This window comes from Columba livia, chromosome 3 (assembly GCF_036013475.1).
Source record: "Columba livia isolate bColLiv1 breed racing homer chromosome 3, bColLiv1.pat.W.v2, whole genome shotgun sequence".
In the NCBI taxonomy this organism is placed as follows: domain Eukaryota; kingdom Metazoa; phylum Chordata; class Aves; order Columbiformes; family Columbidae; genus Columba; species Columba livia.
Window position 1 is genome coordinate 45,388,319 of NC_088604.1, and position 72,089 is coordinate 45,460,407.

At 35.7% G+C, this 72,089-nt stretch overlaps 1 long non-coding RNA gene across 1 annotated transcript; it reads right to left on the reverse strand.

The window, feature by feature from the left end:
• Positions 1–24,198: 24,198 nt before the first annotated feature.
• LOC110363981 (uncharacterized) lies at positions 24,199–34,664 on the reverse strand. The gene is made up of 3 exons (XR_010471949.1): positions 34,465–34,664; positions 29,776–29,927; positions 24,199–25,898 (listed from the first exon to the last, which is right to left on the reverse strand). It is a non-coding gene; the product is annotated as an uncharacterized LOC110363981 (long non-coding RNA).
• Positions 34,665–72,089: the final 37,425 nt, after the last annotated feature.

Sequence of the window (72,089 nt, forward strand, 5' to 3'; positions counted from 1 at the left end):
AGTGCAAGCTGTGGGGTGGAACCCTAGAGAACTGGCTTACCTTTGTGGATTACTGAAGATGATGCTATTTGGTTCATGTCAAATGAGCCACAACGCAAAAATCTGTCTACATAGAGAAAAGGAGCCTCAAAGTTAGAACCCCTCATCAGGAAGGGAAGCTTAATATTGTATCGGCTGGGTAGTCTGACAAGAAACCAAAATCTGTATACATTTTGGAAATGCAAAATATTTAAATATTTTCAAGTTAAGAACCATTCTGACATTTTTAATCTTTGTGTGTGTGTGTGTGTGTGAAACCTTTAATTGGTGGTGGTGGTGGCTTTTGTTGTTTTTGTTTTTAACACAATAACCTTACATGCAAAAAATAGAATGAACAAAAATATTTTTATTTTTTTTTAATGCAACTTTTCTGCAGGCTGGTAGCTCCAGATCATGCTCAGAACTAACTCTAAGATACTTAGAAATGTGTCATCTCACAAGGCCTAGTATTATGAACATGCAAATGTTGTGAAATCAACTTCAAAATTATTATTGTAGCGCTAAATTTAAATTTTGGACTACATCTCTACATTAGTCACTAAAAGATCTGCATAAGGCTTGGCATTCATATTTAAATGTGCTATGTAAAGCTCTGCATGTTTCTTTTGACCTAGTTCATAATACTGATGAATAACTATTTTAAAAAATCTAAAATTTAAAACAAACAAACAAATCCACAAAACAAAACAAAAAACAAAAAAAAACAAAAAACAAAACAAAACAAAACAAAAAAAAAAACCAAAACAAAACAAAAAAAAACCTTATTCTTCCAGAAAGGAAAAAAAAAATTAATTTCTGTACTAAATGGGTAATTGAGAGAAGATTAATATTTATTATAAAACTTCAGGTTTCCTGCTTTATAAATAGATATCATTAAGTTTAAAATCCAGATTATAAACAAGAACTGAATCTGTAAACATATGAGTTTCATTAAATTATCATTCACATTTCTTTCAAATAATTTCACCATGATTTAAGGACTCATTTCATTTTTAGTTTCTACCAACTATCCTAACAAATTTCTACCAACTATCCTAACTATTTCTACCAACTATCCTAACAAATTCTCACAAAAATACAACTTTATAATATCGTAAGAAGAAATACTCACTTGCTCTAAGATCAGAAAGTAGTAGATATATAAAATAGTATACTGCCTGTTTCAGATGTAAGTCACTGTCTAGAAAACTAAGAGGAGATCTAAAATTAAAATCAGTTACCCCATATTTTCTAGTTCTGAAGTTATTTCATATTTTTCAAGCACCAGATACTTTTCACTGCCTAAAATACTGAATATTTCAATTCCTGTTTCCAGCAGGATTTCTCAGATTTGAACAGATTTTGTATTGAAGTCACAGTTGTCTGCTCCTATGTTAAATACAGGAGCACAAAGCAGTGGTGCATTAAGAGCGTTCCTTTTATCTCGTGCCTCCAGTACAAGCAGAAACACAGAAACAAAGCTCAAAACTGATCTCTATAAAGTGTCATAAAATAGGTATTGAAAATCTGGGATGAGAAAGAGAAGTTAAGAGGCAAAGTGATGCATAGGGGAGCCATGTGTCATTGCAAATGGCACTGAAGAACTGCACGCTGTTATCACCTTCATCATGTCTGCTGAGCCCCTTAGCTAGTCATAAACGGCAGGGAAGGTGATGACCAATAAGAACTGCTCTATAAATAAAGATGATTTGGGTCCTCTTCACAACACTTGAATTAGTGTGAGTCATCATTATTGTGATTGTAATTAAAGGAGTATTCAGCAGTTGCTGGGTTCTAGCATTCCATAATCATGCTGGGAGCCTCTCATGATAACTCTTCATAGGATTTCCCTGTGTGAAATATGTGTGCGAATGATGTCTGTGTATCATACCTACAGGACTCGTGCTGCACAGAGGATCTGTACTTGTGCAGTGGACTCTGCATGTCCCAGATGAATTGCCTCAGAGAACATATGCTATATATTTAATTTGGCTGGATCACCCTTTGTCCAGGATTTTCAGGCTATGTGGAACATATCAGATTTGAGTAGTCTTTTTACTACCCAGGCAAAATGTCATGCATCATATTACATTGATATTATATGAATATCTGATATAAAAATGCAATCCTACATGAGATTTCTATTATCATCTTCTGAGACATACAATAACATCAAAGAAGCCATCATTGACAATTCATATCTTACATTGTTTTAAATACCTGTACATATTTGTTTAGTTATTTGTTAACTATTTTGTGTAGGTAAAGCTGTTTACAGGTTTACTCCATTTAAATTTTGAAAACTAATGGAAGCATACTACGCACTGATTTAATTAAATGCAAGGTTTCTGCTCCTGTACTGCTCTCACGCACTCTGGCATAGCTGAAGGTTAAAAATTAACACAAACATCCTCAATGGAAAACTAGTATGAAATCATAATAAATGCCCCTGTTTATAAACATAGAAATAAACAGCGCTCTTAATTCACTGCCACAACCTTTCTCTCATGAGGAAAAAAGGATAATCTTGTTCTTAAATACGATTTTAAGCAGAATTTAAAAACATCCATGGTTAAATAAATCTTCCGAATTGGATGTAATTGGTTATTTAAATGAAAATGCAGACTTTTAGTTATCTTTCTCAAGTTACTGCTATATTATAGAACTTATCAGCTAATTAAAGACAAACCTTCCCCTTAAAATAGCATAAGGCTTGCAAACCTTATCTTAAGCAATGAGTGAATATAGTACTTTGTTTTTAAGCTACAAAAACTGTTAGCCATTCTTCAAGTCTTAACTTGTCATTCAATTACACATTAATGAACTCTGTGTGGAATTATAGTTTATCATTTAATGTTTACAACTTCTTTTCTCACAATTGTAAAGATATATTACTGAAATTACTGTTGTAAAAGTAGCAAGTGGACATTAGTGGTGATACATAGTCATCTTGTTGTTAAACATTATGTAAATAAGCATATCTCTTTCTTAAATTTTCAAATCAAGCAATATTTCAATTGAGTTTTAATCATGCCTTTCAGTTAATTATGTCCTTTATAGTGCTAATGTTAATCTGTACAATTTCACAGTTATACAGGCTCAAATTTTATTCTGTAGTTCAACTGAATTTATTTTTTAATTCTGCCATGTATGAAACAACTACTATTTACAGGAATTAAATATGAGTGTTCACAAGGGCTGTAAAGGATGTGTACTGTAGTACTGTGTCATTGGAAAAAAAGACAATATATTTAGTAGTTGAAACCAGTCCATCCTAAATCCATCCATGTAAGTCCATGATCAAAGTTAACTACATTATGGCAGGGTGCACCTAATCTCTTCCACAGAAAACAACAAAAAGGACAATTTCATAGTCAAACAATTGCTGCAATAAGACACTTCTGTTTATTTTAACAGTCCTTATTCAGCTCAACTTGAAGTATTATTTAAAATTATTCTGATTCTTTGGTTTAATTCCAAGTTTCGTTCAAGACTTTCTGTTCTTTGAAGTACAATCATACCTGAATATTCTGAAAATAAGTTTCTAGTAGTAATTTATGAGTTTGAGGAACAATCTTGGACAAAGACATGAAAGTCTTTATTTTTTTCTCCAAAAATCTTACACAAAATTTCAGACTTTAACTTGTTCTTGAAACTAGCAATTAGGTGCATTTTGTTTTACTTGGTAAGTGCATAATTTCAAACAGAGTGATATTTCAGTATACCATATGCTATATACTTATATGACATACGTAGTTCTAAACTGTTATCTAGAGTAAGTTTTTAAACCCTTATATCAGAAAATATATTGAATTTCCAAGCCCTATAATAGGTCTACATTAACATTGTAAATGCCACAATAGATTATTTTAGCAGTTCAGTGGAAATAATCTTGTGAAGTGAAAGTATCTTATAAATTTATCAGATTATTTACATTTTCTTGTTTTCATTATTTTTATGAACAGTAGAAGATATGATTGAAGTTCCTAACGTTCTAAGTAAAAAGGACCCTAGCACTTAAACTACTCTAACCATGAGTTTCATTACAACAGCAGAGAATCATTATGCTTTCCTAGTTAGTCTTATGTATTACGAAATCTCGTACTTTGTCACTGCATCTTACAGTATTTAAAATCAACGGTTCTTTTGCAAATGGTAAAGTTTAATCTATAAGGTCAAGGTGCAGTTCAAGTTCAAGATATGTAAATACATGAATTTATAAGTGTGTTATTTGCCTATTCTAGGTCTATTCCTTCTGAAGTAAACAGCTAGTGGCAGGTCAGTGGAATTGCCCTCTGAGTTTCACGGATTGTATGGACTAGTCAGCATCTAGTTTAAACACCTAGTAAACCTACAGACAACTAGAATATAATTCTTAAATTACAAATATGCCAAAAAATACATGTCCAGTGCCACCTGAGATGCCCTTGGATATCTGACACATCATCACAGAGTTGGCAGATATGGCACAGGAGCAATAGGAGACCTATGTCCTCCTGAAGAAGGACCTAGAGGCTTTCTGAGATACACGAGAGAGCCTCAAAAGTTGGAAGAGGTTGTGTTTAAGTAACTGAATCATACTCCTACAATATAGGCTACCCCAAACCAAATGTCTCGGTTTCAGCCTGAATCCCACTGTAAGTTTTTGGTTACAAGCACGCCAAATCTATGACTAGATTTTAAGAAAGTAGTTTGCTACACAGATGGATGGTAAGACAATATGGTTGGTGTAAAAAGACAAGGTCTCTTTTCTGTGCTTACGTGTACATGTCTCAGTGCAAGTTCACATTTGCTTCAGTTGTTTCAAATGACTGAGACTTCAACTGTTCCGTCTAAAGGCTTAAGCTTAATTAGGAATCCTAAACATACAAAAGTAAAACTTCTTAGATCCACTACCCAAAGTCTGTGCAAAAATTTTAAACTTTTGTGAGTTACTTTTCCACTGAAAAAAATTAAAATTTTAAAACTAAAATTTATCCTGCTCACCATGTATAAAATAAGACATATAGGCAAGCCACTTAGAGTAACAGATCTGTTAAAGGTGGGGGGGGGGCGGGCAGGAAATAAATTAATTAGTATCTTATTCAGGTATCTATGCTCCTCATCAAGAAACTAAGGTTGCAGCTCTGAACCCAGATTTTGTAAGGATGTCTTTGTAGAGAAGTACCTAGAAATAAAAGGATAAACTTGGATATTACTAACCCTCTAAAACAGGGCTGTAAACATAGAATAACATCTCTAGAGAATACCTTTGAAAAGATCCTGGTTCAAAGTAGTATTTCATACAGTATTTCTTGTAACGAATGTAACTAGAGATAAGTGAACATATCCAGGTAAGTAAAAGAGCTATCTCAGTCATTGTATATTCCACAATAAGAACTCTCCTTGAGGAATTACATTAACTGATATTTTAATTTTCTTTTCCTTGACACAAGTTTTCCCAGGATTTGACAGGATAGACAAAATACTATATTTTGAGCAAACATACTTCAAAGATGACTGTTCTGTTATATTTCTGTTCTGACTAAAAATATCCCAAATCTCAGTGAAGAAAACAGAAAAATTAATGACTAATCCATTCGAAAGTTTCTCTCCTTGAAATTTTAAGCGAATACCGATAACGGTCCACATATTAATGGTATAATTTTAAAACAATTTTTTTGTTGCCATTCTACTCCGCTGTGTCCTATTCAGTGGATAATAGGGCTCATATTTCAGGCAACAGGAACTGGTTTAGGAGAAGAGACTTAAAAATCCATAGGCAAGATAAATCACCTTCTGGAGGGATACCTCTCTTGATAACAGAAACAAACAGCTTAGAAGATGCTTAACTGTTAGTCAGCTAAAATACGGATTTAGGTCTTACTATTTATGCAGCTCAACCAAGGGAGAGGAGTTGAGCTTTCAGTAGTAGTAATATCTAGATACCCTACAAATAAGAGTCTTTTCTTCCTAGAATTTCACAGATTTGAAGTTTGAATTAGATATTTAAATGGCTAAAGTTCATAAATCATATAATGATTTGGGTTGGAAGACATCTTTAAATGTCACCTAATCCAACACCCCTGCAATGAGCTGGAACATCTTCAACTAGGTCAGGTTGCTCAGAGACGCATCCAGCCTGGCCTTGAATGTTTCCAGGGATGGGGCATCTACCATCTCTCTGGGCAACCTCCTCCAGTGTTTCACCACCCCCATAATTAAAAATTTCGTATTCATTTCTAGCCTGAATCTCCCCTAATTTGGTTTAAAACCTTTACTCCTGGTCCTAGAAACAGACACTGCTAAAAAGTCTGTCGCCATCTTTCGTATAGGACCATTTTAAGTATTGAAAGGCTGCAATAAGGTCTCCCCTGAACCCTCTCTTCTCCAGCATTCTATTGAGCATGAGAGAAAAATATATGAAATTATTTGAATAATTCTAAAATTACTTTGATTTTGTAAATTCTGTATAAATCATTTTATTTTCAGTTTTACAACCTTATGCCTAATTCCAGGAGATTTACTGTAATTTTGCCTGTGGAAACAGGCAAAATCTGTTTAATGTCTGACAATGTCCTGTTTTCTCTTTGAGTGAGATTTTGAACCAAGAGTAAAAGTTGCTCGCTGAAACCATCCCCCTGCATTTGGAGAAAGTCTTTCAGAGACTAATATCTTGTCACAAAAAGCTCCTTCTAATAACACTGATCTATAAAATCACATGTTCTAACGTGCAAGCATGATTAATGCTCAAAATTAAAATATATATGCACACTTGACAGTTCCATGTAGCAGTATGGGAAATGTCAGCTTCTTTAAAGACAACGAAGGATGATAAATTAGTTATATAGGCAGAGATGGGTTGTTTTAGGTGGTTTTAATGAAAGTGCAATAACTGCAGTCAGTTTGTCTTTAGGAGTTTGGTTTAACCTAGGCAGACAGGCTTCTCCAAAGAATACTACATATCCTTTTTTCAGATATTTATCATAGGATGAGTTGAATTGCCCTTTGGGATCTTTCTGAATTTATTTCAGAGAAAGGCTAAACAACTAATTTAGGTTAAGATATTTACATTTTAGGAGCCTGAATAATACTGCATTAATCTCATTCTATTTGACAATCTTGGCATGAAAATCAACATAGTCATCAAGTACCACTACAAATTAAATTTTTATCTAACAAGATCATTGACCTTAGAACTGTTGGGTTTTCTTCTGAAGAAAGCACAATTTACAAGTTATAGAAAATTGTACCAACTTAACACTCTCCATTCCAAGTAACATTGACACACATTTTTTACACAACTATTGACCTGATTTTAACTTTTAAAAATGCATAAATGGTATTATTCAACAGTTGGTTTTGATCTCTCTATACAAAAGTAAACATAAATAAATTTGTCAAGTTCCTAATTCAAAAAGAAGGGTTTTCTTCTTTATTAGAAAAACAGAACATCCAGTGAACTAGGAGTTCTAAACAGGCAGTTGTACCATTAATTTCAACAGGGCAAATATGTTTCCCAGAAATGTCTTAAATAGCTACAGTTAGTGTATGGTAACAGAAAGTCGTTCTGTAACTTTGGAGTCTTTTAATTGTGATTAAAAACTGTATTAACTGAAAGGATAAAAAAAAAATACTCTCTAACATGCTTTTGATATTTGAATTCTGATAAGCTTGTCTGTGATATCAACATGTGTTGCCTAGTGTCAGCAATCGGTCTGGTTCATTAACTAAAGCCATGACTTAGTCATTACTTTCTGCAGAATATATCTTAATGAAAAAAGTCAAAGAGGTTTCCAAAAACTTTTAATAGTCTGTATTGTACAGAAAATTGTTGGAAAATGTTGCCACCTACTTTCCATCTACTCATAAAATAGTGGCTTTCAAAATTAGTTTTATTCTTTGTGTAACTGCAGATTCTTTCTGCAGAGCACATGTCATATCACATGTAATTTGACTTGCTTTACTATAACTAAGGCATACAGCCTACTGCAGACTACATCTTGCACTTCTTCGCTTTTCTATACACAGTATACAGTACTTTTAATTATATCCTCAGAGAGGTGGCCAAAGAGCTTGAGGGTGGAAATGTGCTAGTTACTGTAGGTTCAGCTGAAGCTTAGAAGGAGCTCAATGTAGGATTTGTGGTATTTTGTTTGTTAGTGCTCCCTTAAAAACTCTCCCATCAGAGTAATAAGATGAACATCAAATTCTGCCTCATGTTTGACAGATGTAAAAGATCTCCCTCAGGCTGGAAAACATAATGAAAAAAGCCCAAAAAATACAAAAAACATCATTGTAATCCCTGAATCATCCTGACCATTTCTGCAAAACAACATGAAAATAGAATAAACTATTATAAAAAATTAATTTATATTTAATGCTTTCTTTGACTTGATGAAGTTTGTGAGTTCCATGTAGGTAGTGTTATTGAAGTTCCACAGCTTTTATGCATACATTTCTTCTTTCTTCTCTACTGGCTCATGGCCACAGAGAATGAATTAAAACCAAATACCTATGAAAGAGTTGTGTGTCGGCAGAATGTCTATATGAAAGGGAATCTCTAGTAAATTATGAACACCATGCTGTCTCAAGACATTTGACTACCCTATACAACATCTAACGGCATCTATGGCAACAATTTATATGATTTGGTAACAGTCATTATTTATGGTTCTGGAGAAGAAGTAATGTTTCTGAACCTAAACACAAAGACAAATTTAAAAAGATGGCCTGCTTTTGAAGAATATACAGGGATACTTGTGCCTTAATACAGATTAAATATCCAGCCTTAGTATTGAAAAATGTGAATTTAGAACATTATGGACCTTGGCTCATAAAAAATCACAACAAAGTATCAACTAGTAATTTACATATGATCAGATATTTGATTAGCACAGAAACACAATGAATTTGATATACAAACCACTCTGAATATATTGAGTCAATTATGGTAGAATGAGCAATCATGACTAACATCTTTCAACAAGATGATTATATCTACCAAAGTCATTTTACAATGGAGAAATAAAGAGATTTCGATAGAGCTCTTTCTCAGTATGATTGTCTTCTGCTTTGAAAGGAAACACATTATGATTGCGTAGCATCTGAAGTCCATTATGTTTTAAATATGTTTTAAACAACTGAAGCTTCCCTTTAACAAATGTGCCTGCGAGATCACTATCTCTTATTTATTCTGCATTGATCATTTCAGTTTTTGCTCTTTACATTTACAGACCAAACTAGACAATATCAGTAAAGAAGGAGGGAAAAATTGGTGATGAAATGTCTCTGAGACTCAGTTTAACATTGTGATTACATTATCTAATATTTGGTGAAAGAAAATCTGCAGAAACATACTAAACAGCAAAGTAATTTGGAAGCTGCCAGAAAGAAGGCTCAAAAGTCTGCAGGTAAATATTTAGCCATGGTGAAGAAAAAAAGTACATTGTAGAATTTCAGTAAACCATTGCAAAAAACTACAAAAACAAGTGATGCACTGTCATTTCTTTAAGTTTTGTTTTTTGGGTTTGGTTGGTTGGTTGGTTGGTTGGTTTTTTTCCGAATATCTTGGAATAAAAGCATCATTCAGCCTAACTGCTCCAGAAGTCGCCATTGGTAAAAGTAAGGGGGGCAGGGACATGGGGAGGAAAGAACTTAGAACATTTTTATGAAAGCAAGTATTCCTGAAAGACCCACATTTACCAACATAAAAGTAATAATCATCAGTCAATTAAAACCTAGATTTACAATGCAGCTTCCTACAGTCTTTAACCACAGTATAGCTGATTTTCCTGTACTCCTGTGATCTACTCTCTGTTTTAACAGCATAAGGTTTCAAGAATCTCCTTGAACTGAGGTTTAGATATTTCCATCTGAGAATGTAATCTGAAAGGTCTACAGTGTTCTCCTACTTTGGAGGAACTCACTGAGTTTTTCTTGATCTGACTGGAAGTCTCCTGGATGCACACTGGTCTAGAAAGTCAAACTCCTCTGCCTGGTCTAAAACTTCATTGCAACTTGGGTGCTCTTCCACCATATGTCTCCGCTTACGTGACACACAATTTCTAAAACATATGAACAGAACTTGCCTTCCCTAGTATCCATGGCAGTGCTGAGAGGCTCTGTTCCCTTCTCCTTGCAGTATTTTTAGGTTGATAGTCACTGGATACAAAACTGGAGAAATATAAAGATCCAGCAACTGGAAAACAGATTTTTCTTCCCCAATCAGTTAGTGACATTGCCAGACTCCTTTTCTATTGATATCTTCTCCCAGATGGATGTTCCATAACCAGGCGGGAAATGGGAGCTCTGATTTGAAACCTTCGTCCCAAGTGCAAAAATGGAAAAGGGTTCCAACTTCTTAGCAATAAGGTCAATCCTTAGCCTACCTGGTGGCGCTATCATACCATCTGTCTTAAAAAGAAATGTGCTACACAAGGAGAAAGGAGAAAGTTGCAGCTTTTTCCTGGTCCTTTCATTCCTTTATACATAGATTTAGGCACAGTGTCCTTGGCACATTGCTTTTCTGGACTGACCCTTCAATAGCACTGATCTCACAATCACAGAGACCATAGACAGAGTCCAAGTATTAGGAAGTTTGGTCTTAAACACTTACTATGTTCCATGTATTACTACAGCTCATTGAAAAAAATAGTCACAATAACAAGACTAATAAAGGTAATTTTTAAGATACTTAAGAATATTTTTATTTACTTATTTATGAAAAAGGAAAGTTCTGAACTATGCTTGATCTATCTATTCAAGTTTCATCAAAAACATTCACTGCTTTCGAAGTGAAAAGAGGAGCCAGAACTGCCTATAAACAAATAACTTTATCCACCTAACCCTAGACCATGCAAGTCTACCAGGAAGAAACATTAAGTCACTTTGACTCCCTTCTGTCAGAGACAGAGGCACCAAGGAAGGTGTGTTGCCTACAGGGGTTCAGCAGAGGGGCTTCCATAGCTCATCTGGCCCTCTAATTATTACTCGACTCTTATTTGGTGTGGTTATCAAGGATACTGCCACGGAAAACTTGGACAGTATCAAAAGTGACTACAGAGTTCTGGGAGCAGTACTCAAGGGTATGAGAACCCAGGTGGTGTCTTCCTCAATTCTGCTATCTAGGGGAAAGGATGTGAGGAGAAGGACACTAATAGGACAAGTTAATAGGACTGGTCCTGCGCTGTATTAGGAGAAGTGTTGCCAGTGGGTCAAGGGAGGTGATCCTTCCTTCCCCTTCCCTCCCACTGATGAGGCCACGCCTGGAGTAATGCCAGTTCCAGCCTCAGCAGTACAAGAGAGACACAGACATACTGGAGACAATTCAATGAAGGGCCACAAAGATGATGAAGGAACTGGAGCATCTCTCCTATGGTGAAAATCAGAGAGAGGGGACTGTTCAGGTTAGAGAAGGCTAAGGGGGAATCTCATCAGTGTATACAGATACCTGAAGGGATGGTGCAAAGAGGGTGAGGCCAGGCTCTTTCAGTGGTGCGCAGTAAAGGGAAAAGAGGCAAAGGGCACACACTGAAACACAAGAGGTTCTGTCAAAAAAGGAAACTTTTTACGGTGAAGGTGACAGAGTACTGGCACAGGCTCTTCAGAGGTGTTGTGGAGTCTCCACACTTGGAATTATTCAAAAAACATCTGGGAAAAGGCCTGGGCAACTGGCTCTAGGTGGCCCTCTTTGAGCAAGTGGTTGGACAAGATGACCTCCAGAGGTGCCTTCCAACCTCAAACATTCTGTGATTCTGTGATGTATGGAACAGCCCTATCTCTCAGTTTGAACAGGCAGAGAAAAAAAAAAAAAATATCACTTAATATTTATCAATTTATCACTATGAACAGAACCCTAACTTCATTGTTCCATCCTTGTCCTAAAGATTTTTTCAATATTTCTTTCTTCAACAGAGATAACCTAAGAAATGAACCCAGAAAGCAAAGAAAGAAAAGCCCTGCCCTCTCCTTCTTTCCCAGACTTTTAAGTGTAACTAAATGCCATATGAAGAAACTTTATTTTAATTTTAGACAATCCAACTTTGAACATGAAATACAATGTAAAAAAAAAAAAGACTATATATTTGTATTTTAATGGCATAAAAAGCCTACTTAAGGACTAGGATTAAAAGTTCTGAACATTAAAAAATAGTAATCTACTCAGGTACTTCTTCTAATTATAATCTCTGAGTAAGCACGTACTCAAAATGGCAGGGAGAGTTTGTAGCATCCCCTGTTTCTCCTAGAATATGTCACTTTGCATTCTCAGTTTCAGATGCTCAGATAGTCTGCATGCAGATGATAGATTGAGACCTTTGTGTAGTTAATCATATGATGGGGGAGAAAAAAATCCTCCTCAAGACTGAGTTGAATATGTAAATACAGAAAAACATCATTTGCTTTGCATGAAAGATAAAACTTTTTGCTTTAAAGAAATCTCCCAGGAAAATATTAAGATTTCAGCAAGTATCCCTCAAGTTATGTACATTTTCTTTAATGTAAAGGAAAGCACTTGAGTGTCACAACATTCACAGTGTTTCAACTTACTTTTGTCCAGAGTAAATTCTTCAAATTCCTGCAAATTGCCACGTAATGCACATATAAAATCATGCTGATGAATCAATAGCCTGAGTATTTATGGCTGTCAGGAAATTTCCAATTCATTTGCCAATTCCTTTTTAGCTATATTTACAGATTATTATAAAACTAAAGATATAATTTATAAACATATAAAGATTTAAATAGTGAAATGGAATTGTGAAAAGTGCAGAGAAAACACAAAAACTTCTTAGACTGGAGTGTATTTAATATCGGTTTCATATGGAGCCTCAATTCGATAGTAAGAGATTGGTATTTATCAGACTAGAAAACGTATTTAGGTTACAGGAAAAGTGGAATTTAAAATAGTTTCTTCATTTCTGTATGCAACAAGGAAGTCACAAGAATTTCCTAAGTCAAAGCAATACTTACTACTGGCTGATGAGCCTAATTCTTAAAAGATCACGAGTCCAGAAGCTACTAAATAGCAACCAAAACCAATTATTTTTATTCAGTTATAGGAATTTAGCTATGTTACATTCTTGAATACACAAAAAATGTGCATTCATAAGTTCTTACAGACCAGTTCTGACACCTAATCTAATCAGGAAAATGAAGTTAAAATTAATTTTAGGATTACAAGAATTATCCACATGTACTCCATTTCGTTTTGTATAGTTTATCCCTTAAAACTATTTAAATCTACCATGAATATTTAATTTTGGACAATCAAATATAATGCAATATTTTCCCTTTTGACTAAGTACCAAATATAAGATAAAATGTAAGCCCAGTGGTCCTTTATGCTGAGCACTATAGTTTAATAGTAAGACAAATTATTGTAAACAGACACGTAATCAGACATTCCACATTGATATTGATGCCTTTTAATACCCTCTCACATGGCTACAAGTGCTAATTCATGCAACTTTTCTGCTTTCAACACCACTACTACTGCATCAACATGTCACCTAAATAACTGTAATTAAGCATTCTCCTTAGCTGCTGATTACAGTATGCTGATGAACATTCCCACCGGATTTAGCAGCCTCTTTCATAACAACGACAATAATCATCTCTATATTATAATGTCTGTGCTTCTGAAGACTTCTTAAATAATCTGAAATTTAAATTGTACAGACTGTTGATTATTGCAATCTAAAGTTCAACAGGAGCTTAATCAAAAAGGTTCAAGTATCACATCACTGACATCTATTAAGCAATATGGTAATATACGTCTTAGAAAATAACTACTTAAGCTACTTGGTCTTTTAACCAAAGTAAACTTCTTACAAAGGTCCATTACTCTCTTGAAAACAGCAGTGGAACTTCTTATATCACTTTTTGTTGCAAGGAACAAACCAATTTTTTCTTTTTAGAAACTAGTAATCATGCCCCACCCTCAAGTGCTCCAGGACATAACATATCTCAGCATAACAGACTTCTAAATGTTCTTCCTTCTCATTCTCAATCAAAAAGTTAGACATATATACAGTATTATTTTGTTAGCTTATTTTTAAAAAATATTTTTATGTCTCTATGAAAGCCATTTCTCTGACTCCTTTATTCCCCCATGTACCACATCCCTTGTTCAGAATTTTCTTAATGCTTATCTTCATCAACAGAAGAAAGACAAATATCCTTGGGAAAGAATTATCTACTGAACCATCCCAAAAATACTCCTGGAGTAAAAAGCCATAATTCCATTTAAATCACTGAAGTTTTGTTGAGTCTGTGAGGGTCTGGGTTGAGATATCTTCTGTGAGTATTCATTTTGACTGTATTGTTTCTTGGACAATAAAGGACACTGAAAAAGTGAACATTTAAGATACACATTCACGTGAAATACATGTTTTTATTGATTTGTATCTTCTATGCTGTGAAAGTCAGTCATTTTCCTCATTGCAGTTTCTTGATATAGCATCAACAAAGCCATTTATGGCTTCTTAAAGTCTTTCTCCAATAAAAGTATCTCTCCAACATCACAATAAATCACCCGAGATGTACATATATATACATATCTGTGCATATGCGTATTTATATATATTGTGTGTGTGTGTGTGTGTGTGTGTGTGTGTGTGTGTGTGTGTTCATTTTCCAGTTGTATTAACATCTGATGGTCAGATATTTGAAATTATAGGCATGGAAATGAAGCAACACATATGCTTGGATCATTTGCAGGGTATGTCTTTAATGTTATTTTCAAAGTGACTCTGTCACATCTTCACATGCAATTAAAAATGCATTAGCAAAAGGGCAATGTTCTTTCAATAGGGGAACACACCTCCAGTGTATAAACGTAATATTCAAATCACACACTGACAAAAGTGATTGAAAGGGACAGATGGAAACAATGTTAGGAAAATGAACAGATTTAATCCTAAAGCAAGAAATATTAATGATATTTTAAATAAAGCTGTTTTCAGCAACAAAATTTTGATACGTAAATACACAGGAATGATATCTAGATGAAAGACACAGAAGCAAGAGCCTCAGAATATTCCTTCATATCCATTCTTCCACTTTCTGCATCACTTTTGTTCCTCAGTCTTACGATGCTCTGGCCTTCCCTGTTACCATTCAAAGCTTTTTTGAGAGATTCTGTTGACCTTTAAGCTCCAGGCAGCAGTTCAGTTTACCTACTGTAGCATATCCATATGAATGGTTGGGGGAAAAAAAACAGGTCATTTTTGCCCTTTAATTCCCCATAATACAAGAGAAAAGAGTAAGGGTGGAAGGAAATCAATCGCAACTTATCCCTTGACGAATATCAGCAAACACTGTGTCACAAAACCAGTGTGAAGAAATGGAGTATGGATTTTCTGCTGACATTTGTAAAGTGTTTGTGTCAAAGTATTTTTCTAATATAGCAAAGGTTACAGTTTAACAAATTAAAGCACATGTTTCTTTTGAACTGACATGCTGGTCATTTGGGTTAATTTAAATGGCTTATGTTTTTCTAATAAACTCTTAACCTAACCTACTGTGATTATGGCCACTCTTTGCATTAATCTGCCATAAGTAATTGCTTTTTCATCAAAATGAGCTGAATAAAAACAGTGTAATAGTCCATGACTTTATCTAATATAATTTGGAGGAAATGCTATATGGCACTTAAAATGTGCCCAGAAGTGAATTTGCATTGCAAAAAACTAAGCAATGATTTAGTTTTAATATCTATAATTTTGGATGACTCAAGTGCTCTTTGATATTACAGGAATGCTTTAACAAGATAACTATTTTCCTGTGAGTTATAGCTTCTGTCATTAAATTTCCAAAGAAAGACAAAACCTGCCTTTGTTTTCCTAGTTTCCAAGACTGAATTTACTTCAAACTAGTTTATATAAATATTTAGTATCTTTGAATTACAGTATGACAACTTAAAAGGAAGACAACATATATGCAAAGTCATCATTGGACTGTCATGCATTACCTCAGTAGCGATCATCCTAGGAAATTAATTCCAGTTTAAATAATAATTGAACACCAAATATAATTTTGCAATTCATTCTTTATGCTCTGCTCCCAGTGTTTTTTTGTCACATATGCAAGTCTTTTAGGAAAATCCTTTATAAATGTGGTATCACCATAAAGAATTCCATAAAGGTTCTATGTGTGATTCAGGAAAATACGCTGACTTCCTAGCAGACACAGACTGTTCAGTACTAATGATAATCCACTTCTTTGTATGTATAAAAAAACAACCCAAATACTGTTTTATTTTGTGTATTGCATAAGAAATGTTTTAGAAGACATATATTTTCCAAATAATTGAGACCATTTTGATAGCACAGACATGGAGTGAATTCTTCTTTTAAATTCTTAAGATTTCAATGAGATGACAAAAACTAGGAAATTTAGTACCAAGGTGTGGTCCAACTGGTCCCTTCATAAGAATGGTTTCACTCATATTATGTGTGAACTGATATCTCCACAACTTTAAGTGAACATCTTTAAACAATTTACAGTGTTACATATGAACAAAATGGGTATTTTTAGTTTTCCATTGCCATTAGTGCCTAGAGCATAATAATTAAATATGTGAGAGCTTCCCAAGCTTTCAACATAAAGCTTTCTGCAAATGGTTTACAAAAGGTCTTTCAAGAAAATGAACTGTGCTGAAAAGGATAAATAAAATCTTTCTAATTCTGAGGTTAGACTCTCATAAAGAGATGGGACAATGTGTTCTCTGGATTTCTTCATAGATAAAGAGTGTAGCAGAAGCCTGCTTCATTCAGTGTTTTAGTTATGTCATCAACACTTGTGCAATGTGTCTCTGCATAATGCAACAAATGGAATGTCTTTTCAAAGAATAGTTTCCACATTTTCCTCTGCTGAATATAATAGTGAGAATCAATCATTACAATAATCGTTATGTAACTACAAAACCTAAAAACGGGCAAAGAATCAACCTATTGTTTAACAAAAATCAATCAACTACAGAACAGTTCATGCTAATATGAACTTGTGGGTGTCCTTGACACAACTATTGTTTAAAAGCAATAAATTCTTATACATGGTTGTGTCATGTCCTGGGGCTTAACCATACCAAGGCTTTATAACAAAAGGCAAAACCTCTGAGGTTACATTCACTTACCTTTATCTGCTGTTAAACACTGTTTTCTTTTTAATAAAACAATTTTCGCCCACCTTTAAAATTTAATATGTTTATTTTCAAATGAATTAATCTGTTTCATTGAGGACCCTATTATGTGTAGTCAACAGAAGTAAAAACAAAAAAATCACCAGTTCACACCCAAGATTGTTATTGTAATGATCTATACTGGAAGATAAACTTCTACTGCAAATATGAAGTGTTCCAAAGTGCAAGTAAGTAGGATAAGACAGGTCAAGCTCCAGCTAACACACACATAAATTGCTGACTGTCTTGATGTAAACTGTTCAGATATAACACAATTTCTGTTTTATTTAACTTATAAAATGTGAATATATTACTTCTTTGAAACTCAGACTCAGGTTCGTATAAAGTGGATGCAACAGTATGTTCATATTTAGTTTAATTTACTTAATCTCTTCCATATAGCATTCCCCAATGACAGGTTCATTTTTTTTTTTTTCCATATAGCTCCAAAGTAATGACTTTATGAGGTATAGAGAATTTTCAACAAAATGTTTTTCATTTCAGAAATACAGTGTTGTCAAAATTCAAATGCTTTGTACTCACAAACTTGATCAGTAGCAAATTTTGCCTTTAAACCTATTTCTTAAGTTCAGGAAATGCTTCTGACTGATTCTTCAAATAAAGGACTAAGGGAATAAGCAGGGCATGAATATGAGATGTAAAATAGCAAGGTGCAACCTTTCATTCTCCCACAGCTGGTTAGCCTCCTGGTCATGGGCTTTGATCTTGCAGGGAAATAATTTTTGGTAGCTTAGGTTTTTCCTCTATAAAAGCAAACCACCAAAATGATTCAGAAACTCTTAAATTTCATTTCAGTTTTGAACAGGAATTCAGAAGTTTTGCAGGCACGGACAAAAAATGACCTTCCTGACTTATTTCTGTCCTCTGAATTGTCAGAGTTATTTCCCTATTACACTGTTTAGTGAATACCAGTCCTTTCAAACCTTCCATTCTGTCACAGTCATTGCCACGTTCCTTCCTACAGAATATGAATTAATTATTTTTTTTTAAAAAAAAAGAAAGTGGCCACTCAAAATGCTGCAGGATCACTTGCAAAACAGAATCTCACATACACAGAGAGATGGTGTGACTCTCAATTATTTTCTCTTGCTCTTGCTAGAGAAGCCAGGCTCTGAACAGAAGTGAAAAAACTGTGGTACTGCAGAGTAGTCCTGGATCAATGCACATCGTGGGTACCACACACTAATAAACTTGTACATGATGACAATGCTAATGCTAAAAAAATGCTAATGTGCAGCACACTCCTAACTCTTTTCATCAGCACAGTCCCCAGAAAGAAACTAATAAAGCATAAAGGACATCTGTTTGTGGGAACCTGGAAAAGAAGCAGGGTCAAAATTACCTGTATTCTATACCACTCAAAGAATTAGCATGAGAATTTCAATTTACTTAGTATCAGAAAAGGTGAAGAGAACTGACAACGTCAGTACACAGGAAAAAAAAAAGGGGGGGGGGAATAAATAAGCATAAAATCCTGATTGCTGGTTGTGGCTTGTCTGAGCAAACTGAGCTTTTAACTCTAGCAAAATACGGCAAAACTTTGGTCCAGTATCAGAATCCCTTCCACTTGGTTGTGTCTAGCAGCTTTGTTTCTCCCCAGACACAGGCAAAATGGCCCTAAGTCACTGGTCTTGAGGGAATGAGTGATGAAATGTGTTTAGTGAGCTTATAGAAACAGGAAAAATGCCAAAGGCAGACAGATAAGATCACAATTCTGCCTTTGGTCATTGGAGTTTGATTCAGGACAATAACCGAGGAAAAGGTATTCTTTTACTATATTTCTGAGTCATATCAAGGAGTGCCAAGACTTAAAAGGATGGATGCTTCTTTTCATGGAGAATATGTGTGACTAAAATAAAGTATTTTTGTGCTGCCAATTAAAACACTGAACAGTAATGTTCATCTCATGATAGAAGAAAAAATGTGCCCTTTTTTCATTGCAGCTGCTCAAACACAAAATAAAAAACTTACCTTTCTCAATGTGTTAGAAGATTATCACAGAAATTTCCAAACTCAAAGTGTACTCTAGAGTATAATCAGGACAAATTATTAATCCAAAATCTGGCTTCAATGCAGGTTTTTTAACAACAGTTTATTATTTCTCTTAAAAGCATCACTTAGAAGATATGTTGGGTTAGGTACTATATAAACATAAAGAAACAGACAGGCCTTTCTCAGAAGACCTATACATCTAAACAGAAAAGGTAGATCAAAAGAAAATGGCATTACTGATATAGAAATTGTAACTGTTTTCCTTGATTTATGAGTTTTGACTTTTTAAAAAAGAACCCTTCATTCTTGTCCATCTTGGTACAAATCAAACTAACTCCCAGTGGTCTGTCTTCCTTCCACCTTTTGATGGAAGAGAAAGGAACACCGTGACTTTTCCCTCAGTATTATTACAGGTGATTATTTTTAGCTCATGACGCTGAACAAAGCATGCTACCAATTGACTTGCAATCATCTCTTTCCATTTTCTACATTTAAATATGAATCGAGTTAACTAATTTGGATATAATTTACTTCTGGTTGATGTGGGAAGCTATCAAGTCTCATACGGCAGGGTTTTGAAACATAAGTTATATTGGCCTGCTTTTAATGAAGGACTTCCAGTGAGAATGTTCTTATATGACTGTGATAACCTTATTTTCAAAAAACATGAAATATTTGTTATGTATCTAGTTCACCTACATCAGATAAGACCATCCTTTCTGCCCTGAAGAATTCCCTTTTCATCTCCTTACCTGATCTGTCACAACTTTCGACACAACCAGAATTTTAATGCACTTTAACCTACATCACAATCATCTGCTCCTATAAAAAGCATAAAACTGAAGAATTGGATTAGCACCATAGAGTGCACCATGTAATTTTAAATCAGTAAAAAATAGGGTTGTAGATCAGGATTTAGGAAGTTCTGACTCTGATTAGATTTGACAGGGAAAGAAAAGGTAAAAACACAAAAGCAGTGCTGGGATTCAGAGGAATGATCTCATTGATACTTATAGCTCTGGGCCGTGATTATTAAGCATTTAAATATTTTGCCATGATAGATCTTTGACACCTAACTAGGAAAGTAAGCTCTCTAATAAATATGCAAAAATGGTTTGCAAAAGGGGAAGGAAGTTCATTAAATTAATAGACTTGAAGAATTTATTTAATATATTTCTTAAATTAATATTTATATATGTTTAATGCTTAATATATCTTTGATAACTTTGGGTGTCTAGTCTAGAATACCTTAAGTGCATATAATGTTAAAATGAAATCTGTGCACTGCTTTTTAATTACAGTGATTGCCTTGGAAAATTTTGTCCAACATAGACACAAGTCTGTAATCTGTGAGGAAGAAAATGTACTCCTTCCTTTTCACCATTGTAGATAATCCCAGTCCATATTCTCAGAATTAGCACAGCTTTTCAGAAAAGAGATGTTCATTACTAGAATGCTTAATGTTTCTGACACAGATTTAAGAGATTTTAAAATATATGGAAAAAAAAAAAAAAGGTTGCCTATCTACTCATGGATGGATCTGTCATAAAAAACCACAATAGTTAGCCTTTTCACTTAGAAATGTACCAGACCTTAATCAGAGGCAAATGTTCTCTCACAGAACAGTCTAAAAGAAAATATGGCAGATCTATCCATCCTTGTCTCAATGACCAGTTCCTAGTCCACAAGTAGAGTCATTGCCTCTGTCATTATTTGGGACTATTTTCATATCTGACAGTTGATCACATAATTTCAAAGATACAGAATCAAAACTATTATTATGCATAACTTAATTGTCTCTTCACATGCAAATAAATCTTAAATGAAAACCTAGCAATGGTAAGCTTCATCTCAACAGATGTCTAAATGTAAGTCATCAATCTCCTCAGAGACTAATTCATCTTAGATACATATTTTAGGAGGAGCTGAAACACCCCCTACAGATGTCTATTTTTCCCTAAAGGTGAGAAGTCTAATGTTTAGACACATAAGCAGAATGGGAAGAAAAGCTCTCTCAGAAAACTACATATGTACCTCTTGAGGAAAGCTCTCATAGTTAAAAACCTCAAGAGCAGTAACAGTAATTGCAGGGCAGGTGATGCAGTTAATCAGTCTCAGTAAGCTCTGACCTGTTCATTGTCTGCTTCAATTAGAGTTCTCACCAATACACACAAAGAAGCCCTTCAGAGGTTCCAATACTCTCAAATAATTAAATTTCATCCACCTTGCTCTCTCCTAAATAATTTGAACCTTTGCCTGTAAGCAACTTGCTGCCTCTACAACATGCAGTATATATTTACCATTTAAACTGTCAAGTTATTTCTAGCTTTGACTTCTTGTCCTTTAAGTAGCTGAGAATACTTGCCCTTATAAGAAACTGCATTCCTATCCTTCTTTCTCCTTACTATTTTGTATTCTTTAGAATCATATTGACATGAAAATGGTTAAGAATGGCTACTGAAGTATTATTCTGTCAGATTCAATTTGTTACTTTGTTCATCATTTACCAACTGACTATGAAGATGTTTCAAAGACAAGCCCTTTGGGGAGATATATGTATAATTGACCTAATTCCTTGGGTTAAGAGAAACAGCAGTTATTTGTAACTTTCACTAGCGTCAGATAGGTGCAAAATAATAGTTAAGAGTAAGTCACTGTATGTTATGGCCTGGCTGACAAGTATTCAGACATAGGTTGAACAGACTTACCAGGAGGGCTTTAGCCTTCCGGTTAAACATAGTCTCTTTCAGCATTGCTAAACTGTTATACTCAAGGCAAAGCACTATGAGTTTTTATGCCTTTTGTATATGCCAAACCTAGAATATTTGGATCACAAATATTATTTAAAGCAGCCTGAGCATGTCTACTGCAACATAAAAGAAGCAGTATTTTCTGTGACCCAAGGCTGGATTGCAAAACACCATGTAGGATGAATAATTTCTGTATCCTATGCTACGACCACAGGTGCACTGCTTTCCAATCATGCCGTGCCCACTATATCTGCCTCTCATCTATATTAATCTTAGGACAGCTTCAGCTGTAGATTCAAATCCTCATTCTCAAATTGTGTAAAATGCCCTGCTTCATATACTTATTTGCATCAGGTGAAAGACCTAAGCACTTGTTCTCCGCATTCAAAGATTCTCTACAATCCCCTGTCAATGTAACAGCTGGTCTGCCACTTGGACAAATTATGTTTTCATCTGCTCTCACAGTGTTACACGTCTTTACTGCACAAGGGATTTGGGACTCCATATATATTTGAAGAACATCTCTCTAGGATTGTAGTCACCTCAGCAACAAAAGAGTGTGCTGTTAAATCATGATACAGAACCCAACAACACATGCTAATGACAATACTGTTTTCTGTGTAGAGTTAGCCATTCTAGAAACCAAATATTCCAGGTACCGTATAAATTTTCTACCTTGTACTAAGTATATTTGTATCTGTACTATCTCTGGGCCAGAGTTTACTGTAGACAGCAAAGGCTGTGACATTCATTTTATGAGCTCCTTTACATGCAACTGCTTGTTCAAACCAGGTACCATCCAGGCTTGGAAAAATTCTACCGGCTCAAATCCACAAGAGAAAGAAGCAAAGTTTCCAGCTGTACTATGCCTAAGAAAAGCATCAGAGTCCTCCTAGGATTGGTGGTAGGAAATGGATCAGTCTGCACCACAGGAGGGGCTCTAAACCGCTCTTATAATTGCTGTTCAATGTGCCTTACAGAGTTGCAGCCAACCATATCCATATTCATACACCAGCGCCTACAGCACTCTTCCATGTCTTTGGTCTCAGTAGTATCTCACAGCTGTAAAACACTAAGATTTTCCTTTTAATAACAAATGGGTAATATAATTTTCTGATACTTATGTTTTATTGCATAGGAAAAAAAAAAGGCTTTTTGGTTTAAATACTGGTGAAGTTTGCAAACAAACTCAGGATCTCTGAGACCACTGTGCTTCAGACAAGTGCTGCCTCCAGCCATTAAGTTGTTTATTATGACTGCAATGTGCTTTCAACAATAACAACTATCTTCAGGCCCCAATCTAGACATAATCATTACTTTTTTTTTGTTTATTATTATTTTTAATTCAGTCTGGAGAGCCACAGTATAAAGGTTGCCAAAAATAATGGCTAGAATTGAGCATTTAGAAGTAAATTACTAAGTATAATGAGAAGATGTGGACTTAATTTGCATTTACCATAAAAAAAAAAAAAAAAAACTGGACATCAGCCAATGCTCAGATTTATTAACACTCAGAAATGCTGTCACAGCTCATGTGTACATGGGACGTTAGTCATGCGCTTTGTTAATCTAACATAATATGGAACATAATTTATCAGGACATCAAAATAATAGCTTTTACTCCATTTCCCAAACTATATGAGGATATGCACAATAGACTCTGAAGCTATACATGCACTCTATTAGAGCTAATTGAAACTAGATGATACAATTAACCTGCTTCTTAGTACAAAACATTAACACTTAATGTAAAATTCTAATCACAATGAAAGAGAGTAACACTGGAAGGAAATGTGGTGTATAACCACAAATCACCCCTTCTAATTTCTTGAAAAAAAAAAATAGAAAAATAGTTACCAATAAAGGAAAATGAAAAATATCAAAAACATCAGCTGGACTAGCTACTGTCTTCAGTTTTGCTTTTTGTATTCTAGTTTTCCATGGAAATGTGACATTTCAGTCACTTCCCAAAGTGATGAGTACACTAACTGCTGGTATTTAGATGCAACAGAAGAAAACTGAACAGGTGGTCATGGTATGAATGAGTTGTAAAGATAATTCATTTACATTATACACTGCGCTGTTATAAAAGTTGAAGTTTAAACTTCCTATTAAGGAAAGCATCCCAATAATATAATGAACCTGTCTAATTTTTTCTGTTTATTATGATTAATTTTAATGCAAAAAAACTAGCAAAACTTCCAGGACTGTAATTATCCACTTTTGCAAAAAAATGAAAAAAATCACATGTAACACTTTCTTCATCAGCATATTCTCTGGTCTTTTATTTTACTTCTGCAGTTTTATTTTTTGTACATGCAAAGAAGAACAAAGGGAAATGTAAAATCAAGATATTTGGAAATGACAGTGTATTATATGAATGTTTATGGATAAAAGTCTTAAAAAATGTAATACACCATAAAGAATGCAGCAGTATAGAGTAATACAGACAAAATCAATCTTCACAAGTGCCTTATATTGTACAAATATATGGTCACAAATACACACTAACAGATTTGGGACTGATTAGCAAGCAGTATTAACAGTATTTTTAAACTAATATTACAGTTTGTGATATTTTCTAGAGTGCAGCCTTGGAGAATGAAATGATAGGGCTGACTGCAGAACAAAAGGCCAACAGACATCAGAATGTCAATAGTGTGAAATTTAAATGAAAAAGAAAAACCTTTTTTTTTTTTTTTCCTTTTCCTTTCTAGGATTCTAAAGGTCTTCAAGAAAGCTGTTTACCTGGATTTTGGGTTGGCTGTGTACTTCTCAAAAGCATAAGAACAATCAAATTACGCACTCCAAGAGTGTTATGTTAAGGTTGTTCCTTGCTATAAGAAATCTGGGGAGAGAATTGGGTTAAATAGCTGATATTAGGTTGAATAGATCAATAATGTTTGGAGGGAAGAGGAGGGGAAGCTGAAGACAGGGCTTATAGACCTAATTTGTTTATCCTGTTGGGACTGTACAGGGGGAGGCAGGGGAATTAGCAGCTGCTGCTCAGTGACTACTGCCCTGAATTTCTGCTTGCTTTTCTCAGCAAAGCTTTTCAAAGGAAATGTAGGTACTAAAGCTGTCACTGCCCCAGGCAAACGGCTACTTAGCCTGCATCTAGGTTATTCAGAAAGTTTGGGGTGGAAGCCATGAAGAAATAAAAAGGAAAAATAAAGGAATATGGCCACTTTTGGGCACTACTGTAAATTATATCTGGGCTGCATTTGCATAGCTGCATTCACTGGAAGCTATTATAGAAAAAAAAAGGCATTCAAATGCAATTTTTGTTTGTCTGCATTCTGCTTTTCTCTCAGATTTATACATTAAGGTTCCTGAAATCCCTTGAAAAGTCTATCTGTATACACAGTCACATTCAGTTTGACCCTTTCTGGTTGTTCAAGAGCTTTGGCACAGGTATGAGGACAAAGAAGGTTTGCCATACTTTTGTGTGTAAAAGGAACAGAAATATGTCTTTGTCCTGTTTTAACTCTGCCAAATACCACTCTAGAGACACTGCAACTGGTCAGACAGAGCAACCAAAAAGCTTCTTCCATTTCCTCTCCTAATGAAGCAGAAATACAGGCTGCCCTTGATTTTTCCCCCTGAAATGCAAAAACGGTTGAAACAGGAAGAACTGAAAGGAACTTCTGTACCTTTGCTCTGTGCCATGGGAGAAGAGGTCACTGTGCGGTTTACTTTACACAGAAATCTTTGCTTTCTGTTGTACCAGTGACCTCTCAATGCACGACATGTAATGCCTGCACCAGCAGGCTTCAGAGAGACACACTGCCTTCCTCAAGCCAAGCAAGGCCAAGGGAATTAGTGAGTAACCTCTTCTTTCCACCCTCTTGGCCAGAGCAGACCCACAGCTGTAGCGGCAGCACTTCCTGAGTAAGCGGTTCATCCCATGTCGTGAATGGCTATGGCACATCACTCCAAGCTTTGCGATCCATCATCTACAGGAAAACATCAAAATGCATCAGATGGACAAAGGATTTAAATCCCCTTTTTATAGGTCTGAAACAAAGATAAGGGAAAAGTATGGAAATAGCTGAGAACAAAAGAGAAATTACAGATTACAAGTGCATTTGCTGGGGAAAACGCACAAGGATTTTACTGAAAACAGATGTTCCAGCTTGGAACATTAAGTCTATTTTAGAAAGAGGCAGGAGAAAAAGCATGTAAAATCAATTTGCATTTTCAGAAGACAGCCCAATCATTTATAATCTTGGCATCATTCATAATTAAGTCACATTATTAGTCTAAAAACAGAACGAAAGTGCCATATAAGTACTTCTGTGAAAGCAGTAGTAGCATACTTAATGTTTACTAGAAGATTTTAAAAATTAGATAGAAGAAAGATCACTTGAAAGAAAGGAGAGCAATTCCATGCTATATTTCAGAAAGGACTTGAATTTACTGCTAGCATAAAATTACTATTGTAATATAAAATTGCACAAAATTGCAGGAAGGGTTTTTAAAATGTAAATAATATGAAATTACTAGATGTGCATTTAAATGCAGTGAAAGTAACATTCTATCTCTTAAAAAAAATACAGGTTTGTTTTTTTTGTGGTTTTTTTGTTTGGTTTGTTGTTTGTTTTTTTTTTGTTGTTTTTTTTTTTTAATGGCACTCTGATTAAAAACAAATCACATTAAGGTTTTGTGATTTCGTCTTCTCCATTAATAATGTCAAAGACCACTTGAACAATTCAAACAACTGGGAAGTGCTATTTTAAGCATTCCAGATTTCTAAATAATAAGAATACATAGTAAATGAGTAATTATCCAGGCAAGGGATAAGGTTCAAGTAATGTAAATTATACCTGTTTAATATTTTAGAAAAACAGGTTTCCAGATGATGTTTCTGGAGGAGGAAGTGGAATTCATCTACCGTAAAATGCAAAACCAAACTTTTTTCTCTCATAAAATGATGAAGAGCTAAAATACAATGAGCATTTTCTCCCTCAGTTCTTTGACCAAATTTCTCCTCAATTTGCCATAAAACCTGTCAGTTCGGAGCTCCTAGAGCTCTACCTCGTCCTTGCTCATATGACTAAGAATAGAGCAGGATTTTTATTTGTCAGAGCTCTCCTACTGACCTGTTCTGCTGAGAAAACTATGAGGATTGAAGGGAAATTATACAAAAGTAGCTCTTTCTGAAGTTATAAAGAAGAGGCAAGGAGTTGACTGAGCAAAACTGAGAAATATTTCAATCGAGCAATTCTTCCCGAGCGTTGGGAAGAACGCTTGCCCAAGGACTCTCAGGTATTATTTTATTGTGTAAAACAAATACCAGGAGTGCATTTGGCAAAAGGAGAAAGGATGTAATGAATGGCATGATCTAGTAGGAGGGGAAAAAAGGCTAAGTAACCAACACCAGAAAAACATTCTTCTATTGCAGAATGCTTTATTCATAAGTAAGTCAACTGACATATTTTTGTACTATGGCCATATACATTTTTCTTGTAGTTTCATCCATCTTTAAATACCATTGTTTTATGCACAAAGTGCTTGTTAAATGCAAGTTTTGTCTACATAGCTGCCTAGGAAAGACATGCAGTGAGATCAGAAATTTCTATGAGCTTAAGTTAAAGCTGTTTCTTAGTCTCAAGAGAGACCAATAGTTATTTGAATATGGCCTGTAAAAAAAAAAAAAAAAAAAAAAAAAACACACACACACAAAAAGTTAATTTTTCTGAGTGTCAAATGTGGTTTGTGTTTCCAGCTTTCTTTTTCGTAAGCTTTCTCTGTTTCAGTTTTTGGCTTATTTAAGTTGTTGTACTTGGTGAGCCATTAAATTGGTTCAGGAATGAAGAAAATTGAATTTGAATGACAGTGGAGCTTTTATGAAACAAGAGCTCCCATGCATTTACCAAAAGGTATGAGGAAATTATTAGTGAGCAACAGAAGGGAGTTCATACTTGTTTTATCAGTGAAGGTCATATTCAGAAATGAATTGGGGTGTTACTGAGCACAGCTTCAGTTATCACCACACCTGGTGGACTTCATAAGTTTGAGCAGTGTATGTATGTTCTCTCAGGCATGGGGAGAGTTATGGAGCCTGGAAATGAAGCTCACCATAGTTAATTCATAGCTTTTGGAATTAATGGAAAAATCTGAAGGACAAACTATTCTAACACTTCTGGAGAGTGTATCTGATTGTGTCTCTGAGATGGACACCACATGGACATCAATTTTCCCAGCCTGAAATCTTCCTTTGAAGATAGGACTGGGTTCTACATTAGACTACAGATTAAACTGAAAACCAGGACTGAATGTGTCCTTTCAAGTTAAAGTGCCTGGAGTAGTGACTGTAAGATTCATAGGACCAGTGAGAAAATGAACATTTGTGTAGTTATGTCTGTGGCTTAGTGGGGTATGCCCCAGAAAAGGAGTTATTTCATGTTTTATTCACTGTTCCATATATCAGGCTCTACATTAAAGCATGTAAGCATCATGCTAAAGTGTAATAAAAAATAAATAAATAAATGAAACCAACAAAAAACTAAATATATAGAATTATAAACTAAAATATAAGAAGCAGAATTATCTAATTTCCAAACTAAATGACACAGCATTGAAATTCATTTCTTCCCCACTTTTATAAGTGAACTGAAAAACAGGTTGAATTGAGAGTTATTCAAAGTAAAGAGGAGGCCAGGAGTTAAGATTAATAAATATGAGGATCAAGAAGTATTGAAAAAGAACTCTGATAGTTACTGGGCAATAAAAGCAGTAAATAAAATAAAACTCAGTAGAATTTTAATACAAAATTAAAGACATGAGAATACAAAGCTCTGATGTTACCTGTACAGAGATGGATTCCTGAACTGATTATTAGCTCTTAAAGAACAGGGAGAAGATACTATTGAGATTATAAAGGTAGCTTTATACAAATATCAGCTCTGTGCTGAGTGGGAGTCAGAAAAGCAGAAATAACGTGTAAATTATTAGAAATGGAATCGAGGACAAAATTGCAAAGCAGAAGTACATCATGTTACAAATCTATGGTCTTGAATACAGGGCCAATTACCACAGTAGTACTGGAAAACATTCAGAAAAGTGTAAAAAGGGTGATCAAATAGAATAACTTCAAAAGATTGTTGACCTAAGGAGACTAGGACTCATCAGACCACCAAAATATGACCAAAATGGAATATGATAAAAGACTACAGAATCATGGGTGGCAATGAGAAGATGAATAGTGATTGATTGTTCACTGTCTTTTCCAGTGTAAAATCAAAGGGACGTTAAGTGAAACTGGAAGGTGGCTGATGACAATGAGCAAAACAAGATGTCCTTTCGCCCAATTTATAATCACTGTGCTTTGCAGAAACTGTAAGATTATCCATGTCCAATGAGACAAACTAATGGAGAAAAAATCCTTTGAAACACATAAGAATGATTTTAGATTCCATGAAACAGGTCCTTGGAAACTAGGAGAATGTTTTGGGGAAATATCACAGCATGGTTTTTACATGAGTTTTTACATTTTCATATACATTGTCCAACATAAAGGTATCATTAGTCTGATTTGGTAGAGTCATATCAATGTGACTGTGGGTTCAAAATCCAAATCCGCAGCAGAATGTTTCCATCAATGATCTCTAGAAATCATTTTCCCTGTCTTGCGCCATAACGTCTTTGCCTTGGAAACACGAGTGTAATTTTGAATCCTCATAGGCTTTCCTGGGAACTGAATCCAGTCTCTTGGACCTGATGTGTAATCCTGAGGGATTGCTATTTTAAATTAAAGTGCTTTCAGCTGCTGACACGTTCAGTGTGTGAACTTTAAAAGCATGCCTAGAAAATAGAAAATGCAACACTCACAACTTTATGTGCAGGGACACTTGCTTGGTTCATTGGTTCATCAAAGCTTTTCTAGGTGTTCCCTATACTTCTGAGTACCAGCAAACAGCCAATCTTTATGAAACCAAATACAAGGATTCCAATCACCAGACCCTTATTCTCTTGTTGTAGACCTACGGGAAAAAAAAAAAAAAAAAAAAAAAAAGTGTTGTGGATGAAAATTTTGGACTAATGTCCCAAATACATGGGAACAGCTCCTCTGTTACAAGGCCGTCCATCTTCTCATTTCTGGGATCTGAACAGCAACAAGTTACTAAAGTGCACTTAGTCTTTCAGATTTCCAGTCAAAATTCAATTACCAGTTTGTAGCTCTTTATTGTTGTGACAATGCTATCCTCTTAGTTTAAGTAGTCTCCTCTTTCCCAGGTGTTTAGTCATCTGATGCATGTGATCTGAACAATCACAACCCCCTCTGCCTTGAATTTTAATTATATGCAATCAAGTCCCAGCTTCTGAGTGCATATACCATTTGAAGTAGCAAGATTATCATGGGAAATCTGCAGATACACGGAATATAAATTTAGGGGCAATTATGTTTTTTATTAGGTTCAGTTCCTAATGCACAGTGTTACATTAAGAGCATTTCTGTAGAGATTCGACAAGGGTGCACTTTTTTTCTCTTTAGGTTGGCTTACAGGAGACATTTTCTAGATTGCCTGTTTGTAGTTGTTGCTGGGTTTTGTGTCATTTTGCAATTTTAGTCTTCCTAAGTACCTAAGACAATAAATGCAAGAAAGAAATCTTTGTAGATGTATATAGTGCAAACCTTGCCCCTTCTTCTGTCATACACATGCTTTATTTCTTCAAGGTCATAGAGTTACAGCTACTATTACTAGAGAAACAGATAAATATTGCAATGTTGGCAATAAAGTTGATGATATCTCATTTACTAAGTGGATATGCCTATTTAAAATATATTAATATTTTGATAGAAGATCTTGCATGGTATTAATCAATCAAAATGCTCATCTTTGCCTAGTGCACACTGAAATGAAATAGCTACATAATGGACTCTCTGTATCTCACTGGTACGCAGCACATTCAGAGTTGTTTAAAGCCTCCTTCTCCTGGAAGACTATCTACTGTCCAGGAAAATCACATGTAATTGTTAAAAAAATACTAAAAGTTTATAGAGCATAACATAATAATAATAAAATCAGTACTATAAAAATGTTCTGCGGTAGTAGAGAGACATTAGTCCTAACAGCTGTAGAAAATGCCGTTATAGAATCAGCTAGAATACTTAAAGGTTATGGACTATTGTTCTATTTCCCTGCTTAACAAGGCTTTACTTCAGTGGCACATGAGTTTGATTTAATTTTCAGACACATCTTTCTGCTGTGAGATTAAATTTGCAGTACCCCTGGTCAATAAACAAATACAAATGTCAAAAGATACCAGGAAACTGAGTTAACAAGTTAAAATTAGAGGAATCAAGGGATGTGCTTATCCAACTTTCTGTGAGTTTTAATTCAATGTCAATTTGTGTACCAAAGTGAACTGGGTCTAACTCATGTTAATTATGACAAAAAAATAACCAAAGCAACCCCTTTATAAAACTAAACATTGATTCATGTATATTGTCTATTTATTTTTATCAAAATAAAATTTTTTTTCGGTTATGAATTTGCTTGATTCTTGTATGTCATTTGGTCGTCAGTTTCTTAGGAAGATAGTGAAGATAGCTCTCTAACACATTACATGGGCATTCACCAGCAATCCCTTTATTTTAGTTAGCAGTTCCTAGTGAATTTCACATTTTTTAGAACAAATGTTCATTAGAGGAGAAAATGGTATCTCACTTCCTCTCTAGAAAAAACTCCATCTTGTCAGAAAGAGAAGTAGGTTTGGCTTCTCAACAGAGACAGTCAAGAATTGAACCCAACCACTTTACATGCAAAGTGGCTGTTATTCATTTGGCATAGGGATAAAAGCACCACATCATTCTATGTTTTTATAAAGGGCATGCTTCTGTTTCATAGTGTTAGAAATCAACTAAATTACACATGGAAATAATCCTTTAAAATGTCAACTCTCTATGCAATAAAATTAATGACAATGACCAACTTCTCTTCTTGCCCCAGAATCATGCGAACAGTCACTACTGATCAGCCCCAGATTTGTTGTGGGTGCTGTTGCTAACAGAGAGATCTCAGCTAACATGCCCAGTCCACACTTCTTTAATTACTTGGGTCACTTGCAAGTTTCCTTGACTTCATCATAACTTCAAAATGATTTTTGATATCTGTCTGACCAGAAGACAATCCCAGATGTAATAGTCCTCCAAGGACTAGGAAGGGAGCTTTTGGGGACTAGCTCAAACATAGAAGTGTCCCAACAGCTAGAGGGATCCCAACAGAATTGTGTTATCATTGTAGCATTTCCAAACCAGAACACAAAAGTCGCAAAACCTTTGGAATGCCATGGTGCTGGATGTACAGCAGCCAGAAGAATACTATATCTCAGATGAGTCCATTTTTCAAAGAGTACCACTATTATTATTACTCATGCATTAGAAAAATCTCAAGACCATTCTTCTATTTTTTTCAGTCCAGTACAGCACCCTTGAAGTTTCAGTTCATAACATTTTTAAGAATCTGCCCCTAGAATTTCATAGCTCCCTTAATTTTTCACTAGCAGCCAGAATCACAGCATCCATTTATGCTTAATTTGAAATTCTCTTTTTCCAAAAACTATTCCAAAGAAAATAATCCTAAACCAATAGGTTCCTTCCTAAAGTGTATACTGTGGTACTGTTCCAAATTTTGTTTTGCAATGAATTCTTTCTCTCCTTAGGAAAAAAGAGTTAGCACTCATGACAAGCTGGCTGATCACTGCAATTATTTGACAGTGATGTTACTTATAATTATCTTCCCTTTCATTTGCTAGTGGGATGGTAAGTTGTTGGGGTTTTTTTTAGATTTCAGTGCACCATTCTCCCTTACTGTTTCTGCCCTGCCATTTGTTCAGCTCCACTAAGGAAACAACAACAACAACAGCAACAAAACACACACAAAACACACATACAAAAAAACCAAACAAACAAAAACCACAAAACCACAACACAAAACCAGCCACCACCTCTTTGTTAAATCCTGATAAACAAATGGGGGACATATCTGAAAAGAATAACCCCTCCTTCACTGTGCAAGAGACTACAGCATATGGTGGATGGTGGACTTTATGTTACCCTATGTTACCTTACATATATGCATCTTATCAGACTCACATGTAACTTTATTTCCCAAGATATTTGTGCATGTTTCTTTCAGTGTATATGCAGAATGAAATCTTGGCCCTTACCTTTGCAGAATAAAGCAAATGGCAGAACTCCATTGGTCTGTACAAGGCCATAATGTTACTTCGACTATTTGCAACCTCTTTTCCAGACAGTGGTTCTTAATTTATATGAAGTCATTTATCCTTTTAAAAGCAGCTGCCACTTGTGCTATTTCATGTAATCAAGGGAATTGCCTTCAGCCCTGACAGAAGGGGCAGCCAGTAGTTACCATGCAGGATTACGTTCACTGCACTATTTGGAAACCAAATGTTTGTGCCATTACAGTATTTGAGGTAAAGAGGTTGGTTTTTCCTCCTTCATTTAATTAGTTTTTCTCTTCTGCATTCTTAGCACAGTGATATAAATCAAGGTATCCTGCCTCCCTGTTAATGAGCTCTCTATAGTACCAGTTGTTCTTCATCATCATTGGACAGTTTTAAATATATTATGAAGGTAATTTTCAGTTTCTGAGGCTCCTGATATGCTCACTTCTTTTCACTACCTTTGCTCAAGCTTACAATATTCTTAATTTTTTTTTAAAAAAAAAGTCACTCCAGGTCCGGGACTGAAACTCTAATACTTTTAAAAATCTAAAATATAATTTTATGTTGTATTACAGACTACATTAAGAAGAGTTAAAACTAATTTTGGAATAGAGCTTTTGAAAAAACAATTGTCTAACAGACTAAAAATATAAGGGAGATATATAGCCAGAGAACAGCCATAATGGAAGTCTTTTCATTTGGACTAGACTTCTTCATATGACCACATTTTAATTTGTACAGGACTTTGATCAGAGTCTGAATGTGTTATAGGAAAAAAAATTAAATTGAAACTGTGCATTGCATCTTGGACTGCAAGTGGCATCCCAAAGCAGGCTCAATATATGTATTTTTTTCTCAGTATTTCTCCACAGACTCTGACTTTAATTTTAAGGGAATCCAGTGTCTGACTATACGAATGAATATTTTCTACAGTAATTCATATTACAGTTACTGTTTTATTTTCATCTTTCAAAGGGAACACAGTTATAAGAGAGTGACAATAAATTTTATTGAGGCATGCTGAATCCTTTTACACCAGCCCATGACATTTTAACCACTAAGATTCATGAGAAGAAAAACTACCCAGGAAGTGTTTTTTAAACTAATTTAAGGTCCTTAATTTAAGTGTGGAAAAACTCCGGTTAAAATTTAAAATTGTTGTGTGAAGTTGTACATGTGATGTATCACATAACAGAATGCTTTAGGATTCCCAGATAAAATATGTGACAGCAATGGGTAAAGTTTATGAAGAGCATCGTCCCTGTTTTCTTCAGAAATGGTACAAGCTGAACGATGCTAAGAAAATACTTAAAATCAGATACTTACCTTGTTATCTTGTTGAATAAATACTTCGTATTTTCTGGGACTGTTTCGCCTCTTGAGATCCAGTTCCCTGTATAGACTGGGTATTCAAAAGAATATCTGCGAACAGCAAGGCAGGTTATGTTACTTAGTACGCATTCCCTCATTTCTAATAACTACACTCTTCAAAGCAAAGGACAAGGACACTATGGCTGATATTCTGTGTATGACCAAACACTTTTAAGAGTAAATAAAGTCTCCACTGATGACAGATAGCACCTTTTCTGACTATGACAGATAGATAGCCATTCAGTGAATTTTCTATATATCCACTGCAGAAATTCTATTTTGTCAGCCTGATAAGGGAAAGTGATAGCAGATAGAAATCTGTGTCAACACAAAGTAAATTAAAAATGGAGGTCTTTCATCTGATAGTATCTTTTATATAATGTAATTTCTTAAGCTAATGTTCTGTGTTTTACTTCAAAAGGCTGTAGAAGTAGTATGGTTGATGGATTATAAAGGTAATAGGAAAAGCTGCACAGAAGGGTATAACATCAAGTGTAACAAAAAGTGTTTTTTGTAGTATGTATTATAATACCCTATTTGTTGTCACTTTATAAAAGCCATACATTCCCTCTTGCTCTAGAAAAAAATAGGTATTAAGAAGACAAAATACATTCGGATTTATGAGGATTGATGTTTCCTATTTCCTGTGAAGTACAATGGCCAAATGACAATAATGTGTGCATACTTCATGCTCTCCAAACTTTCTTTCATGCTTGTTTTAGATGTGATTTGATTCACTCCATGTATTTTAAATTTCATGGAACACAGGAGAGCAAAATGGGAAGTTTTAAACAGTGAGTAGAAAATTACATCTAAAATTCCTATAAACAGTTGTGGGATGTTTACTTAATTTTCCATGGTTTCTATTGAAAATTCACTGAAAAACTCTTACAATGAAGCTTCTGTAGAATACTGATTCATTCTAAAAGATTCTCAGGGACATCTGGTATTTCACACACACAAAAAAATGAGAATTGGGTTGGGCTACCGAATATTTCAAAGGAGATAGAAACCTACTGATTTGTCACAAATAGTAATGCCCATCACTGTTTGTCACCAAATGCTTTAGAAAAATGTTTAAAGAGAGTAATATACATGATATACATTCTGTCTGTCTATTTGTAAATTCAAGTGTTCTACGGTAATCATTGTTGTCTTCAACCTTGAATCAACAGTCAAAATATGATTAAAGATACATGTTCTCTCTCAGAGTAAGAAAGAAAGACAACATAAGCAAACAACATACAAGAATACATTAAAATTACTTTTAAAAATAGATTCCATTATAATAATTTAATGAACAACAACTAGTTCAGCCATCATTTGTACACTATGATTTTTTACTGAACAAAACCATTTACAAATAGCCATACTGCAAAAGCTAGTACCTATAATTTATAAAATAAGTATTTATGAGAGGAAGGGAATTCAGCAATGCAACTGACTGTATCATGCTGTGATTTTTTTGCACAGCAGGAAGTATTAAAGGCCATTAGTGTGTCATCTCTATTGTTCATTTAGTGGTTTGGGAAAATATGAGACTGTTAACTCTGAAAAGGTCTTTTCTTTTTTTTTTTTTTTTTTACCTAGTGTTAAGATTGATCCACAATAGTTCATTCAAGTGATTTTCAGTTTTTCCTAATAGTTCTAGCTGTGACATGATATTTCTACTCAACTCTTGACCCCAAAAATGGCCCTAAAATGTGAAAACATAAAGTAAGCTTTGAATTGTCAATTCAGGAAAGCACTCAAGGATATATTTAAGCATAACTATGTATTTGATTCCTACTGACTTTACTACAGTTAGCTGAGTATGAGTAGTTTCCTGCACTACTAACAGATTTTCACAAGCCAAATTTCTGATCCACAGTTTAATGAATTCAGAGAGAACCTCTGTGCAAACCAGAGATACAACAGGCCATGGTCAACATTATCAAAGTACTTTTATAGAAATGTGCTGTTGAATGAAAGGGGTACTGTAGATATTGGATCTACCAAATGACTGACAAAAAAACCCTATAGATTATAATAGATGACCATATGAATGCCAGTAAAGTCTCTATAGAAAAGTTATAAAATATTTATTTATTTGGTGGGTTTTATAATTGTAATTTTTAAGACAGGTAAGATCTAATTTTTAAAATAAACAGTAGGAAATACAAACTACTAAGATATGAAAACAATATCCTACTTGCAAATTTGCAAAGACAAGAAATAAAACAAGTGAAAATCAGAGCTGGATTTTTTATTATTTATGAAAGTAGGCAATAAAACATGCAGTCCTTTTTATTTTTTATTCAGAATAAAGTCCATAAATACAAGACAGAATATAATAATAAAATTGAATGCACATGAGTTTGGGGAGATAGGAGTATCAAGAGCAGAATATCTCAGCACCTTTGAATGCCTGTCATGTCTTAGAAATTCAAAGTTATTCTTGAATTTCCTTACACTAAATATTTCTCTTATAAAAATCCTTTAGAATTATATAAAAACTGTAACTGTTATACATTTTTTATTTGATTTGAACTTGGATGAGAGCAATATTATATACTGAACTGCTCATGGAATAACAACCAATTGCCATCAACGGAATGAAATTAGATTATTATATACGCCTATAGTAAGCTTGTTATAAATTTATTTGCCTAGATTCTGAAAGCCGCCTGATAGTCGAAGTGACACTATGAGGTAGAGGATTTACCTGTACAGAATTTTCCTCACAGAATGATTCAGCCTTGATAAATTATCCTGTATGCACACAAAATAGTTTGAATTGAAGCACAGGATATGAAAAATACATCTATTTTACTGACATAAAAACAATGTAATTTTTTTCCTTGGACTCTAAAGTTTTTTCTCACTGATGTCATTTTAAATTCCATTAAACTGATCATGCACAGAAGAAACCACATAAAGAGATGAAGTGTTTTAGAAACCAAATTTTTCTTGTTTGTTTTCTTTGGAAATTGCTGGATATAGAAATCTGTGTGAGCACTGTCCATTGTTAGTATACAGAAGACCATTATTATGATGGTCCCTTTTATACTGTAAAATTTTGCATGCAGATGAAAAAGGTATTTTCACAACAAAAGTTTTCATTTCTCCTTCTTGTTGACCTTGGTTTTCGTCCTCTCTGCAGTGTTAGTAACTGTGGTGATGTCACTTTTACTTAAAAGCAAAAGATATCACAGAAATGTAGATAGCTTTACCTAGCATAGTGGTGTCAAACTCATTTTCATTGGCGGCCACTTCAGCCACGCAGTTGGCCTTCAAAGGGCCGAATGCAAATTTAGGACTGTAGAAATGTAGGAGCAGTTACGTTTACACAGTTCTAAAATTATGTTCAGCCCTTTGAAGGCAAGCGCAAGGCTGATGCGGCCCCCAGTGAAAATTAGTTTGACACCCATGACCTGGAATTTAGCACAAAATCCTTGTCTCATTTTAAAGCAATATTTAAGAATTCAATATGAAATTCCAGATATTTGTAGATTAAGAAATCTACTATGAATCTTATAGAATATTTTATGTTTTCTGTAAGAGTTTACTCATACAAATTTATTCCCTATAATTACATTTCTCCTATTTGCATTTTTCATAATGTCCTAACATTTAAATCTTTGCAAGGACTCTTAGCTATAAATGACAGAGGGAAAATGTAGGAAAAACAATATTGACTAATGTAGTCAGGTTAAAAACATGTAGAATTGAAAGACCTTGGTTACTACAGTGTGCCATGGTGTATGACTTTGCTTTGCAATCTAGCTAATTTTTCCACATTATTTTACAAAATACACACAGAGCAGTGTATAAAGCACTGTATAAATCTGCAGCTTGGATCCTTCCTTCAGAAACTGTATTTCTTTAGAAGCCTACATGAATGGAGCACTATAGCACTTGTAATCGCTTAAATTGGTTGATGAATACCAGTTCCTGTATCATCTTAGTATTAGTTGTCATAATATAAATATAGCAGGACTTGTAAAATAGACATCTGTGAACCTGGAGGTTTTTTTTAAAAATAAATCCACAGAAACAGATTTGAAGCTTTTGTTACTAGTCCATCCCTACATACACCCTCTAACACTCCTCATTTGAAAAGCTGAAAATGTCAATACAGTCTGCCCACGTCTGAGGCTAGTAATTGGCAGGAGAGAGCAAAGAGAAGGTGTTTGATCCATTCAGTACTTCCATCCAGCAATTAAATTGTTTCCCTTTGGTTTGTGTTGTTGATGCCTTTTGTTTTGTTTTTTTCAGTAGTCCAAAGCCTGCTAAAATATTTAACTCTCCTTAAAAAAAGAAGAAAAAAGGGAGCTTATGAGCTAATTGCTAAATAACATAGACCAGAAAAGAGCTGACCTTTCTCATTCTTCTTATTGTTCTGTTTGGAAAGCTGTTCTGCTCTATTACTTTTCCTACTCGTGGATGTTTGGATGCATGCAAGCAAGTGTATCATAGCCAACAAAAGCAAAAGAAAAATGGTAATTTGATACTTCATAGCCACTATTTGGGGGAAAATATCCAAGTAGCTTTAATCAATACCTTTTACTTTTACATTGTGGAAAATTTGTTGCTGTGGTTTTTTACCTTTCTGTATTAGGGATGATACTGATTGCTACGTACATACCGACAAAGAGATATTGATCAGGAACATGCTGGAGACAAAGATAAAATTGCCTTGTAGTTGCAATAAGTCTTGTTCTTAGTAGGAAAGAAGAAGAAAAAAAATTGTACATGTTTTAGCCAAAAGCATTTCTGATGTAATTTTGTCATGTTAATTCACGTTCATTCTTTGTCATTTTCAGGAAAGCTTATATCTTATGGTTGGCTGAGGTTCAAACTTACAATGTCACCAGGGAGAGCTGAAGAAAGGCTTACACCCTGCCATCTAAGTTTCAGGACTGTGTCGTTTGTGAGACAAACTCTCAACAGTGTTAGGGCACCAGCACTCCCGGCTTGGTTTGCAAGCACAAACAACGCAGGCAAGGAGGAGAAGCCATACAAGTCAGCATGGATTAAAAAGGTAAAAGATAATGAATAAAGGGGAAAGTAAATGTGATTACTATCTGTTACTGACTTGCTTTTCTCTCTTTGCTGAAATCTTCTCTCCTTTTGATGAGAACAAAATCCCCGGATAAGGAAACATAGAGACTATATATATTTAACATTTTATTCTTTCTTCATACTGAAGTTTTTCTCACATGCATTCACATAATATCCCCATTCCCTTTCTACACATTCAGTCAGCCCAATATTTCACAGAGTTTTAAAGAGACAAGTATATTTTCTGGATAAAAAGCGATCCCTTCAAAGAGAGTGGGACCACAAACATACAAAATTAAGAATTAGACAGTAAACACCTGCACTAACTGTCAGTTTAGCAAATGTTACCCATCCTGCTTCCCATTCTCTCTTACAACAATTCATTTATAAGTGCACACAGAGAGTTTCCCTGGTACTGAAGAAGAGCTTTCCCCCATCTTGCTCTTTACAGTATTTCATATCTAGATAGCTGGACTACAAGAAGAATGCAAAGGGTTTTCCTTGCAAGATGTTTTTTTTGAGGAAGGGAAAGCAAGCACAGCCCCTGACAGACTGGAACTAGAAATGCAAATCTGTATTCACAGCTTAGCAAAATGCTCCAAAATTTGGAGTTTTAATACTTTTTAATTTTCTTTTTAATTGATTATCTGCTCTTACCTTTTAGAAAATGCTGGTATGCCGCTACAGTACTTAATGGCCCCTGTAGTACATGTGGTAATTATATTAATATGCATTTCACTGAACACTGACATAAAACATTTCAGAAAAAAGAAATGCTGTATTTTTTGCATATCTTTTGTGAGTGCCATGAACACAGAGGTTGCACACAGAGGTTGGGGGAGGAAGTGAGAATAAAGAGGAAGATGACCAGCTGACCAGAAAACAAGAGCTTTTAGGTCAATGTCAGTGCCACTGGACGCTCACTTAGCATCTCTATGTTTTCCACTCTCTGAAAAGGGTATGAAAGCAGTTAGAATAAATTTTATGCCACACTGAAAAAAATATCAAGTACTTTTGTTATTCAGACTAAAAATCTACTACATATTTTATATCCTTTTATACAAAAAAAAAATAATTATTTTTTTCCCCATAAGTATTCTGCTCATTTGCTCTGCTCTTCTACAGACAGAGGCCTTTTGCAGCTTAATGTAGGAAGAATAGAAAAGTAAATGTCATAAAACTGATGACATACCTAGTTGTATTTCTGAGGCGAGAGGGACACTTTTACTACCATATTTTTTGAAAATTACAACCAATTAAAATTCTCTCTAAAGTAAAAATAGAATTGATGCTTGAGAATTTAGATAATTATTTCAGTTGTACACTTGATGGAAGCCACCAAGAGGTGACCTGGTAAACATCCTGATAAAGAAGCATATATGCTTAGCTGGAGTCCCAAGGCATCCCTGATAAGCTCACCCAAAACCTGATGGGAAGTAGCTGGCAGGACAAATAAACCTTTATGGGTACAGGACAAAGAAACCATGATAATGAACTGACCTTCCAGGAAAACAGGAGTCAGCAACAACTATTCCTGGAACTGATGTTCTACACCTACTTACATATATACACTTAAAAAGCACAAAATGTAATTTGCTACCTACCCAAAGAGAGCTTGTCTGCACATTTTTCCCGTGCATTCCCTGCACAAGATCTCCTGGACAGACCAGACCCTTGCTGGGGAGGTCTGGCTGACTCCACACTCCATGGCATGGATCGTCCTTGAAGTCGATTTCATCGACTGGAGCAGTTTGGTGAGTGTTTTAACAGCAACACCTTGTAGAATACATTTAGAGGCAAACACACAGGTGAAGGTTAATTTGTTTGCTTCGGTAGCTGGAATCCAGTAATAACTTATAATAGCTTATACATATGTTTCCTTTACTCTCGTAATGTACTTGCCCTCCTAGTGGTAATTTTGCAGTGACTGGTACATATATACTATATATTTGGTTTTACTAATAGTAGCTTCATAGTAAAGATTTTTAGTAAAGACATTCTCAGAAACCCAGACATCCATGTCCTCATGTATTGTGGAACACTGAGAACTCCACAGTCATGATCTTTGCACACCTGCCAGTCAGGGAACCCTCATAGGTCACAACCATGATCACTGTAACACCGCAGCAAAATGAAATGTTAAGCGACTATAACAGCTAATGGAGAAGAGCCTCCCAGCATAATGGCAGAATGCTTAACATGTTTGCTAAGGTCAATTTCCACATATTTGATAAGGTCATTCTCTGCTGACCACTTCTAGATAGGGAATTTTTGTTGTTATATACCATTTCGTGTTTCATCAGACTAATACCAACCCAGGAGAAAAAAATCTTATTATTTACAATAATAAAAAAATGTTTCTTGGAATATCCACAACCTTAAGTACGAGGTTCTATATTAACCTCCTAGTAATAGTTTATGGACTCTCAGTGAGACAGAACCACTGCTTCGGCTAAATATTTACATATTATTCAAAATTTTAATTTTAGTTCATGCTTTAGATTCTGGCACAATGTTTAATAGAATTAAGTTGTCTACAGTAAAAGATAGGGAAAACAGTGCTCCTCAGCTTGTAAGGTTCTGCCACACATTGCTGAAGTCAGGAGGAGTTACATCACTTACCTGAAGTCAATGTTAGGATTTACCATAGAGGTAGGACTGAGATCCCTAGAGAATCTTTAACCCACATAGTTCTAAGTGCCCAAAATATATCATAGTGGGCATTGAACCATTTTAAAAACAGAGCCCTCATTCCAATATCGACCTGAATCTGACTTATCTTTGAATTGGTAGATCTTCAGTATAAATTGGAAAAAATGATAAGGGGAGGAATAGCTTTTATAGATCTCCACAGAGTAAGAAATATATTGTGATACAGTAAACATCCCAAATATGTATTAACACCAATAAATAAAGATAACAGCACAGATGAGAACAGTGATATATTCATAAATTTTGATCTGGTTTCACTTTGTGTATGACCCCATTTAATCTCTGCATGTTTTTAACATTGTCATAACAATGTCTTCTAATATATTTTATTATTAAATAATGCTTCATAGAACAGTTCTATAATCTTGTCAATAGCCATTTCGCTGAACACTTTAATAAATGAGACTTATTAGTCAACCATGGCTACCTCTTGGTACGATAAATATTCTAGAAGTTGGATAAACATGACAAATAAGAATCCTCTATTAGAAATATGCTTCCCTATCTCCAGTGATGAATGACCAGCTCTGCCATTCATACTGCATTCATACTGCAGGACATATTTGCCACTTGCTCTGCCCCAGCCCACCATATATCTCTTCATTGACTGCACACTTGACCCTCTAAAGGCAGATAACGTGTGAAGAAAAAAACACCCCTTATTATTTCAAGACACTTTGCATACTGTCACATTTCTGCATCATATTGTGCTGCATCCTCACAAGTAAAATAGCCAACTTAGACTGTAAGCAATGATTAAAATGTAAATAAACTACTTTTAAAATTGTAGCTATTATCCCACACTTACAGCAAGTCACTGGAACTGCTCATGATCTAGCATGTAGTTAAGCATTATATTAAATTATGATTTATGTTGATAATATATACTGTGCAATTAGCATTTACTTTGATAATGTGGAAAATTAATAGAATAGGTCAGAGAATAATATTTTTTCTGTTATTTTTAATTTTCTTTACGAATTTACCAAATTTATTCTAAAGTTTATGCTATTTTTTTTATTACACAAACCATACACTCAACTGTCTGTTACCATGCCACATGCTTTTTTGCTTTATTTCTTGCTCAGCGGCTGAACAAGCATAAAGATATGTCACGTAGAAGTGACCAGATTCCACAACAATGGCATGAAACAGTACTATGAACAGCAGCAGAAATCCAGCTTCTTTCATGCCTCAAAACTACTAGTTTCCCCTCTTCAACTCCCACCTTTCACATACATAACTTTCTCATAAGAAAGCTTCTGCAAGTACTGGACACCACATCATCCTGCCTTGTGTCAGCTAACTGCTAGATGCATTGCTCCCCAAGTGGAATCCATGATCCCTGGACAGATACTAAAGGTCAGTGTACCCCATATGGAGATGATCACTTCAACACTGGGTTTGCAATAGTAAGCATGCTGAAAAACAAGCTATCTGAACTCACTTAAAAAAAAAACAAGGAGAGTGTATCTGAAGCTCTGTCTTATTCCACAGCAGAAGCACTTAATTCAAGGTTGAGTGGAAGCAGCTGGCACCTCCAACTAGGATTTACAGTCAGAAACACTCCCAGAACTTCGAGAATAAGTTGTCTACATCAAAGACGGAACAGCCTATCCTTAATCACATACCAAGAAGAAAATCCTGAGGTGGGGAGATTACCTGTTGTCCTTCCCCGAACAGTTGTAATGCTGGCTCAGGAGTAGCACTAATACACATTCACTTCTGTTTGTCCTTGGAAGGAACTGCAAGTCCCTTCAGGTCTAACCCACAGCTACTGCCACCACAGAAGCAAACACACTGCTGATCCTCAGTTTATTGTGGACTATCTAATATTTTCCAATACCTAATTCATTTTCCAGTTCCTTTCTGTTTCACCTACTGAAGCTTCTAGTCCTCTGCTCCTTGAACTCCTTTTCTCATCTCTTTTCCTCTGCTACTTACCATCAGCGGTTTGCACCTACTAGCAGAGGCTCCATTCAGCAATGTCCCGTTCTTCCTGAATCATATTTTGCCTTCAACTAGCAGTGGAAGTCACTACCTTGGCCTTGGATGAAGGTTGCCTTTCTCTTGATAATCACTCATAACAATCAGCATGAGAAGCAGACAAACAAATGACCTTTAATAGTAATTGTGCTTTCTTTTGTGAGTGCTCAGCTTTAGGAAGGCAGGATCAGACTTTTAACAAGAGCTACAACAGAAGTTCCAGAGTCTCTTCCCTAACTTTTTTTCTCTTTTGCTTCCAAATGAACAGTTTTTACTGCTTTTAATACTGTCTAAAAGATGGCCATCAAGGGTTTTCCCCTCTGTTAAAGCTTTTTGTGCTAGAGAAAAAAAGCAATTGAGAAAGCAATATAAAGTCCTGCTGCAATCCCTTCATTCTGAGTATACTGTATTTCTTGGTGCAGATGAGCCATCCAGTAATAAGTTTTTCACATTATCCAAACAAACTCTGAACTTCCTGCTGGTTCATTTCTCTGTATACTTCTCTTTTCTCTTGTTGTCAGCGGCATGGTTCCTTCCATGCTGTTAGACCACCTGTTCAAAAGAATAATAATAGCAATACCCCTTACTGTTAAAAATATAGCATTTCTCCCAAGTTAACAAATTTCCCATTACACCACTTTAAAATTATCTTGGCTCAATTAACATATCCTGATTGATCCCATTGGAAGTATCCAGGCACTATAATGCAACTAGTTAGTCTCCACAGGAAGAGTCAGTCAAATCACCTGCTCATGCTCATGATGGGGTCTAAATTGAATTCCACAGGCACAAGTTCTGGCAGAAGTCACAGTTTATTTAATATCTGCCAGGAGTAAGCTGTGCTGCTACAGAAGTAGCTGCCACATTCCCTGTATCACAGTCAGTGTAAACAAAAAAGCTCAGTCTAGTGGCTACACCACAATATAGTATACCTTTATCCTGTAACTGGGGTCCCTACAGCAACAGTTACCTCCAACAGAGATGGTTCCAAAATTAAATTGCCTTCCCTCAAATATTAAATCTAATAGCTTTTATTTCTCTAATTACTCTCACTCCCTAAGTATCTTTTCCTAGCTCTGGTAACAAGTTGAGTAAGGAAGTGTCTTGCCAATCCTCAGACCTGGCAATAAGGTTATTTACCTTTCCCCTCAATACCTGCATAGTTTAACAATGCCTTGAGGTTTAATTTACTAGGGGAATTATGATTTTCTTCTATTCTAGTACAATTTTCCTCGTAGTATAGCTTTGGGTCTATATCAGCCTTTCTACAGCAGAGAGAACAGCAATAATCTCCAATGGTGGGGTGGAGTCAGGTGCAGATTTGAGTTCAGTTATGAAAAATACAAATACATTATGTATACCCACAGATTACGGAGTCAACATTTGGCCAATGATATGTGTGCAAGTGTGGAATACAGTCAATCACAGGATTTATTTTTTACCGTGAGAATGATGGTTTTTTGTACTTAAAACCAAACAACAACAGCAAACAACCACACATAGATATTCCAAATACAAAGGAAGAAAGAAGCAATTATTGCCCCAAATAATTGCAATCAAATTACATGAAGTAGTATCACTACTTTTACAGATCAGAGGATAACCAATAGTTTGTATACTCAAAATTTTTGCAGAAGGTTATGACAGAAATACCAGAAGTGACAGAGGGAGGAAATGAAGATAAAATGTCTCAAATTCAATCTGCAATCTTAATCAAGCTCATCCTTTCCTTCCTCTTAGGGTCCTGATTAACTGCTCAAAATGACTGATTCCAAGCTACATCTTATTTTTAAGTTACTAATGATATAGGCTGAGGCCACTCCCTTGAATTCTGATGAGCAAAAATGACATCCAAGGTCATAAAACCAAGCAAGCAACCAACCAACCAAAAACCAAACAAAAATGGGGTTGCTTGCATATACCCACATCCTTGTCCTGTGAAACAATTCATTATATCCCACAGGTTCCTAGAACAATCAAATAGCTTAATAAATAATTCCTTTATGTTGCTGAAAAATATTCCTCTAGACTTTATTGGGCATGCCCAAGGTATAACTCCAGAAACGGAAAGAAGCATTCCTTGCCCATTTAGACTTCTTAATTCATGCTATAACCAATATCAAGCATGGTTGGAAATTACCAGTGTTCATCTTATTAAAAACCTACCTTTTGGCATGATTTACACTTACCTGACATGCTCACAAAAATAGTGTCCTGAACTTCAGAAGGAATTTGAAGTATTTGCACCTTTAACCGCAGAATATCCAAAGAATACTTTTCCATATCAAAAGAAAATGCTCAACACAGTCAGCTCTGTTCTTTAAAGGTCAGTGTTGAAAGTTACATATGTAAAACAAACCTTAATCTTTTTTCATTTTTGTAGATTTTATATAAGTGTTAATGATAACATTAGACTTTGCTAACATTGTTCTGTTTGTGGGCTTTGTTTTTGGTTCAGTTTGGTTTTGTTTAAATAAGTAAAAAGCAAGGAGAGTTTGGTTTTCACTGTTGTTTTGGTTTTGTTTCTAAGTCAGAGATGTTTTCAAGTTTGGTTAGGAACAAATTCCCACATGTGATGGGTCTGAGATGAACATGGAACAAAAGGTCAAATTTCACTTGCTGCTGCATGTGTCTGTGTGGAAGCCATACTCACAACGGGAGAAGGGAGCAGCCTGAGAATGACTTGTGAGGGCATGGAAAAGACTTAGAAAAATACAATTTAAACACAGTTGTGAAAACAAAACAAACACACAGAAAAACAACAAAGAAACCTTCCTAGGAGTGCTATATTTTTGATGCTGCTGCTGTAGGTGTGGGTTTGTTTTTTTTTTGGTGGGTTTTTTTTGTTTGATTTTTAGATTCTGACACTAATGATTGCCTACATAGAGAAAACACATCCAAGGTAGTATGTTTTCCCTGAACACTCATAGTTCCATCATCCTGGCAGAAACTCAGCTTCTATTGTTATTCACTAGTATCTTAAATATATTTACTATCTTTTGTATGAACTACTTCTCTCAGAACCTTGTATTTACTTCACATTTCCTATCTTGTAGATTACATTCCCTGTTTTGTGGGGAATTTAGTTTCACAGAAGTAAGAAAACCTTCCCCTATTAATGTTATCATCCTGAGTCATGGTTCTGAAGTTTTTCATCTTGTTACCTAAAAATCTCCTCCATTCAAATGGGGATAAGTGGAAGCTCCGTAATTTTTCGTCAAAACTTAGACTCTTGAGATTCAATAACACTTCTGTTGCATCTTCTAAAAGACATTAATATCCACTCTATAGATCAGTGAGTAATTGTTACAAAGTTTTCTACCACAGGACTCCCAAGTGTGTGATACAGTAACAGTATAATCATCAGCTTAGAATTCTCTCTGCTGATACTGACTCAGATTTTGTTTGTGCTTCCAAAGGATGCTCTGCATGGAGTAATCAGTTTCAGTGATTTTTTTTTGTTTCCTTACAGAGTAATCTCTTTTCCTAATAACTGTGTTGAAAGCTTCCTGTGTTTCAGATTAGTTTTGAAAACATAAGCAACAGTTTCCTGTGAGTGACTTTTTTGTTGGGATAAAATTTGCTCTTACAGACAAAGAGTGTGTTTGTTTAGATCACCAAATCATTAATCAATGAAATGAACATCAAAATCAACACTTCTTAAATATGCTAACAAAAATACAGACATCCATCTACTCAAAGATATGCAAACAAAGCTGGCAGGATTTGAATTTCAGGCTCATTAATACAAAAAATCTAATCCCTTAGAAAGAAAACAGAAGAAACAATAGGAAATAAGAACTTGATATATAAATAGAGGAGAGAAGAAAGAGGAAGGATTAAGCTCTTCCTTGTACAACACACAATCCATGTGACAAGGAATAGATTACAGTACTGTATATATGGATTTCCATGTATATACATCAGCTCTGTTAAACTGACAACGCAATTGAGCTATAAAGGTTTTATCATAGGCAAAATTGCATTAATCTGTCAACAATATCTTTTCAATTTTCTTCTGACTTTAAGAGTTGATGGAGAAATGTTCTTTTGTTTTCTTCCCTAGGTATTTTTTCCTGTCACCTGATATCTGCTTCTATCAAAACCAGGTATCTATCATTGCTTTAAATGAAGCAGAAAGCTATGAATCAATAAGCCTCCACACAAAGCTTTTTCATATACATACTGAGGGATAATTTGTGTGGAATTTTAACGTGAGTGATGTGTACAGAAAATAAATTTGAGATCTTAATTTTGTGTTGTCTTGAGTGTTAACCATAAATAAAGGAAGAGGGCTCTTGTTAAACTTGCAGAATAAATCAGTTCTAAAGTTTCTGCAGTACTTGATCGAAACAAGCCGTTCCACTTGGCTCTGTTTGGTTGTAAAACTTTGGTGGCTCTGTCACGTGGAAACATGACAAGAAGATTAGTTGCAGATATCTCCAGCTAATCTCTGAAGTAACTAGATTTGTGCCATTTCAGACTTATCTATACCAAAACTGATTCTCTGAACTGCATCTGGAAATTACCTGTAAACCACCACAATCTACACATTACATAGGCAATGAGCTACCAAGGGAGAAGGATATAGACAGGTAGGCTTTGGCTGTTACCACCATGCTTTGCAGAAGAACTTCTGACAGATTCTGGATGTAACTAGGGACATTTCCAGTCACAGCTTATTCAACTTTATCTTCTCTTCAAAGGGGCAGAATCAATAAGCAATGAAAGAAATCTTCAGTCATGTAAAAACGGGAAGCTGAATACTAATCTGTATTTCCCTGTCCTAATTTTTGTTTTAGCTGTGATGCAAATGTCCCAAAACCAAGAGTGAAGTCTCTGGCTACTGCTCTCTATGAGTTTTTTTACTGTGACTTTTTGGCAAAGGATTTTAAATGTTTCACTGTAGAACAGAAATAATTGAAGCCAAATGTAGGATTCACCTAAGTAAATGAATTATATAACAAAATAATTTAACCGTGTTTTTTTATTTATTAATTTTATTGTATTCATTTTATTTTTTGACAGTTTAAATTACACAACAGTAGTTTAATGATTCATTGGGATTGTGAACCACAGAGTAAATATATTGCTGAGCTTCCTCTGAATATTGCTCTTTACAGGCAAGTAATGTTATGTGCTTCCTTCCTCTGTTTCAAATGCTTTGACATCAGGCATAAGCCACACAGAGGGGGATTCATCTGATTCAATACATATGTTAGGCCTAGCTAATCCCTTTTCCATCCATGGAAAGAATGGGCATTTCCAGGGCACAATTCTTGTCATCCTCAAGGACGTATCTAAAACAGCTCAAATGATTCATGGCTCTAATTGTTTATTTCTCCTCACTGAGAGTTAAGGGCATTTGGGAAAATAACTCTGATGTAGGTTTTTTTGGTATAGACACCTAGAGTTCTGTGAAAAAAACAACCTTCTCAGCCAGGTCTGGCACCTAAAATTGTCTTAATTTGTACATACTTCAAAGTATATAATAAAAATAGTATAGTAACAATTTTGTATACCATAACAATGCTTTTTCTCTAGCACTTGCAATTCAAAGAAAAAAAAAAAAAGACAGTGATGGATATACCACAGAAGACAAGTAAAAGAAAGAATGGATCTTCATATTACTATTCAGTAATGCGTTGACCGCAACATAAAGGGATGCAACTGATGTACCTTTGATGGAGGGGCACAACCTCCAACCAAATGGCAAAGCTGTATTTTTTATTCTTCTCTGCTCAACTTTTTGTTTGCCAGAGATCTCAAAGCACATTGTAAACTAAAGAACTCTCATGGTTTTAATTATATAGAGACACAAACTGAAGCACAGAGAAAGAAAGATATTTAACAAAGGTTGTTTATTAAGCTAATGATAGAGCTGGAGTGAAATTTTCCTTAGGTCATTTCAAGTCACATTGGACTTACATAGTGTTTCAGTTCTGTAAAGTCTTTCACATGTAAAAGGAAAGGAAAACACGGGAGGTCAGCTTTGTGTGTATAACCTTCTTGAAGAAAAGGCGGTAACACATTTTGTTGCTCACAAAGCTGATGAGCTAATTGCTATGACATTATCAGAAGCAGATTTTATCCAAAATGTGTTCTTCCTTTACAGACAAAACGGAAAAGATTCACAGAGTTACTAATATTTTTGGGTTTGGTCTTTTTTTTGGGGGGTGGTGTCTTCTGGAATCCCTATTCGATCTGTAGAATCTCCATTGCTAAATGTAATTTAAAACTGCAGTGATTTGGTCCTGTATACTGGAATGTTTGCATGAATGATCCTCCTCCACATTTACAACAAATTACTGTACTGGCAGAGCTGTGTATACATACTCTCGAGTGATTATCAAACAGATTCTGAAGCAGGCCTTTTCTTTCTTGTATTAATATCCTTTTAAAATCTCCCTTTTTCTGAGGAACAGAAATAAAAATCAAGTTGAGTAAGAGTCAGTGTAATACAACTAATTCAGTATTTCAGAGATAAAACAGCATCTCTGACCAGGAAAAGAGCCCCATAACATCTGTATATAAGCCTTTTAAAAATGCATCACTATAATGAAGAACTCTTTCTTCAACGTATTGAAACTTTGATTTTTTGTGAACTGTCATATGAGAGTGGATAAAAACTAATAAAGTTACATGTGTATAAAAATTAAGAAGTGATGTGGTATAGAAGTTAATTGTTAACTGATAAGGTAAAAAGTAATTCTTCAAACTGTGTTATGTGAAGATTTTCAGCCCAGGCTGCCACTTGAAATATAGCATTAGTTACATTAGCAGGGGACTGATGAATTGAGCTATGCCTAGACGACCCTAGCAGGCAACCCATACCCCATGTGGCAAAGAAGGCAAAATGTGTGCAGGTCTCTGTCACGCTAAAGCAGGAGAAAATACTTTCATGAACCCACATACAATGATTGTTTCATCCTGAGCACACCACTAGGCACCAAAAATGCAACAATAACAGCAACAGCAGAAAGAAAATAAGCAAAAAAGCAAATGATGCATCAAGATAACTTTACATCAGGGAAAAAAGTCTTTCCTCATCCTCCAAAGCAAGTGACTGAAGGCCTTTGTAATTTTAATAATCATTTTCCTACAGTTGCAACTGCTTTGAGCCTGCTGAAGGCATCCCAGGCAATCCTTTCACCTCCTCTACTCATTGAAGAAGCAGCCAGGCAGACAGCTTATGGATTCATAAATTCCAATTCCATAAGGTAACACTGGGGCTATTCAGCTAACAAACAACACAAGGAGACTGCAGGAAGCAAGAGAAGGAAGGTGGTCATGTTTAGTGATTTTTTGAGAGTCACAGAAAGTGCGTAACTTTGAGGAAAGAACAGGGACATTTTTTCTGCTAAAGGACATATAAAAGCTTTTAACAATAAGATTTTTTAAAATTCCTGCAATAATACCCAACTAAGCTGTTCTTTGTAAATGTCTCCAGGCATTATATACAGTACCTGTACATCTATAGCCCCCAGATTGTCTGTTTAAAAATAATAATAATATTTAAATTATGAGAAAACTGTGATTCTGCAACACTGTAGGTTACATGAACAACAGATACGTAAAGGAAAATGTACTCTTTCAGTCTTTTTATAAACTTAGGTTAATTTCCATATCTCTAGCTTCTACTTGAAATCTCTTCTAACTTGCATTCTCCTGTCTCTGATTTTGTTTCAAAGGTCCAGATTTTATAAGGATGAATGTTATCTATGGGTTAAGTCTCAAGCATGGATATTTTTAAGGAGATGCAATTAATATGAGATTCAAATTATTATATATAACATTTTCTTGATTTAATAACATTATATTCAAGAATCTATTGAGTATTTTTGCACTGTATTATGCAGTGCATTTTACTTTGCATGTTTATACATCATGCACACTACAGTAAGCTACAATTCACCTAGGAAAACTACAACAGCTAAAAAATTACTGGAACAACATAAGAAGAATAGACCTGTCTGTTTTCAGAGTTTAATATTCTAAGACACTCATAATTATTACATGCTTTACTGAATATACTATCATTAATGGAGAACCAAGTGAAAATTTAGACGTTATTGGACCCCCATTAATCAAAGATTATTAATTAACACATAGAGCTGAATAAGAAATTATTTTATTTAACAGTGCCTGCTCTCTTAAGGGCTGCATATCAGGTTGTCTCAAAAAGCAATTAAAAAACACGGCATTCTGTTAATTTAATATAAACCAAAAAATATATTTATTTTTTCAGGGCATATTTTTAACATAAGGACAACTTCTAATTTCTCAAAAAAAAAGTAAATAACATAAAAAGCCTGCTTAAAGGTCCCATGCCAAGAATTGGTATGCCTATCATGAGAGGTGTTTATCAAGACAACAAGTAGGGAAGACCCTACGGTATTGCAGAAATGCTGAATGTCTAGATCAATGATATGCTGCAGTGGGATTCTGATCAGCATTGGATCAGGTCAGACACAGCTTTGTTTAATTGATAATCTCCAGGCAGGGCCTTCCTGTGTAAGTTCACAGGATTTCTGTTGACCACTCTGAGAGTTTGTCACGGTCCCTCTGTTTGAAGCTACTATCCCTAATCATCTGCAAATTGTTAATCATGCCCTATGGGTCACCATTCAGGTTTCTGATGAAGATGTTGAAAAACAGGGACTCTGGTATATATTCTTCAAGTCTAGCAGTCCAGGCAATCTTCAGTCTAGTTACATTATAGCCACCAAATCCTCCTCATCCACTTAAACAGTAATTTCATCACAGAAAGCAATCATGTTGATTACGTTCATGATCTGATTACCTTTTTGCCCCTCAAGTAACTGGAATTAGCTTTGAGGAAGACATACTCCATAAGCTCTCCAGAGACTGAGTAGGGGACAACTGGCTCAAGTTCTAGTATCTGTCTTACTCAAAGACAGATATTAGCTCACTAACAGATCCCTACAGTTGCAAAACTCACATGACAAAGCACCCTTCTTGGATGCATCTCTCATACGCTCTCTGGTAACGTGGCTGCCTCTGCCCATGTGAGAGAGTGTGCTCTATTAGAGTCAACTTGATGTCAAGGTGCAGGAGTTGCAAGAAGCATCAAGCAAGATTCTCTGCATCAGGGAAAATAAAAAATGAAACAGGCCCTCTGCAGAGACTCTGCAGCAGCAAGACCTTTAAACTCTTCTGAGGATGAGAGGTGTAGTATGGCCAAGGCAAAACATGAACAACATAATCTCCCAAGAGTGAAGAGAGGTTAGAAGCTTGGGAGCATGTGACCTCTGGCCACAGGGCAAAGGCTCCACCTCCACAAGCAGGTCTTCCCCTAGAATATAGGTCTAGGGCCTGACACTGGAGGCAGAGGAACAAGCTTCCAGGGAGGTTTTGGGCTGGACATATCACATCATCATACTGAGAACAGAACTATCAAAAGGAAGTGGTGCTAGTGGTTGGCAGCTCCTGCCCATACAGGGCAAAAGAATTCCTCTGCTGATAGAGCTATTTTTCCCAAGAGTTTTACTATTCTCTCAGATGCTAATTATTTGATATTTCATGGAGTCTGGCATGACTCATCTGATGATCTGGCTACTGATCAATACAGGCATCATGCCAATGTAAAACCTTGAGTGTATCAAGGAGTAACCATAAAGCTCTAGGGACAAAAGTGAAGGAGATAAGACTGTGGGTGATGCTCTCCTCAGTTCTTCCAGCTGGAAAAGGAGACATTCAGCAGATGTTTCTGGGAAATCAATGTGTGGCTTTACAGATGGTAGTGTCAGCAACAACTTCCTTCATCATGGTCTTTCATCTGAGGATAAAGGACTCTGGGAATGAGACGTGACCCACGTGACTAAAAGAAAAAGCATGTTTTTAATCAGGCTTCCTAACATGGTGAAAGAGTTTTAAACTAATTTCACTGGTTCATGGGGAACAAAGTCCAAAGGTAAGAGAGGAAGAGATGCAAACAGAGTAGGTATGCAGAGAAGAAATGGACTGTGGACTTTCACATTCTTACTCAGAAGAGAGGGTACAGAAAAGCTTTCCTCAGGTGGCTAAATACTAATGTGCGTAGCTGAGGCAGTGAACAAGAATGTGATGTTTGCACACAGTCATGTGGCTATGACGTGACAGGAGTCATAGGAACAGACGGGATAGCATGAAGGACTGGGTCACTGTCACAGAGTATTGTAGGCTGTATAACAGTCCCTACAGGGAAGAAGAGCCCTGTAGTAAGTTTCTCTTTGGCTTCCCGCAGCTATGACATCCAAGAACTGCTTGTTGCGAGTATGTGGGACAAGGGCAAACATCAGAGGGGAAAATAAATACCAGGGATATTGTGGGAAACCTGTTACACATCAGTTAACCAAGAGGAGACAGCGTATGATGCTTATCACAGAATCACAAAATCACAGAATGTTAGGGACTGGAAAGGACCTCAAAAGATCATCTAGTCCAATCGCCCTGCCAGAGCAGGAACACCTAGATGAGGCTACACATGAAGGCGTCCAGGTGGGTTTTGAATGTCTCCAGGGTAGGAGACTCCATAATCCCCTTGGGCAGCCTGTTCCAGTGCTCTGTCACCCTCACTGAGAAGAAGTTCCTTCTCAAATTTAAGTGGAACCTCTTGTGTTCCAGTTTAAACCCCTTACCCTTTGTCTTACCATTGGTTGTCACCAAGAAGAGCCTGGCTCCAACATCGTGACATTCACCCTTTATATATTTGTAAACATTAATAAGGCCACCCCTCAATATCCTCTTCTTCAAGCTAAAGAGACCCAGCTCCCTCAGCCTTTCCTCATAATGGAGATGCTCCACTCCCTTAATCATCTTTGTTGCCCTGCGCTGGACTCTCTCCAGCAGTTACCTGTCCTTCTTGAACTGAGGGGCCCAGGACTGGACACAATATTCCAGATGCAGTCTCACAAGGGCAGAGTAGAGGGGGAGGAGGACCTCTCTGGACCTACTAACCACCCCCCTTCTCATACACCCCAGGATGCCATTGGCCTTCCTGGCCACACGGGCACAGTGCTGGCTCACGGTCATCCTGCTGTCCACCAGGATCCCCAGCTCCCTTTCACCTACACTGCTCTCTAACAGGTCGTTCCCAAACTTATACTGGAAGCTGGGGTTGTTCCTGCCAAGATGTAAGACTCTACACTTGTTATATTTCATTAAATTTTTCCCTGCCCAACTCTCCAGCCTGTCCAGGTCCCGCTGGTTGGCAGCACAGCCTTCTGGTGTGTCAGCCACTCCTCCCAGCTTGGTGTCATCAGCAAACTTGCTGATAGTACGCTCTGTTCCTTCATCCAAGTAATTGATGAATATATTGAATAATACTGGTCCCAGTACTGACCCTTGAGGCACTCCACTAGATACAGACCTCCAACTAGACTCTGCCCCAGGTAACTCATGAAGTCTTACACTCATAGGTCCTTCTGGAAGCTGCAGCTTCTGCTTTAAGATCAACATGGCATTGTACAAACACTACAGGAGGTTCCTAGGCTGTGGTGAATTCCTGAAACAAATGATAAAGGCAACCACCAGGAGGAGTTGAGGGAAACTTTCGATGAGCCATAGCTGTAGAAAATTGCATGAATCTCACTCCCAGTGAATAATTTGACAAGTGCCATGACATTAAGCTGCAGCAGCACAGTCAGGATAGCACAGATATATATAGTGGCAAAAAAAATTGGATGACACATATAATCAGTGAGATTCTAAGCAGGGTATAATTCATAAATGTTCTGTAATATTAGTCTGATGCCATAAACTAATTTCAGCATAGAGATGAAAATCAAGTTTTGTATTTATGGAAGTCTGACCAGAAAATTCTTCTGAAGATCACCAGATTTTACTTCAGATCAGTGGCTCAGCTACTGAAATACTTTATAGAGACCTTATGCAGAGAAATGAAATTACACAAAATAATGTACAGGTTCTTCATAACACAAGCTAATGGCAATATAAAATCACTAACATGCTCTCATATGGTGTCCAGTGACAGGACAAGATGCAATGGGCACAAACTGAAACATTAGGAAATACTTTTTTACTGTGAGAGTGACTGAGCAGTGGCACAGGTTGACCAAGGAGGTTGTGGAGTATTCATACTTGGGGATATTAAAAAAACATCTTGATATGTTCCTCAACAACCAGCTCTAGGTGGCCCAGCTTGAGAAGGGGGATTGGAAAATGTAACCTCCAGAAGTCCCTTCCAATCTCAACCATTCCATGGTTCTGTGATTCTGCAGCAGATCTTTTATTTTTTAGTTCAGAAAATAGAGGAAGGAGGCAAGAAAGGAAAGACAAAACAGAATGTTACCTTACATAAAAAAAAAGAAAAAAGCCAAGATAAAAAGCTTTCATAACTGAAAGCTCATGTTGTGGTTATATTAAATCTACAAATACTTAACTGAAATAATAGCTTCCAATCAAATGTAAAATACTTTATACATATTCGTGTTATTTTTAATTTATTTAGTTTATTAAATAAAATGTGTTTATTTAATGTTTATGCTACTTTTAATTAAGCTGATTTCTAAACATTTTTATATTAAGGAAGTGTATAAATGTGGTCTCCTATTCAGTCAAAGTGCAATATCCAGAGATAACACGGGCAAATTGATGCATTATAGAATTTCAGCACATCATTTATACATGTCAAAGTGTAATAGCATGGGATACATCACCATAAATCATTTCTCTATTATTTAAAGCATCAGAAAGGTCACCTCCAGACTTAGGACAATACTAGCCATATTGGTTTTATTAAGTGAGTGATCAAACTAATCATTGAAAGAGTGCTATTCACACTTTGCAAGTGAAGTCTATTCACTCCTTTTTATTTCTGTCAAGGGTGACTTCCTCACTGTAAAAAGAAAACAAGGAACAGAAAGGAAGAGATTCTGAGTTAAATGAGTCTATTAAATAGGATGTTGATTGCACTTCTTCTAGATAAGGAGTGGCAGGATGCTATAAATTAAACACAAGCTACACCTGAGATGGTGCCTATAGAATTACAAAGTCTGGAGGAACTGATTTATCAATTGCACAAATGTATTGGTTCATGCAAGACCAGCACACAAACAGTCAAATAAAACGATGTAAAATGTGCTGGAAACAAAGAATATATTTCTGTATGCATTGTGAGAGTTTGTTTTGCATTCACAATATCAGTCATTTGGACCAGCACTATTTGCAATGACCATGGAATATTAAACTGGTAAAAGAAGTATTTTAAGAGGATAATATCCCTGGATAATCTGCAAGGTTTCTTATTACTCCTCTCTGCAGTTTCTTATTACTGCTCTCTCTCTCTCAAAAAAAGCTGATATTGAACATGCTTTGAGTCTTTTTTTTTAGTACTCAGCTAGTATCTAATAAAACTTTTTCTTCTCCCTCTAGAATATTCATACCAGCCTAAACTTGTGGCTACATCGAAGAATATTGCAAGATTTACATAATGCATTTTTGCTTCAGTGAGAGCATACACTACAACTTTTTTTTTCCAGCCTTCTATAGGAAGCTTGAGTTTCACCAGATAAGGATTGTTTGTCTAATCAAGACTCTCTGCTGATATTCCTGTCACAGCAGCACATACTGGACATAAAGCTGCCCTCCAGTCCAGAAAAGTCTTACTCGAACAAAACCTTTTACAGAATGTACTTTCTCAAGGGCAGCTCATTCTGTTTATGACTCCAACTTCTGTACCACATGGGTTTTTTTTTGTGTGAAAACAAAGCACTATTCTTGGTTGCCTGGAGCACTTCCTATTTGAGTTTTTCCTTGATATTACATATCAGAGACATAACTGACATAGCCTTAACTGTCCATCTATTTGATCAATGGGAAGGGGGGGTCAATCTTAAAACGTTTGTACAAGACAATGAAATCAGTCTTCTGCAGCTGGCTCTTCCTTCCCACCGATTCAAAAATAAATCTCAAAAATCAGCTTAGATTTAGATAATTAAATATCCAAACATGTCTAAAGGTGAATTTTGCTTTCCATCTTCAATCTAGATTCTGTCTTTTACACTTTCTGCAAAATACTTTTATTGATAAGCTCATTTCAACCAAATATTAGAACAAACACACTGCCCTTTGTAATCCCGACCTGTCTGGTTTTGCTTTTGGACTCATGTTTTCTTTAATTTACTCTTCCTTTGTCTTCAGTAATACTATCTATCCTGGCTGTCCTCTAGCTCTAAAAGATCCATCAGCATCTCCCTTAGGTGATTCTCATCTCCTTTGCCATTTTTCTATAGATTTGTTGCAAGGCTCTGGGATCTTTTTCCAGGTTATCTATGGTAACTTCAGCCATAAGCACAAACTCATCTATCATCTTTATGATAAACTAACTCTGATGATTCTGTGAATCTCCTTCTCCTCTCTTTAGGTCTGCCTCTTTCTGTCTCACTACCTGAAATCTCATATGGGATGTCCTGCCGTCAACTTAGAACTTTCTCTTTTCCTTTCCAAGTCCACCCAGCTTGATTACTGTGAATGTCACCTCGTTACTACCCCACCAGATCACACCTTGAGAGTGTTTTTCTTTTCTCGGATTTCTGCCTAGGATCCTATGTCTGCATATCATTCACAAGATTTTTGCTTCATTTATTTCAAAAGCACATTTCACACAAGCTCTTTTTATCTCCTATCCTGATGATACATCCTATTGCCCAGGCCGAACCTGTACATTCACTGAGATAATTGCATCATGCTTCAAATCAGTTATCAGTTCCTACCATTCTAATAAATGCTGTCATGCTTTTCTCATACTTCCTTGCTTGCTTCTAACTACATGATTTTAGTACCTAAATATACATCTGTTGTCATTTTAGATTCTTTACAGTATTTGTGAGAGGCTCATACTCTTTCCAGCCAGCATATGGAGACAGAGAGGATCTAAATAGGCATCTAAAATTATGTCTATGTTCCGGCAACTCAGTTCCACCCTTCCCATTCTATACTTAACTTTTTGATGGGCCACTGGCATTGCTTCTTCTTTCACAATGCCTGCTAATACCAAGTTCAAGGTCACATCTGGAGCTATCAGATGCAATCACGCAACTAAAATTACAGTCAGTAAGGTGGTTTCAACTCCTGTTCCTTTTCTTTTTTTCTTGGACATGTGTAGTAGAGAAAAGCAGATAATCATTGGTTCAACTTTTGCAACTAGCATGATTTAGACATGCCTCCTCGGGTTCTGCACTTTTCAGACTGCACTAATCTGAATATTAAGAACTGGTTCATGCTGTTGTAAGTTGATCAAAGTACTGTTCACACTCGTATTTAGAAGTATCAGGTTCAAACTCGGAAAAGCTTGAATCCAGCCCTTTGCTTGATGTGTAAGTTTGTCAAAATGCCTGTTCCCATCACATTTAGCAAACAAAACAGAACAAAAATTATGTTTGCACGTCACAAAGGCAGCAAAACAAGTAAAACAGGAGAAGATTGCGTTGGAGGAATTTTCTCTTCATAGTAGATGTATAATGAACAAACATTGTTTTGTGTGGAAAAACAATCAAGGGAACAATTCCACTAATGTAGTCAGTAAAATAAAGAGATTTCTATCTTGGTAGCAATTTATCTGCTTCATCAACAACTTGAGTTGTACATGAGTCTATTATTTTAATCAGAAAAAAAGCTGCACAAATTTGTTTTATTTTAAACATTGAAAATAAGTGAGAGCCCCCTCCAGTTTTCACAGTATAGGTTATGAAAGCTGCAGATCTTTCGCGATATTTTCATCCAGCACACAGCAGTGTAAATTGTCTTGACAAGAGAATATGAGGCTCAAATGGCTTTGGCGAGTGATTAAAATCCAAGCAGAACTGGTGATTATCTGAAACACTATTTGTACTTAGTAGGTGGCAATGCTGTGTATTTGCAGCAAAATAAAGAAAGGCAAAGACACAAAAACAGCAACAAAAAAGCAGTGCTTTAAAGGTTGGTGGGGAGAGAAAAAATGGAAAACACACACTGATGTTCTTCAGGTAGCTGCCTTTGGGATTTCTTTTAGTAACTTAACTTCAACAAACTCTCCAAATCCTGGATAATTTCCACTTAACTATCAGATAATAGATAGTACATTCAATATATTTTAGCCTTTCCTGAATTAATTCTTCAGCCACAGGCACTGAAAAACCAACAAAGAATGGAGCCTGGACAGTCCAACTTTCTCCTGTTTTGCCACTTGTGTTCCTCTTCTGAGCTGTGTTTGGCCTGAGATTTACCCCAGTGACACTCACTTGCAGGAGCACCTTCACAACCTTTTAAATTTTCATTCACAGCTCCACCATTGGAGCTACTTTTTCACCAAAAGAGGATTTCCCCACCCGCAGTATTTATACCCTGTTCCTTGTCTCTCCTCTTTCTTAGAATGGGTTCTTATATTTATTTTGCTCTGGCTTTTCTCAAGAAAGGATCCTCTAAGTCCCAGACGAATGGCTTTTATGGAAAGACGCACTGCCAAACTATAATAATAATAATATCTAGGCAGCAGAAAAAAGGAGAAATTGACAGGGAGGGACATGGACATACACCTGGAATTTTCAACAGGTGGGCACTGAACATGAATTTTACAGACAAAGGACCAACAGAAAGAGGGAGCTGGATTTTAATCAAACCCAAACTGCTTCAGAGAGCTATAGTTTGAAAGACTGAAATTAACAAAGCTGTACTAAGACTCCTCTGATTAAAAGTGCATCTGTTTACAGAGAAGGGCTGAAAGGATTCTCCCTCCAATTTTGCATAGCCTGGTTTCAGCAAATGTGACTTTTGGGCTGAGAAAGTCAGTGTCATGGTGACAATGGGAAGCTGTTTCAGGAACTAACTATTAAACTATGTCAAATAAATGCTTTCAACAGAAAAGCCTCTAATTAGGCAAAAAATTGTTTCAATGGAAGGAAGGCTTCCAGGAGCAAGAATTTCCAAGGAAAATAAGCAGGCAGACTAGGCAACTGTGTCCCAGCATTCTCATGGCCCGGATGTTTTCTGGGCTGTAGGATGGCTGACGGGATCTTGGCTAGTTTGCTGTGGAACTGGTCAGTGAGAGTGGAGCCAGGAATGGCTCCAGTTTTCAGCTTTCGTAAGGTGTAAGTAAAGGTACCTTAAGAAAGAATACAGAATTAAGTGAATCAGTAGCAAGTAGAAAACTTGAGTGAAATTAAAATTGGAATTTCTTAAATAGACCCCATTTTGACCCCATTTGTTAAAAATTATTTGCTTCTATCCAGTTATGGTTTATCAAACTTCATCTCCAAAATAATAACCTTTAGCTATATGAAGAGCCACCAACAGATACTCTGCTTAAGAGAATATCTTAGATGCACATCCAGTTTTTCTTACAGAAGTATTTGATTTTCTCTGACAAAGAGAAATTTTAAGTATTTTAAGGATCAGTGGTTTTGCATATTAATTATACACAGTGATTTCAAATAAACTGATGGTCAGCGAACTGTTGTGGATTTTTTTCTGCTCCTTTATAATTTTCTGCAGAAAGTGACGCTGAAAACACCTGTTTAATTAATTTTCAAATTGTTGTAAAAGAAAGAGAAAAAAATGGGAAAGAAAACAGATCATGGATTACTGAGTAGGGATCTATAATTTTAAGTTTAGAAAAATGTAGGTTTGTTTTAAAAAAATGAAGTAAATTTCAAATGGTAAGATATAATTAGGTGAAGTTATATGTATATTCAGACTTCTCAGTGTTGATTATTCCTATACAGAAGCAAGAACAAGTGATAATAAATATTTTTTACTTTTAAAAAGTAAAAAAAAAACAAGTCCCTGCAATTGCCCTGTATACTTTATATATCAAAAATTATTATAGGATTTTCAGAAGGTTTATATACTTCATAAATGATTACAGCATATTTGGAAGGTTTACTTAAATTTTATTTAATAAAAGTCAATCAGCATTTTACTGAATTTTTCAAGGGAATAAAAATTAGAACCTGTATGAAGTAATAGAATGAAAACATTCTTGATTTTATTTAATTTTGTGACTGGTTCTAATACATGTGGCATAATTTAGGAAGACATTCACTCTTGATTTAATGACTCTGAAGCATAGAATATTTACTGTAGCCCAAAGTGAATCATTACAATTACCTTTAGAAAGTACTTAATTTATGTTTTAGAATTGGTAGGCTCACATTCTGGTTAAGATCCTATTATACCTTTGTGTTTAAGATTTCAAGTATTTTACCCAGGAAAATGCAAGCAGTTATTCACATTACAAGAAGCTCCTGTCCAGATGGTGGGAAGCAGTCCTAGGAAGGGTCTTTCAACTCAGACGGTTCGTTGTCCATAACACCACAGTGGAAAGGTGTTAATTATTACTACTGCTGCCTAAAATTCCTTGCTAACTAAATGCTAACATCCAGTCTTTTCATGGTCTCAAAAATCAGACTAAAAGACAGACAGTTCCTCAGTTGATCTCCTTTGGACTCCTAAAACACCAGTACAAAGTATTATTTTCTTCTATAATTCTCATGATTTAAAATGTTGTTTATTATTTATACCAGTGACTCAGAAAACCTCTCAATATTTTTACAACTCTTGAACAGATCTGAAGTATTCATGTAGCTGGAAAAAATGTTTAACTCAAGAGAATACTTATCACACTTCCAACTAATGAATGCTGGCAAAGAAAATATTATACACTGCCATCTAACCCAGAAAAGAGATATTTACTAAACACTCCTTCCTCTCAATCAAAGAAATGGGGATGGTAAAGCAAAGCCGCCTGCCTCTGAAGTTTCCATTGACTTACCTGACAAGGTCTCCAGGCTGCTCCTGTTTCTGCAATCTGGCCTATGTATGGACATGTAAAGGTTCTGGGCAGCATTCATGGGCTTCCACAAGTAATAAACCAGACTGGTGGAAAAGGGGGAATTATGGAAGCTAATAATAAACAGTATTTAGCAATGAAACATAGTGGGGACGGGAGGAATGAAAGCATTTAGTCTTGTCCTTTGGTATTTTCAAAAGGAATATTTGGGTGCTTTACTGAAACTAACAGGACAAAGATGGAACTTCATTTCCATCATCTTCCTCTTTCAAAGTTAACAGATGTTAACTTTGTTTTCAGAATGCACAAAACCCCACCAATTTGTTCTGATTCATGAAAAGTATTAATACATTTTCTTTTCAGGTTGACCCTTTTTATTTTTAATATCTACTTAAGAAACAAAAGTAATTATTGTTCTGATGGATGTAAGGTCCAGAATGGTCTTTTGGTTTTTAGGAGATTAAAACAAAGTCCTGTCATATAATCTCTAAAGAATATTTTATTCCTATGTAGTGTAGTCTATAATTCTGTGATCTACTAAAAGAATTATCATATATTATACTAGTTGGCCACTGTGACCCCCTACTAATGTCATGACTTATGGAAAGGTTAATCATAATTGCTATACCAATATAGATGTAACTTCATGGTTTATCTGGACAGGGTATACACAGAAAGAAATGTGTCTCGTGTAAACCAGAAATGGCTGCTGTTTTTTGATGGGTGTCTTTTGCAGGGGATTATTTTTAAAGTGGAGTTTTCATGTAGGAAGTTACCAGCTGGGAAATGAGGATCTGGGACATCTCAATATATCTCAGGATCAGATATGGTGGATGAGATGGAGTCTAGAGGCCAAAGGAATAAAAAGACTAGTAGGAGTCCATGAATTCGCAGAGGCAATAGTTTTACTAATGAATTTTCAAGTGAATTGCAAAAACAGATGTTATCTGTAAGACCTGAGGACACTGGAAACTGATTGTGCTCATAGGGCATACAGAGCAAGTACCTACTCTAAATGAGTCTCTTCTTTACCTACTTCTGTGTTAGAGTTTATGGTCGATGAGATGATCTGCAAGCGAAATGATATGCAATTGCCACGATCAGCTCTTAAACAGTAATTACACTGCTTTAATTATTAGGGCCTCTAGGAGATGATCATTCTAGTTTGTGAAGTTTGCTTTTTTCACATGAATAAGATGCAAAGAAGCTTGCATGTCATTGCTTCACACACTGTGTTCTTTGCTTTGTAATCCTATTTATCCTAAAAGAAAAAGTTATGACAGCCCACTGTCCAAAAGTTCAGAGAACTACCAACCTTCACTAAATGCTAGTTCTCTCAGTTGGAAAATATTTAAACATAAAATTACTTTAATTTCAGTTCATGTAAAATCTAACTTGAGAGTGTACAAAGCATGAAAATGCTCACTACTAGAAATGTGCGGTCTGTCATTCACCAGCTGTACATCTGGCTCTGATTTATGATTATCAGACATTTCTCATCATGCATTTCTTACTCATTTATTTGCACTGTAGGCACCACTTGTAAAGGCTTGCAATAGACACTTTGCTCCATTCCTTTAGAATAGACTCTGGCATGTCTTTGTTTCCCTCCTTTTGTTGCCACTGTTTTGGGAACAGGGAATTATGAAAGAACAGCCTAAATAAAAAGGGAAGTGCGTGTAGATTATGCGGAGCAGAATGTAAAATGGAATATCAGCTTCTCAAAACAGATAATGGAAATGCCATTTATACCATACCTAATCCTAAACAAGGCAGATGCCAGTCAAGATAATTGGTTGTGATTCATAACTATCACAATAACAATAATGGGTAAGGATCCTGCTGTGTTAGAGACTGCAGAGAAACGGGACAGAAAAATCACCGTGTTCAAAATCACCTTGTTCACAGTGCTTGATGCTTAATTGTAAGCAATGATGAAGTGAGTGTAAGAAAAAAATGAGATAATTCTACAAAGTGTCCTAAATTCTGGCTCCAGCACACTACCTGCTTAATTATTTTCACCCTTATTTTGGACTTTCTGTTAAAGGTTATTGTTGGGAAGAATATTACAGGGAGATTTCACTGTTACAGAGGTGGTTTTCCAAGTGCTGATAGGTAGCTCTTTTTAGATAATAAAGGCTTCCTTTCTTTTTCTTGTTACATTAAAATAAATAGACTGTGGGTCTGGCTGGTTTGGCGTTTGTTTTGTTTTGTTGTGTTTTTTATTCCTTTACTTCTTTTAGTAGGAACAATGATAAAGTGCCAAAAATTAATTTCATTGTTCTGTATCTCATTCATAATTTTTAATTTGTTAGATCTTATACTAACAGCCATGGAGACATTTTCACTGATGAATAATTGAGGGCCTTCACAAGTTTCTGCTGTTTATTGTCCCAGCTCCATTTCACCTGTGGTTCTTATTTGGCTTTCCCTGTGGCAGTTCTGGAGTGCCCCATTCTATTATCTTATCTTGTCTTGTGTCTTGTTCCATCCCAATGTATTCTCTTATGTTCCCTAGATTCCATGGTTATGTATAAATAATCAATAAAATTATTTTAAGAAGTCTTCACACACAATGTTTATTTCCTGGCCTACCCTGAACTCTTACTGTACAATTATAATTTCCTGCTACTAAGATATGCTGTTCTTGTTGATCTCATTAGCAGCTGTTATTCTACGTGCTAAGAGTTAACCTGAATCCAGTTCATCATCTACCATCCCAAGTTTGAAATAAATGGATTTAAATTTCTTCTAATGTTCTCAGCATTAATTCTAGCGTATGTAAGTTAGGAACTGACACTTTAATTCTAATTTGTCACAGTGAAAAAGATTAAATAAATTACATGGTTTGAGAAAAGACTGAGTCCTCTTTATTTTTAACATAAGTCTCCAAACAATCCTGAAAACCAGAGCTAAACAAATTATGGATCCAAATTATATGCTATCAGGCACTCTGGCATGATAGATCACTTATTAACGTGAGTTAAAAGATCCCGTACACTTATAAAGAAGAATTCTTTTGTCAAGTAAGGTTTAAAAAGCCAAAAACATACTAGAGATAACTTCAAGTTATAGTCATTTTCTAAAAAGCCAAAAAGGTCAAAATAGTGAGGTGAGTCTATTACAGGTACATCAATGCAACTCACTAATACAGAATGTGTAAAGCAAAAGCATGACAGATATTCCAAAAATCAAGAAAATGTCACCAAAAAATACGACAGGGTATGTCCCCAGAGTTTAAAAGCCATGAAAGTCAGAATCGAGGTGATCCATAATAGCCCACTTAAATTGTCTACATTTTTTCCAGGTTTCCCATTAATTTTACATTTAATAGTCTCCTCTCCATACACTTCCAATTTTTAAAAAGCATTATTTCTGATTTATGAAATCTATATTTATATTCTTTCTTATGTTAAATAATTACCAATTTACTTATTTCCACAGTTTCGTTATTTGTATTCTTTCCATGTTATATACCCATTTCCAAATAAAAAGGTTTCATAATCCAGAAATAATAAACTGCATGCCACGCTGATGATTCTAAAAGTGAAAATCAAATGTGCTCAAAACTTCAAAACCTGTTTCTTAAGTTTCTCAGTTTGAGATATGGTACTTCATAACTTATTTTTACATATAATTGCTTTTCTATATGTAAGTCTAGTTTGCTTTCCTATTAGAATGTTCAGAAACAAATTTAGTGAGCTCTTATAAACAGATAAATTCATTTGGTCTGACTGTTACATTGTATGAGAATCAAAAGTGTAATGAAGAAAGATAAATTAGGTTTGCGTTATATTTTTCTGCTCATTTTTCAATATTTCTTTACATATCAAATTTTCAGCATTTAAGGGTATTTGCAAATATGGTCTGCATAGAAATGATTCTGATCAAATTCCATAAAGAAAAAGATGTACTAGACTTTTTAATCTGAATCATGTAATTTGTAGACAGATTTCTGAACCAGACAATGAAATAAATATTTTTGAAAGCCAAACAAGGAGCTATTGTAAGCCTAGAAGGTCTCAGTGTAAAATATATCAGAACATAGATGAAGGTAAAAATTCCCATTTTAATTAGCAGGAGAAATGTCAAAACAAAATTTTTTGCCCTACTGATTAATAGAAAAAAAAAAATAGGTAATTCCCAGGGTATGATCACAAGTTTATGCTTCTGTTTGATTCTCTCCAGACAACAATCAGCTAGAAACACCATAACACAGCACTTAGAAGCTGTGATGATCTGATTTTTCATTCAGACTTCTGGCTACTGCAGGTAGGTTCTACCTGTTCAGCTTATTAGAATATCTTAGCTTCTTTGAACACACTGTCTAAATTGACATTGACATAATTTGAAAACTCAGCTGAAAACTTCAGATTAAGTATGCCCTTTTTTAGGACACTTGTTGATAAAAATAATTCAAACATTAAAGGTTGTTGGTTTTTTTTCATCCCAACATTAAACATCAAGAAAACTCTAAATAGTGCTGCTTGTTCTAGTATCGCTTAGGGCACCACCCTGCTGAGATCTGTACCCCACAGTTGATCTAATTTTCCTCAGAGTTCAGATGGAAAAATGCCAGAAGGTGACTTTGCCAAACACCATATGCCAAATGGGGACTCTCCCACCAGGATTTTTCAGAACACATTAAGATATTCATCTGATTCTCTGTAGGGGAACAGCTTTCAACCAAAAGGGAGTAAAGAAAAAGAACTGAACAAACCAACCTGCTAAGTTTTCTAAAACACTTACATCAGTGTAGAAATGTTAGAAGAATGGGACAAACTATTCAAAAGTGCCCAAGAAGACATTCAGTTCCTCCTGATTTTCCACGGAATTTTGATTTCTGTGTTCATTTGCTTCTTATAAAATTTGGCATCAAGCATTATGAACAAGAAATACACAAAGTACAGCTAGCATTAAGCTATGTTCTTCTCAAAAAAAATTAGTTATTTTCATCAAACAAGAAGGCAAGAAGCACAGCTTCATGTAGTTAATGAGAAGTTATAGCCAGACATTGGTACTTCAGCACCACTACCTTTTGCCATAAACTGAGAGTCTAGTCTTTAATTTTGCTCTGACTACACTATTATACAAGTAAGAATAGAGTGGGAAACAGTTGCAGAAAGCTGTTATCTCAGACAGATAAAGAAAACTATCTAAGAAGCCTCACTAATCTAAAGAGTTAGGACAGCAGAGTTTTCAAGGACAGTTGCTTCAAAGCAGCACTTATTGCAGCCACCTTTTGTTTGCTCCACTCCAATTCTTATTCTGCTCCTCTGCACAGTGGAGTACAGACAGCCCTGTAGTCCACAAAGTACATCTGAACTGTAACAGTCCAGTGGTTTTTTGGAAGGCAAAGGAACTATTTGTAGGTTAATGGTCTTCAACTTGTGGTGTGCAAATTCAGGGGAAGGGTGATCTGTGAGTTGTTTTTGAGTCTTAAGGCATGGAGGTTCACTTTATATGCTGAGGAGTGTGTGGCGAAAAAAAGATCTTTTTCCCTTAGCTTTGGTGTTGCTGAACAGATGACCATAAATATCAAAACCATTTTAAATTTGACACAGTAGTGTCCAGAAACGGCTTGCAGCTAAGGATGTAAGTGTAGTACCAAAAATACATTCAGACCTTGCTACTGCTATTTTTTTACTATTTCTGGTCTGATGAGTAGGATGGAAAATATTGTCAGTAAAGTGGTACTGCTGAGTCCTATTGCATAACAAAAAGAAAATCACTGTGGTGCCGAAAGCTTGGTAGAGCTGGGCAGCACTTCTTGGAGACTGATTATTGTCAATTGATTTAGTCAAGAGACTGACAATCAGCATTCGATACTTTGCACGATGTTGACAGTGTTTGCTAATTGTAACTATCGTCTGTCTGTTAACAAGAAAAAAGCAACACACAACTTAGAAATTTGGCATGAGTAGGTGGTTGCATTAGGCAGAGGTCCACAATGTCTATAGTTAAAATGCTAATACTGAATCAGACAGACCACTTCATAACCCTGCAATTATAGAACACCACACTCTAGACCCTCATGCTAGAAGACAGGCAATCAGGTTTCTCTTTACTGTTGCAGCTACTACATATAGCTATACATTAGGGATTGCTAAACCTGACTCAGTGATTACACAACCTTAAAAAAAAAAAAAAAAAGCCTTGTGCCCTTGATAACAAGAAATAATGTTTTACCATTCTAGTCTTTCAGTCCAGCAGATCACATCTCATAGATTCATTTCTCTCCTTTTGTCTACTGTACCTGACAAAAGAGTCCTACTGTTTCCCGCACATGCGTCTTCCCTGCAGGAGGACTTGTCACTAGTTAACTGCATAGCACACAGGAGGTTTTAATCTTCTTCCTGACCGGTGTGGTAAAATGGCTCAGTGTAGCACAGAATTACTAACATTCAGTACACTATTACAAAGATATTACTTCTGCACAATAGTCTATTTTTTTTTTCTCAAGGGCATACATAGCTTTTGAAGTTCCTTTCATCTCAATGAAAATAAAATAAATACAATAAAATAAATTAAACAGAAGGGTTTTCCTCTGATTTATTTGGCAGCAGCAGACTCCTTAAATCAGAGATGTCAAACTCATTTTCACTGGGGGCCACATCAGCCTCGCAGTTGCCTTCAAAGGGACAAATGTAATTTTAGGTCTGTATAATGTAGGAGTAGTTACATCTATACAGTCCTAAAATAACAGTGAAAATGAGTTTGACACCCCTGCCTTGAGTTGTCTGACAGAACACGGTCTGTCAGAACATGGCAGATTGTATTCTTCATCTAGTTTAGGTAGAAATATCAGTACAAAACATACCTTGGATCCCTCTGACAACCAAGTGCCAGGTGCTGGGGTTGTTTTTCTCTTTCATTTGAACATTGTGCATTTTCAAAAGGTGTGGGGAAGTATCAGAAGTTTTCTTCAGTTAGCAAATTGATGCATGTTAGAACATGGACTGAAGCCAAGCATGTGCAAGCTCTATTTTAAACATAAAAGCTTTGATTTAAACATTTAGATTAAAACTTTAAGTAAAATTTGGTTTATATTCAAAGGTAACAAATCTCTTGGTCATATGAAAATTCTTGTCTTTTTACAGAAATTAATATAAAATCTAGTATAACCATATCCAAACTGGGAAATAAATATTTTAATACAATAGTCCACATCAGCATTTATGCAGTCTTGTTCGAGTATGACTGCCACATGGGAAATTCCAACTGGATATAAGAAAAAATAAATTGATCATAAGACTCATCAAATACTGGAACAAGTTGCCCAGAGTCATTGTGGAAGGTGCTTTTTAGAGGGAGGTGGTCAAGAATTGACTGGCTGTGGCTTGAGCAACCAGACAAGGTCAGACCTTTTTTCAGCAGGGGTTTGGACTCGATGACCTCCAGACATCCCTTCCAACCTAAATTATTCTATAACTATTTTAAGTCTTTCTCCTTCAGTGAAGATAAAGCAGAAGGTAATTGTCCTTTCTTGCAGCAAACTGTGTGCGCAGCATCTTGAGCTCAGTTGTGTTACTTGTCTTCAAGCATTCCACTGCAAATCAGTGTGAAAGCTCTGGAGTAGTTATCTAAGTAAATGTATTTATACGAAAACTCCTGGAGATATACGCAACATACGGGATGGTCTGTGCAAACCTGTTTGTGTTCCTGGGGTATGTAATACCAGAGATTATGAACACCGTGACCTCATGATAAATTGACTCTATATTATGTAAAGTTTGTTCATGTGTGTATTTATAGTGATCAACCTCTAATAAACAGCTCCATAAAAGTGAGTCTTCCGCAGGTACTTAAATATATAAAGGATAATGGCCTTGTGTTGTGGATTAACCTGAGCTAGCGATACAACCATGATAGCTGCTAGCTCACTCCCCCCATTCCCAAATAGAGGAGGGAAAGGAGAAACCTGGATTTAGATAAACACAGTTTAATAATATAACAAAATAGCACTAATATACTACTAATAATAAGTTTATATGTAAAATAGAATATAAAATAAAAGATATTCAATGCAATTCCTCACAAACTCTGTCCACACTGAGCAGCCATTCCCAGGAAGCAGCACCCTAGTCCTGAACAGATGATCCTGGAGAGAGAAGAGGAAAAAAAGGCAAAAAGGCAAAGAGGCCTCTGTGGAAGGATGGGAAAAGGCCAAACTAAAGAAAGTCCCAAACAGAACCTGGCCAAACTAAAGAAAGTCCCAAACAGAACTCTCCTGAACAGACGGCTGCACCAGCTCTGAAAAAATAAAAAGCTAGCCAGAAGATCCTGACTCCTCTTAAATATGAAACATGATGCTAATTGCATGGAATATTATTCTTGACCAGTCTAGATGTCAGTCAAGGTCTCCCCATCTAGGGCCCCTTTACTAGCTGTCTCAAACCTGTGGGCAGAGTGCTCAGAACATCCTTGGCTCTCAGAACAGAACAATTAGAAATGTTAAATCTGTCCCAGGCCATTATTAATATCTTCTTTTTCTCAAGTCCAAATAATGACCATGCTAGCTATGCAAAATAAAGATTTCTAACTGCATGAAGAAAATCAACTCACTTTCAGTCAAACCAGAACACCTTGCATGGTCTGGAAGGCATACATAGCATTGGACTTGGAACTGTGAGAAGATGTATAAGCAGTGAGGGTCTGTGATGAGGCCATGTGCTCCCAGCTTGGAAGAGCTGTGATCTACCATGAACAGTCTGAACAGTGCAGCTGGATATAAACAGCAGGTCTGATGCACCAGGTTTCCTAAGCAGATGCAGAAGACTCTGACTAACATTCTCTCTCACCATTCAGGTGATACAAGACTTGTCATCAACTGCACATTGCCTGAGCTCAAAGAGTACAGAAGACCCCTTGAGAAGAGTCCACTAGTTACCTGCTTTCACCTTGCTTCACTAACAGACACAGTTTCTGTAGCCAAAGTACATTTGCATCCTCACTGGCTCTAGTGAGGACAGCCAATAACTAATCAGTGTCTGAAAAGTATATGTGGGGCATTTTTAAATATCTGATGAGGTTTCTGGTGATTATTTCAAGG